Source organism: Musa acuminata, chromosome BXJ1-9 (assembly GCF_036884655.1).
Source record: "Musa acuminata AAA Group cultivar baxijiao chromosome BXJ1-9, Cavendish_Baxijiao_AAA, whole genome shotgun sequence".
In the NCBI taxonomy this organism is placed as follows: domain Eukaryota; kingdom Viridiplantae; phylum Streptophyta; class Magnoliopsida; order Zingiberales; family Musaceae; genus Musa; species Musa acuminata.
This window is the reverse complement of record NC_088335.1, coordinates 40,782,828-40,854,916: the sequence shown is the minus strand read 5'-3', so window position 1 is coordinate 40,854,916 and position 72,089 is coordinate 40,782,828. Positions and strand designations below refer to the sequence as shown.

General features: G+C 42.5%; 3 protein-coding genes across 6 annotated transcripts in view; 2 read left to right on the top strand and 1 right to left on the bottom strand.

The window, feature by feature from the left end:
- Positions 1–37,693: 37,693 nt before the first annotated feature.
- Positions 37,694–40,728, bottom strand: LOC135593540 (wall-associated receptor kinase 5-like). The gene is made up of 3 exons (XM_065083664.1): positions 39,275–40,728; positions 39,040–39,198; positions 37,694–38,855 (listed from the first exon to the last, which is right to left on the bottom strand). Exons 1-3 carry the CDS (start codon positions 40,179–40,181, stop codon positions 37,696–37,698), a joined length of 2,226 nt encoding a protein of 741 aa, XP_064939736.1. The 5' UTR covers positions 40,182–40,728; the 3' UTR covers positions 37,694–37,695.
- Positions 40,729–41,273: 545 nt separating this feature from the next.
- Positions 41,274–43,094, top strand: LOC135594114 (cytokinin dehydrogenase 5-like). Its single transcript, XM_065084532.1, has 2 exons — positions 41,274–41,849; positions 42,846–43,094. Exons 1-2 carry the CDS (start codon positions 41,274–41,276, stop codon positions 43,092–43,094), a joined length of 825 nt encoding a protein of 274 aa, XP_064940604.1.
- A 28,938-nt stretch (positions 43,095–72,032) lies between these two features.
- Positions 72,033–72,089, top strand: part of LOC135584483 (clathrin interactor EPSIN 2-like) — a 10,856-nt gene continuing 10,799 nt past the window's right edge. For all 4 annotated transcript variants that reach the window (XM_065083656.1, XM_065083661.1, XM_065083663.1 and 1 more), the window contains exon 1: positions 72,033–72,089. This exon is cut by the window's right edge. The gene's annotated coding sequence lies outside the window, so the exon portion shown is untranslated.

Sequence of the window (72,089 nt, the reverse complement as noted above, 5' to 3'; positions counted from 1 at the left end):
CCTTCATTTCCATAGTGTTTCCACCGATAGCATCACAACAGCAGCACCGAATAGGGTAGTGATTGATGCCCTTGACCAACACAAAAAATAGGAGTTGAGATTACAGATTTGTAGTCTTACGAAATAGCCACCGATAACTCAGTGAAAGCACAAATAGAAGCATTGGAAATTAGAATCTGAGAACCGGTTACAAGAAGTACTTAATGATTTCAAAAAGGACTTAGTGGGGAGCCTAAGTAAATTTTAACAAGGTGGGAGCTCAAGTTCTACATTGCACAGATCTGAAAATACAGGAAAAAGGCTCCAAGATTGTGACACAAACTATTTACACATGAAGGTGGAATTTCCGAGATGGAAAGATGGGGATCCGACCAGTTGGATCTCTAAGGCAGAATTTTTTTTTCATTTTCACAGAACCCCAGAAGAATCCAAGGTAGAAGTGGCCTCAATCCAGCTCGAGGGAGATGCACTCCAGTGGTATAATTGGTATGAAACTTTCCACGGAGTTCCTTCATGGGAGCAGTTCAAAAGAGGGCTTCTTGTTCACTTTGGCCCATCCGAATATGAGAATGTTGATTGCCAGCTCGCCAAAATTCGTCAGACTTCTACAGTGTTAGAATATCAGAGTATGTTTGAAAGATTATCAAATCAAGCTAGAGATTGGTTAGACCGATAACTTCTGGATATATTTATTGAAGGGCTTATTCCAGAGATCTGGTGTGAAATTAAGGCTCGTCAACCCCGCACTATGATAGCTGCGATCTCATTTACAAATCTACATGAGAAAAAAATTAGCAAAGAAAGATCAGCAAGGGGTTTGCACTATGATGAAAAGTGGAGTATGGAGCACCAATGTAAACAAGAGCAACATCTAATGATTCAGCCAATTAGAGAGGAACTGAAAGCAGAAGAGTTAGACTCCGATCATGAAGGTGTGGAAACTGATGAAGATATTGAAGCCATCATATATACAGTGCATGCATTGGCTAGCTATATTAACCCACAAACTATGAAAATCGGAGGAACTTTGAAGCAGCAGCCTGTGACTATTTTGATTGATACAGGTAGCACTAATAATTTTATGGACAAGAAAGTTACAACTCAATTAGTCCACCACATTGAAGGCTGTGACATATTTGAAGTAAAGATTACTAATAAACGGATTTTAACTTGTGATAGCAAAGGCCAGGAGTTTCTTGCAACGATTACTACACTGAAAGATAGACCTGTTGCTTATACTATCAAAAAGTGGAGATCATATTTACTTGATCAATGGGTTGTGATGCATTGCAGATAGCCTATGACTGAAGTTCTGAAAGAGAAGCTCCCCGAGATTGATGGTGCTCGGCCTTAAGGACAAGGCTGATTTGAAGAGGGAGGAACTGTTAGGACCCTTTTTCTGAGCTTTTGAATAATGTTTATTGAGTCTATTTGGTCCAGTTGTTTATTGAGTCGATTTGGTTCAGTTAGAGTCAAGTAGAGGTTTATTTAATATTTATTTATTATTAGAGTTCAAGTCCTGATGAACTCTGGGTGGAACTCTATAAATAGGGATGTAACTGCTTCTTTTCAGTAATCTATGAAAAATACTATTATGTCTTTTGACAAACCCTAGGAGGTTGATCCCCTCGAAGCGATCAAGGAGGGCTGATACCCTCGAAGTGATCAAGGAGGGCCGATCCCCTCGAAGCGATCAAGGTGGCCGATTCCCTCGAAGCGATCAAGGAGGGCCGATCCCCTCGAAGTGATCAAGGAGGCCGATCCCCTCAAAGTGATCATCCCCTTTCTCTTCTTCTTTTTTACGATAAGACTTTAGGGTCATATCATTTGGTATCAGAGCGACGATAAGATTTTAGGGTCTTATCAATAGACTCCGGGAAGTGGCAAGATGGCATGAATTCTGAGATGGATTCTATGTACTCCAACAAGGTTTGGAACCTAGTTGATGTGCCCGAAGGTATTGTACCCATCAGTTGCAAGTGGAGCTTTAAGAAAAAGATCAGAGTAGATGGAAAGGTAGAGACCTATAAAGCAAGGCTAGTGGCTAAGGGGTATCATCAAAGGCAAGGTGTTAACTACGATGAAACCTTCTTACCCATAGTAATGCTAAAATCCATCAGAATTCTATTAGCTATTGTAGCACACTATGATTATGAGATCTGGCAGATGGATGTGAAAATCGAATTCCTCAATGGGAACCTTGAGGAGGAGGTGTATATGATACAACCTGAGGGATTCTTGTCCAAGAACTACCTAGATAAGGTGTGTAGGTTACTTAGATCTATTTATGGACTAAAGCAAGCTTCCCAAAGTTGGAACATAAGATTTGATGAGGCAATCAAATCTTATGACTTCATTAAGAACGAAGATCAGCCTTATGTGTACAGGAAGGTAAGTGGGAGCGCTATCACCTTTTTGGTGTTATATGTGGATGACATCCTGATAATCGGGAATGACGTAGGAATGCTATCCACAGTAAAGGCTTGGTTATCTAGACACTTCTCCATAAAGGACTTAGGGGAAGCATCCTATATCTTGGAGATTAGAATCTATAGAGATAGATCCAAGAGGATGCTTGGCTTATCCCAGTCCAAGTACATAGAAACCATTGTCAAAAGGTTTGGCATGAAAAATTCTAAGAGAGTTCTCATACCGATGAGACATGGAATATCGCTTTCTACGAGTATGTCCCCAAAGACTCCAGAAGAAAGGGCGAACATGGATATGATACTTTATGCCTTAGCAATAGGGTCTATCATGTATACCATGCTATGTACTAGGCCTGATATAACGCATGCTCTCAGTGTCACGAGCAGGTATCAGGCGAATCTAGGCTTGGAGCACTGGAAAGCAGTAAAGTGTATCCTTAAGTACTTGAGAAGGACTAAGGATCTTTTACTAGTATATGGAGGTAGTAGCCTTAAGGTTGAAGGCTACACAGACTCAAGTTTTCAGTCTGATGTCGATGATAGTAAGTCAAATTCGAGGTACGTGTACACCTTGAATGGAGGAGCAGTGTGATAGAAGAGTTCCAAGTAAGATACTACTGCTGACTCGACCATAGAGGCGGAGTACATTGCTACATCAGATGCAACAAAGGAGGGAGTCTAGGTGAAGAAGTTCATCACAGATTTGGGAGTCATGCCGGGTAGCGAGGAGCCAATCTCCTTATATTGCGATAACAACGGGGCGATTGCTCAAGCGAAGGAACATAGGTCTCATCAGAAATCTAAGCATGTTCTGAGGAGGTTTCACCTTATCAGAGAGATCGTATCCTGAGGAGATGTAAGTGTGGAAATAGTTCCATCCGAAGATAACATTGCAGATCCACTAACAAAGCTATTATCTCAGATTATTTTTTAGCGTCACAGGGGTTTGATGGGGATCAGACACATAGGTGATTGGCTTTAGGTCAAGTGGGAGATTGCTAGTCATAGGTGCCCAGCAAGCTAATCACGTGAGTGATGGCACGTGTGACTTGATACAGAATCTTTTTTGGTTATTATATTTTGGCATATATCACTTTATAACTATTGCATATATGCATATATATATTGTGATGTCTTTAGATTTGTGCAATGGGAATCGGATCATGATGAAATCATGAAAATGAGATCGATTCACCTTTAAACACATATTCTAAATAAACCCGGTCATAGGTTACTCGAGAGGGACATTGTGATAATCGGACAGACTGGTGTGTTGTATACCCGTCCATATGATGGATGCAGCTGGCCTCATAGCTGCTCGTGTAGGGACACTACGGATATAGTACAAGTGCTCATTGGAGAATGAGTTCACTGATTGATTCGCTTACGGAATGTTGGATGGTTGATGATGCCTTATTGTCAGACAACGATTTCGTAGTCCTAGTGGTATATCTGGTCCTTAGACTTGAGACACCAAGGATGTCCTGTATGAGTGCTCCACTCTTTGATACCAGACTTATAGGTTTGGTTGTCCAAGATCTAGTACAATTGGTCATTGAGAGTGGTAGTCGACCTTACGAGGGCTATTGAGTGTCGATAGAGGATCATCCATTCTCGGCATCATGAGAGGAATATATCATGTGTTCTTGCTCAGACAAATCCCTAGCCAGGGTCATTCGGGTTAAGAGAGAAAGAGTTCTCCGGGAGAATCCGATTAGAGCGGGACTCGAGTAAAAACCGTTTGGGTCTGACAACACCATACTCGATATACGGTCTCTAGGATATTAGATGGATAAAGGACTATAGGTATATGATAACTGAGGACAGAGAGGTCCAATATATTGGATTCCCCTGTATCGTTTGGGGACTACGGCGTAGTGGCCTAGTACGTCCGTAGTCGATGAGTCGAGTGAATTATTACAGAGATAATAATTCACTGAGTTAGAAGGAGTTCTGACTTGTATGACTCACGGCCAGCTCGATATTGGGCCTAGAGGGTCACACACATACGGTAGGCATTGCGATGAGTAGAGGTTCGGATATGAGATATCCGACGAAGCCCTTGTCTTATTGGATATCCAATAAACCCCTGAATTATTGGATCCCATGGACAATATCCAATAAGAGCCCATGAGAGATTATTGGATAGAGATCCACTAATCTAAAAGGCTTGGGTTATTGGATGCAGATCCAATACCCACTAGGGGAGGATCCATTAGGGTTTGATAGGAGACCTCTATAAATAGGAGGGATTCAGAGCCTCATAGGCTATAGGCTAGAGCCTTTGCTTGTCTCTCCTATTCTCCTTCCCTTCTCCAACTCAGAGTAGGCCTGGAGTTTTGAGGAGCATCGTCGCAGCCCTACTATGTGGATCACCGCTAGAGAGGAGGACACTTGACCTCCTTCACTCTCTCCTAAAGATATGCAAGGAAACAGGGATATACGATATCCCTAGGTAACACAATCTACTCTATATGTAGTTTTAAGTTTCACGGATTTTTCGTACCAATCTTCGCATGACGACGAACATCTCTTTGGGAATCGAGGATTTTGTTTTCTTGTTCTTCCGCTGCGCATGTGATGTCGCCTCTAAGATTTCCCAACACTCTAGACCCAACCAAGTGCCATTATTGATCGACGGATCGTGACTCGACGACGATGACCCACTACTCAAGTGCTAATACAATGGGCGAACCTACCAACAGAAGATGGCACTTGGGAGAACTATGATGACTTAAAGATCAAATTCCTATAATTCATGAATCGTTAGCCTCAAGGACAAGGCTGATTTGAAGAGGGTGCGTCTGTTAGGACTCTAGCTAAGAGAGTCCTAATTGAGAGGGACATTCATGTAAAACCTACCTAAGCCGACCCCTATTAAAGAGGTGAAGAGGCCGGCTAGGGTTAGGAGGTTGTTTCTTAGAGAAGAATTAGGAGTTGTAAAGGAATATGAGTGTTTAGTAGGAGTCCTATTAGGAGTTGGTTAGAAGTAGGAGTCCTCTTAGGAGTTAGAGTTTAGAAGCCCTATAAGTAGCCATGTATTCCTCCTCTTTTCATAAGCAATAGATGAATCATTTCTATAGCCTTTGAGTAGCAACTTAGAGGGAGGAACCCCTATAGAGTTCCAAGGAGGCTGATCCCTTAAAGAGATCAACCCCAAGTTTAGAATATGCAAGGGTTCTAATACTATAATCCCTCATCTATCTAATATCTCACAAACCGTATATAGGGTATGGTGTTGTCAGACTCATATAGTTTCTACTCGAGTCTTACTCTAATCGGATTCTCACGGAGAACACTTTCTCTCTCAATCTGAATGACTCTGGCTAGGGATTTATCTAAGCAAGAACACATAGGATATTCCTCTCATGACACTAAGTGCGGATGATCCTCTATCGATACTCAATAGTCCTCATAAGGTTGGCTACCACTTTCGATGATCGGTTGTACTAGATTTGGAATCTCCATATCTATAAGTCTGGTATCAAAGAGTAGAGTACTCATACAAGACAACCTTGGTGTCTCAAGTCTAAGGACCAAATACACCACTAGGACTACAGAATCGATGTTTGACAATAAAGCATTATCAACCATCCAACATTCCATAAGCGGATCAATCAATGAGCTCATTCTCCAATGAGCTCATTCTCTAATGAGCATCTGTATTGTATCCTTAGTGTCCCCACACGAGCAGCTATGAGGCCAGCTATATCCATCATATGAATGTGTATACAGCACACCAGTCTGTCCGGTTATCTCAATGTCCCTCTCGAGTAACCTATAATCGAGATTATTTAGGATATATGTTTAAAGGCGAATTAGTCTCATTATCGTGATCTCATAACTATTCGATTCCCATTACATAGATCCATGGACATCACAATATATTCAAGCAACAAACAATATAAAGTGATAAAATGCTAAATAATAATAATAAGCTAAAAGATTGTGTGTCAAGTCACACTTGTCATCACTCACATAATTGGCTTGCAGGGCACATATGACTGGAATTTCTTGTGGTGCCTCTTGCGCAAAGGGTTAGCTATTCGTTTGAATATAAATCTCAAATATTTGCTCCTCTAAGCGACTTCTTTTTCTTATATCTTCATGATCATTTTTTCCTAAATAGTAGCGTATATTGGCTGCCCTCAACGCGGTCCTGCTAGGTCCCCCACGTTTGCATGTTAAGTGTTTCTATGAGTGCTTGTCCCGCTTTGATACCATATGTTACGCACTTAGTTGGTTTTGCCTAAGTCGTGCGACACTCTTATGTGTCCGTCCGCGAGGATCAGCCTCCCTGAAACCTCCTGTGGTCTCTTAGAACCTACAAAAGAGAAAATAGGTTAGAGAAAGAATCTCACTCGGGATCCACAAGTAATCATTTCAGCAAACACTTCATAGCTAATGCAAATTACAAATAGATTTCACAAGCTTTGAACGGTCGTACAACAAAGGGTCCAAAATGGTCCACTATAGATCAAAATTTTCACAAGTGCCTACATGACACAACTTTTGTTTGTAAGCTTAGGACAGCCACCAAAACCAAAGAAAATAGGGCTACTAAACCTACTACCAGCCCTTTACATGTTGTGCAAAGCATGAACAAAACTGAAAGACATTGACATACATAAGCATTACATCAAACACCTCGTTTACAGTTTTGTTCATGATAGAGCGGTAGTGAAACCCACATGAGTAGATGTTGTGCACCTCTGAGGATAAGGCTATTGAATCTTGGATTTTGATGATGAAATCAATTGATAAGTATTTATGATTTGATCTATGTTTTTAGTGATGCAGGATGCTTCGATTAGGATGAGACAATAAAAGCAAGAAGAATCATGTTGGGCCGAAGGAAAACATGTCAGAAGATTGGATGTCGGGCCGAAGGATCGATCGACGTATCGACAAAAGGCTTCGGGCCATGGATTCGGGCATCGGGCCAAGAAGAGCGGATATTGAGTCAAGGATATCAGAGTTGTAGAGTCATCTGGCCGGTTGGGCAATAGGCCGCAAGAGAGGACGATGCGCCGAAGAATCAGACAAAGCATCGATGGACCAATGACATGCCGGACAACATGATTCATGCTTAGTATTAATTGTTTAGATTGAAGTATGTTTTTATATGTGCAGGATTATCTACGATAGCAAGGCTTAAAGCAAAATGAAGTCCCGAAGTTAAGGACGCAATTTCGTTAGGAGTTCAAGAGTTCATTGGAAGTCCAGGCATTCATTAGAAGTTCTACCGGAATTGATCGAGAAGTCCCAGAGCTTGCCAAAGAAGCTCATCAAAACTCACCAAGAAGATCATCATGAAGTCTAGGAGCTTGTTGGGAGTCCGCTGGAACATTGCCGAGAGATCGTCGGAAGTTCACTGGAAGATCACTGGAAGCTCGCCGGAAGAAACCTAGACTTTCAAACTTTGTTTAGCTTAGTAAATATCTTAAAATTTATAATTAGCATATAATAGGGATTAGATTGGGTCAACCCAATTAGGGGATAGTTGGGCCAAGTTTGGGCTACGTTGGGCTAAGAGAAACGCTCAAACAGTGACCAAACATATGAAACAATCATGGCACAGTCTCTGAGACTGTGTTAGGCGGTGATACCACCCAAACTCAGTCTCCAAGATTGTTTGGGTGGTGGTACCGCCAGTTTGAGTGATGGTACCGCCCAGCGTCAGGCTATAGGCAATGGTACCGCCCGTACCGTAAAATTTTAGGGGTTTAAATTTTGGGCTCCAAATTTGAATCCATTTGGGGCCTATAAATACCCCAGCTATTCTTGTATGGATTAGCAAGAAATATTAAGAAAAACCTTATGATTTTAAAGTTATAAACCTTAGAAAGTTGAGTTATCTCCTCTCAAAGCTTAGAGAGAGTTCTAAGGGAGGTGTGAGAGGGATACCTTGTAAAAGAGGGTTGTAAAAGGTTGTCTCCTAAACCTATGAAAAGGAGAAGAGAGGTGTAAAAAGGTAGTTGGTTTTTGCCTATTGAAAGAAAACCGATAGTGGATGCCGGTGGCCTCGACGGAAGAGGAATCGGTGAAGTGGATGTAGGTCACGACAACAGAACCAATATAAAAATCTGGTTTGTGTTTCTCTTGTGCAATTTACTTTACTGCAAACCACTTTATTTGCTTTACATCCACTATGCTCTTCCATATACTTTCAAAGTTAACACCTTTACGAAACAGTTTTTCATTGGAAACAAATTTAATCGCAACAAAGTTTTGAACCGACGTAATTTTTACCGTTGCACTAATTCACCCTCCCCTCTTATTGTCGACTCTTTTCCTAACAATTGGTATCAGAGCCTCATTTTTCTCATTTGGTTTAACACCTAAAGAGAAATGGCTCTTTTCGACTTTCAAGAGGGTTACTTTGTTATTCGTCCTCCCCTTTTCAATGGGACAAACAACACTCTTTCATTGAATCTAGTTTTATGGTACATAGTTGAATTTGGTTTTCAAAGGTCTTCTCTTCCAATGAACCATTGGAATGATTTGGAGAAGAAGACTTTTTCTGTAAATGCAAAGGCTATGAATACCTTGTTTTGCGCCTTAAATAAAACAGAGTTTAATCGGGTTTCTATGTGCGAAATGGTTTCGATATTTGGCACACTCTCGAAATCACACACGAAGGCACTATTAGAATAAAAGATTTAAAGATTAATTTTTTAATGTATAATTTTGAGCTGTTTCAAATGAAACTGAGTGAGACTATTTTTGACATGTACACCCGCTTTACGGATGTCGTTAATAGTTTAAAAGCTATTGACAAATTTTTTTCGAATCTTGAACTTATGAATAAAGTTTTACGCTCACTTTCTAAAACTTGGGAATCAAAAGTAATGGCTATTCAAGAATCAAAAAACTTGAACCATTTACCAATTGAAGAACTTGTAGGGTCTTTGATGACCTATGAAATGATGTGCAATCAATGTGAAGAACTTAAGAACCACCTTCCAAAGAATAGGAAGGATTTCAGACATTGAACAAAAGAAAACCACTCGAGCGAAAACTCAAGTGATGATGAACTTGAACTTTTCACAATAAACTTAAAAAGTGCTTAAAGCAAAAATCAAAAAATAAAAACAAATTGAAGAAGAAGAAAGCACATAATAGGGATTAGCGATGTCCTAGTTCTAAAGGTGCTATGCAACCAGGCGAGTGGGCCAATGCTCAACGAGGGTGGGCCAGCTCGTGCTTTCTGCTTGTGTGAAGAGTGGTCATGCTATAGGCACCACAGTAGCTTCGGTGGAGAGGAAGATACGATAGCAAGCACACGAGTGACCAGGTGGATGTGGAGGATCTCGTCGATCCACTCCTCATTGGTCTCACAAGCATGATGTCACTAGATCAAGGGTAGAGGTTGTCATCGAAGGAGGCGAATCTGATGGAGAGTGGTACCGGTGCATGTTAGGAATGAGTCGGCACTAAAAGAGGGGGTGAATTAGTACAGCAGTAAAAATTACATTTCTAAAAATTTTTCGTACTTTGAAAATCGATTGCGGAAATATGCTTAGATTGAAAGCGCATGGAAGAGCATAGTAAGTACTGAGAAGGTAATTTGCAGTTTAAAGTAAATTGCTCAAAGTAAAGGCAAACCAGATTTTTATAGTGGTTCAGTCGTCGTGACCTACATCCACTCCACCGATTCCTCTTCCGTCGAGGCCACCGGCATCCACTATCGGTCTTCCTTCAGTAGGCGAAGACTAACCACCTTTTATAACTTGATTCTCCTTTTACCGGGTTTAGGAGATAACCCTTACACCCCCACTTACTCCTCTCTCATCCTATTCTCACACTTAGAACTTTGAGAGGAGTTCACAAAAGATTGTAGCAGCATTTCTTTCTATTTTTACTCTCAAGTCTTGTGTATATTAATCAAGAATGGGAGGGGTATTTATAGGCCTCAAGTTGATTTAAACTTGCAGCCTATAAACATCTTATCCCGGGTTTCTTGGGTTCGGGCGGTACCACCGCTTGTGTTGGGCGGTACCACCGCCTGTGTCAGTCTGACACTGACACTACACTGGGTGAGTTCTGATGATCTTCTTTGGCAAGCTCCTAGACTTCTCGATCAATTCCGGTAGAATTTCCGATGAACGTCCAGACTTCTAACGAACTCTCAAACTCCCAACGAAATTACGTTCTTGACTTTGGGACTTCATTTTGCTTTATGCCTTGCTATCGTAGTTAATCCTACACATGTAAAAATATACTTCAATCTAGACAATTATTACTAAGCTTGAATCATGTTGTTTGGCATGTCATTGGTCCATCGACGCTTCGTCGGATTCTTCGGCGCATTGTCCTCTCTTGCGGCCTATTGCCCAATCGGTTAGTTGACTCTGCAACTCTGATATCCTTGGCTCAATATCCGCTCTTCTTATCCTAATGCCCGAATCCATGGCCCGAAGCCTTCTATCGATACATCGACCAATCCTTCGGCCCGATGTCCAATTATCTGATATGTTTTCCTCCGGCCCAACATGATTCTTCTTGCTTTAATTATCTCTCCATGATCGAAGCATCCTATGTCACTCAAAATGTAGATCAAATCATAAACACTTATCAATTGGTTTCATCATCAAAATTCAAGATTTAACAATCTCCCCTTTTTTTATGATGACAACCAATTGATGACGGAGATTAAACAAACTCCCCCTATCAATATGCTATATTGATAGAGACTCTTGGATTCAAAAATCCAAACAATGTTATCATAAACTTATGCATAACATCATACTTCTCCCCCTTTGTCATCAACAAAAAGGAAAAGTGCCAACTATCAAGTGTTTGGACATACAAGTTTAAATTATTACATAATAAACATAATCTTCAGTTTTATCATCATACAAGCTAGCAATAATTTTACAATATTTCAAAATATGCAAGCTAGCAATTTTGAAGATGTTCAAGAAAGCAACTCTTGCTTCTTGAAATATACAATTTTGTAAATTTTGTTAAATGTGCAAGTTAATATTTTTTGCTTCTTAAGATAGGCAAGATAGCACTTCTTTATGATGTTCAAGATAGCAAGTTCCACATCATGCAAGCTAGTGAATCTTACAATATTTTAAAACATGAATAATCACTGAATTATCATAAATTTTAAAGATGTGCGAAATTACAAATTTTGTAAGTTTGCATTTGTGTGTCTTGAGATTTGCAAGATAGCACTTCTTGCTTCTCTTTTAAGATGAGCAAGATACCAAGTTTGCTTCTTTTGCAATGTGTAAGTTTCCAAATTTTGCATCTTGAGCTAGCAATTTTTCTTCCCCTTTGTCATTGTCAAAAAGAATGGAAGAATATAATGTTGTAATTCTTTTCCCTTTACAACAATTTTCAAATCATGACAAAGGTAAAGAATTCATTCTTATTTTAAAATGCCATAATTGAAATAAACCTTGAATTTAAATCAAAGCAATTTCAATCATCATATCCAATACATCACATACATCATCATAATAAAAAGCATAAGTATTGCATGCATCATTCCAAATCATAAATATTTCAATGGTATCAATTTGTCAAATTACATCCTACCATGCATGATCATAACTTTTCTCTCTTTTATCATTATAAACAAGAAAAAATAAGGGAAGAACATAATAGTGTAAAATACTTCAATAATTTCAAAGCATTCATGCCATAAATACAAAGAAATCATATCATCAAAGATAAGACCACTTAAATACCAAAAGACATGATTCATATAGTTAATCTCTTCTTTAAATAAAATACCAAGAAGAATCATAGGAGAACAATTAATGAAAAATCTTGATTCATAATAAATCTTAGTTTGTAAATATCAAGGAATCAATATCATGATTTGAATAAAAATTCATTCAAATTTAAATCATCAAAATCATTTTCAAAGTCCAAGAGATTCGTAAAAATGATACAAATGAATTCACCAAAATCAATAAGATAGAGAAAAATATTTTTCTCTTTTTAGTTGTTTCAATTCATATGATTTTATTTTATTTATGCCAAATAAAAACATGTATCATGTTTAAAACCGAAAGTGCAATATTTATTACGACAAAGATCAATAAGGCATATATCATAAAAATCTGTTAGGATCAAAGAGTGCTAAGAGGGGGGGGGGGGGGGCGCGTGAATTAGTGTAGCAGAAAACTTTCGATGATTTAAAATGACGTTCGTACGATAAAAACGATTTCGGTAAGAAAGCCAATTCGGAAATCACTTTAACTTGTGATCAAGCGAGATACAGTTAAAGTAAAGATATAGAGACAGTTTGTAGTTAAGATAGAGAACAAAATATAATTGCAAATCGAAATACGACGTTCATACGATAAAAGCGATTTCGGTATGAAAGCCGATTCGGAAGTTGCTTAAACTTAGATTAGGCGAAGTGCAGTTAAAGTAAAGCTATAGAGGCCGTTTGTAGTTAAGATAAAGAATAGAAAGTAAATGCAAACTGAGATTTAGAGTGGTTCGGTCAATCTTGACCTACATCCACTTTTGGCTTCCTCCTCCGATGAGGTCACTAACGTCCACTATAGGCCTTCCTTCAATAGGCGAAGGCCAACCACCCTTTTACAGTTTCACTCCTTTTGACAGGCTTAAGAGACAACCCTTATAGAATTTTCTCTCCTCTCTTGAAAGATCAAAACTTGAAAGAAAAGAGGAAGGAGAACTTCTAGCCTTTACAACACTTTTGAGCTCTAAAAATCAAAGAGTAAGATTAGATTTTCGGTGTCCTTTCATGTAGGAAAGGGTGGGGTATATATAGGCCCCAAACTGGTTTGAATTTGGAGCTAAAAAATGTCTTTTCTCGTATTTTCGGAGTCCTGGCAGTACTACCTCCTGACTGGGGCGGTACAACCGCCTGGCAGCTCGGAGACTGAGCCTTTGGGCGATGCCACCGCTTGTCAAGGGCGGTTGCACCACCCAGTCTCCCTCGGGGATTGAGCCCAGGCGGTGCCACCGCCTGACCTGGGCGGTTGCACCGCCCATCTTTCCTGGGAGACCATCTCCTGGGCGGTGCCACGTCCTAGCAGGAATTCTGGTCCGAATGGGTTGATCCATTCGGCCCAATTTGGGTCTATCAATGGCCCAATTGCCCCCAGATTAATTTAATGGGATCACCTCCCATTCCTAACTTAATCTACATGCTAACTATGATATTTCTTAAGATATTTACTACAATTTGCTCCGGCGCGTCAATCGCTTCTTCCGGCGAGCTTCTGGCGAACTTCCGACGAACATCTGACGAAACTTCGGCGATGCTCCGGCGGACTTCCAGCAAACTCCTGGACTTACGACGATCCACATGGCGAGTTCCGACAAGCTTCTTTGGCAAGCTCCTGGACTTCTCAGATTTGTTCCCACAGAACCTCCAACGACCGTCCGAACTTTCGTCGAACTCTCAAACCCCCAACGTGATCATGGTCTTGACTCCGGCGTAACTCCTGTTGCATGTCTTACTTCCATCATAGTTAATCCTGCACACTTATCTCAACATATGGATTAGATAACAAATGACAATTGACTTCATCATCAAAATCTGAGATTCAACAATCTCCCCCTTTTTGATGATGACAATAAATTGATAACGGAGTTAACCTTAACTCCCCCTATCTATATGCCATACTTGAGACAAGTCATTCTTGAATTCGAAGCCTTTGAATTCAAGAGATATATTGATAAGTTAAGATCATTTATCCTTATCAATACTCCCATCATGATTCCTATCATGATATATTTCTCTGAAAATGATATCAAGGCTTGACATCCATTTTCAGGTTTCACATTTCAAATGTGAAAGATAGCAATCGTAGCAATTCATCATATGGTAAGATATCAACATGTAAAACTATGATGTAAGTTCATAATATCTTAACATAATGCAAATATGGCAATAACATAGTGCAAATATGGCAATCATGGTAATTCTATCACCAATTTATCATATATTTCAATGTAAGCTTTTGATACCTTAACATAATTCAAATTCAAATATGGCACTCATAGCATCAATTTATATAGCATTAAATTCAAATATGGCACTCATAGTATCAATTCATATATTTCTCCCCCTTTGTCATCAATAAAAAGGAGAACAATATTAGCAAATTTTAACTAGGTTTATGTCATTTTTCAATAATGAGTGATAGGATACCAATTATACAAACATCTCAAAGAAAATATGATATGGAGATGACTTTCATTACTTCTTCCTCTTTATTTGTTATTATCTTTTTGCATAAAGGAGAAAAGTCATTTGTGAGCTTACTCGAATGAAGTTAAAATTGAAAAGATATTAAAGCACGCTTTATTTTTATAAGAATCAAGATATGTGTGTGAATCAAATCCTTGCACATAAAACTATTTCTTAAAAGATATAAGAAGGAATCGTCAAATCTATTTCTCAAAAGATATTTTTCACATGATAAGTCTATGAGAGATGCATTTGCTAGTTGATTCCATATGTCAAAAATCAATGATGTGAATCCAAAACTTGATATGACATATGTTTATTAAGTCCGGAAGAGAATAATGTATTGAGAAAATCCGATTGTTAGGATCAAAAAGATCTGAAAATGAAATTTAATACTTTCATACATTCGAACGAGGTTTTGCTATAGATTTTCAAATTCAATCATGAAGATAAAACATGCTTATTATCATGAAAATTTTTATATCCAAAACACATAATTTCCAACATGTAATTAAGGCATGTAATTATGTAAAATCATCATGGAAATTAAGTGATTTGATCATTAAATAAAAAAATCAGAAAAATAATCTTAACAAGTTTATGCATTCGGACATATTAACATTCCTAATTCTCTTCTAATGAAATCAAATTGTTCTTCACTTAGAGGTTTTATAAAAATATCAGCTAGTTGATGCTTAGTATCAATGAACTCTATGATTACATCATGATTAGTGACATGATCTCGTATAAAGTGATGTCTAATATCAATATGTTTTGTTCTTGAGTGTTGAATGGGATTCTTTGTTAAACATATTGTACTTGTGTTATCACATTTAATGGGAATATTTTTAAGATGGACTTTATAATCTTCTAAGGTGTTTTTCATCCACACAACTTGTGCACAGCATGCACTAGCTGCAATATACTTAGCTTCGATTGTTGATAGTGCAACCGAGTTTTGTTTCTTAGATGACCAGGAAACAAGGGAATATCCTAAAAATTGACATGTTCCTGATGTGCTTTTTCTATCTAGTCTACACCCAGCAAAATCCGTATCAGCATAAGTAATTAACTCAAAATTCTCAGATTTTGGATACTATAATCCTATATTTGTGGTATCTTTAAGATATCTAAGTATTCTTTTAACCGCTTTGAGATGAGATATCTTAGGGTTTGATTGAAACCTAGCACAAAGTCCTACACTGAACATGATATCTGGTCTAGTTGCAGTGAGGTAAAGTAAACTTTCTATCATACCCTTATAATTTTTTTGATCGAAGCTTTCTCCACTTTTATCAACTTCTAACTTAGTGGAGGTGCTCATAGAAGTGTTAATAGCTTTTGAGCTATCCATATTAAATCTTTTTAGCAGATCTAAAGCATATTTAGTTTGACTAACAAGGATGTCATTGCTTAGTTGCTTAATTTGTAAGCCTAAGAAAAATGTTAATTCTCCCATCAAACTCAATTCGAGACTCATGGTTTTAGCAAAAGATTCACAAAGAGATTCATTCGTAGAACCGAAGATAATATTATCAACATAAATCTGAACAATGATAAAACTATTTTTAAAATTCTTGATAAACAATGTAGTATCGACCTTACCTTTTGTGAAATTATTTTCAATAAGAAAAGTACTAAGTCTATCATACCAAGCCCTTGGGGCTTATTTTAAACTATAGAGAGCTTTAGTTAATTTAAATACATGATTAGGGAGGCTATTATTTTCAAATCCGGGAGGTTGTTCAACATAAACTTCTTCATAAATAAAGCCATTAAGAAAAGTCATTTTAACATCCATTTGAAACAACTTAAAATTATTATTACTAGCATAGGCAAAGAGCATCCTTATGGCTTCTAATTTAGCCACAAGAGCGAAGGTTTCTTCTAATCGATACCTTCTTCTTGGTTGAAACCTTTGGCCACTAATCTAGCCTTGTTTCTAACCACGATACCAGATTCATCGTGCTTATTTCTAAAGACCCATTTAATACTAATAACTAAATGGTCATTTGACCTAGGAACAAGCTTCCACACCTCATTTCTCTCAAATTAATTTAACTTATCTTGCATTGTGATAAACCATGAATCATCTTTTATGGCTTCATCAATACATTTAGGTTCAATTTGGGAGAGAAAAGCGGCGTTGGCACAAAAATTTTTAAGGGAAGAATGTGTTTGAACCCCCTTAGATATGTCTCCTAAGATTAGCTCCTTAGGATAAGCATCTACATACTTCCAATCCTTGGGTAAGGATGTTTCGGAAGTGGATGCATCCAAGTTACTAGTTGGAGAAGGGGTTTCATTTAAATTCAAAGAATCGAAAGTAACATCATCATCAAAATTATTTTTCTTGATTTCGGAAATCTTATTGAAAACAACATGAATGGATTCTTCTATAATTAAAGTTCTTTTATTGGTAAAATATCTAAAGCATTCATTTTTGTGTTTCAAGAAATAAGTCCATGTGTATCTACTATAGTCATCTACAATAACAAAGGCGTATTTGCTACCTCCTAGGCTTGATGTAGAGATTGGTCCAAACAAGTCAATATGGATCAATTGTAAGGGCCTAGAGATGCTTATTTGATTCTTAGATTTGAAACTACCCTTAATTTGTTTTCTTAATTGACAAGCATCACACACATTATCTTTGATGAACTTGATATGAGGAATTCCTTATACAAGTTCTTTGGATGATATGTGAGTGATTAGTTTTATGCTAGCATGACCTAATCTCCTATGCCAAAGCTAAGCATCCTCATTCAAAACCGAGAAACACATTTCATTGTAAAGATCATTGATGTCAATGGTGTATACATTATTCTATTTTAATGCAATCATAGATGTGTTTTTGTATGGTTTTTCAATGATGCAAGCATCAGATTCAAATTTGACGATATATCCTTTATCACATAATTGACTAATGCTCAAGAAGTTATATTTTAAACTATCAACTAACAAAACATCTTCAATAAAGAAGTTGGATTTGTTACCTATGGTTCCTTTGACAATGATTTTACCCTTGTTGTTGTCTTCGAAGGTGACATAGCTTTCGTCTATGCTAGTGAGCTAAGAGAATTAAAATGGATCTCCGGTCATATGCCTTGAGCATCCACTATCAAGGTACCATCTCTTGCTCCTAGCTTGTGATGATGTATGTTTCTACAAGAAAGGATAATTTTTAGGTACCCATTTACTTTTGGGTGCCTCAAAAACTGATCTACATTATTTATTATATTGCATAGAGTTTATCATGGTTCCTCTAGGAACCCAAATCAGTTTGTTCGGGCTAATTTTCTTAAATAGACAATGTACATTTTATGTCCATGTTTATAATAAAAGTTACATTTGCTTTGGCGCCGAACATGTAAGATAGGGCCTTTTATGAAGATGGTTGGATTTTGGTGAGGACTTCTCACAAATCTGATTCCACTTCTTTTGGGAACGTGACCCTTATTTGTAAGAATCATGTTCAAAGACTTGCTACCAACCTCGAATTTCTTCAAGGCATCCTTAAGTAGCAAGTTCTCCTTTTGGAGAGTTTCTAGATCATGACATTTTTCACATTAAGCTAAACTATCATGATATTCAGTTTTTAATTTATCAAAATTGCTAACAAGACTATCATGCTTGTTTTTCAGTAATTTATATTTTCTACTAATTGTTTTGCATTCATCAAATAAGTCATGGAAGGCATTTAATAATTCATCAAATGATAAATCTGCATCAATTAAATTTCTTACCTCCTCTCCGATGGCCATTAAAGCGTAATGAGCAACTTGCTCGGTGTTGGACTCCTCTTCTTCGAACGCGCTTGAGTCATCCCATGTTGCTTTGAGCACCTTCTTCTTTGATGTACTCTTCTTGGCTTGGGGACAATCACTTTTGTAGTGTTCCGGCTTTTTGCATTTGTAGCAAATAACTTGATCCTTTTTGGGTTCAAATTTATTTTTTGTGTCATTTTTAAACTTGTTTCTCTTAATGAATTTTTTGAATTTCCTTGTTAGAAGTGCCAAGTCATCGTCATAGTCCTCATTACTTGAGTTTTCTCTCAAGTGGTCATCTAAAGTTTTACGTGTCATATCCTTCCTATTCTTTGGAAGGATGTCTTCTTGCTCTTCATGAGCTTTGCAAGTCATTTCATAGGTCATTAATGACCCGATTAGTTCTTTAAGAGGGAAGTTGTTTAAATCTTTAGCCTCTTGAATAGCAGTGACTTTAGGGTCCCAACTCTTAGGAAGGGATCTTAGAATCTTATTTACGAGCTCAAAATCTGAAAAACTTTTGCCGAGTCCTTTTAGACCATTGACGACATCCGTGAAATGGGTGTACATGTCGCCAATAGTCTCGCTCGGTTTTATTCGAAAAAGTTCAAAAGAATGTATCAAAATATTGATTTTTGACTCTTTCACTCTACTCGTGCCTTCGTGAGTCACTTCGAGTGTATGCCAAATATTAAACGCAGTTTTACAAATCGAAACACGATTGAACTCATTTTTATCAAGCGGACAAAATAAGACATTCATAGCCTTTGCATTAAGAGCGAAAGTCTTCTCCAATTCATTCCAATCGATCATTGGAAGAGAAGATTTTGAAAATCCATTTTTGACAAGATTTCAAAGTTCAAAATCCATTGAAATAAGGAAGATCCTCATTTGGGTCTTCCAATAGGTGTAGTCCGTCCCATTGAACATGGGTGGACATGTAATAGAGTGGCCCTCTTGGTTTCTGGCATATGCCATCTCTCTTGGGTTTTAATCCATTTGAGAGTTAACCCGCTCTGATACTAATTGTTAGGATCAAGAGCACTAAGAGGGGGGGTGAATTAGTGCAGCGGAAAACTTTCGATGATTTAAAACGACATTCGTACGATAAAAATGATTTCGGTAAGAAAGCCGATTTGGAAATCACTTTAACTTGTGATCAAGTGAGATGCAGTTAAAGTAAAGATATAGAGGCAGTTTGCAGTTAAGATAGAGAGCAGAATGTAATTGCAAACTAAAATACGGCGTTCGTACGATAAAAGTGATTTCGGTATGAAAGCCGATTCAGAAGTTGCTTAAACTTAGATTAGGCGAAGTGCAGTTAAAGTAAAGCTATGGAGGCAGTTTGCAGTTAAGATAGAGAATAGAAAGTAAATGCAAACCGAGATTTAGAATGGTTCGATCAATCTTGACCTACATCCACTTTTCGCTTCCTCCATCAATGAGGTCACCAATGTCCACTAGAGGCCTTCCTTCAATAGGCAAAGGCCAACCACCCTTTTACAGTTTCACTCCTTTTGATGGGCTTAGGAGACAACCCTTACAGAATTTTCTCTCCTCTCTTAAAAGATCAAAACTTGAAAGAAAAGAGGGAGGAGAACTTCTAGCCTTTACAACACTTTTGAGCTCTAAAAATCACAGAGTAAGATTGGATTTTCGGTGCCCTTTCATGCAGAAAAGGATGGGGTATATATATGCCCCAAATTGGTTTGAATTTGGAGCTCAAAAATATCTTTTTCCAGATTTCTGGGGTCCTAGCGGTACTACCTCCTGACTGGGGCGGTACAACCACTTGGCGGTTCAGAGACTGAGCCTTTGGGTGGTGCCACCGCTTGTTAGGGGCGGTTGCACTGCCCAATCTCGCTCAGAGATTGAGCCCAGGCAGTGCCACCGCTCGATTGGGGCGGTTGCACCGCCTAGTCTCTCTCGGAGACTGAGCCCAAACGGTGCCACCGCCTGACCTAGGCGGCTGCACCGCCCAGCTTTCCTGGGAGACCATCTCCTAGGTGGTGGCACCGCCGACCTTGGCGGTGCCACCGCCTGGCAGGAATTCTGGTCCGAATGGGTTGATCCATCGGTCCAATTTGGATCTCTCAAGGGACCAATTGCCCCCAGATTAAGTTAATGGGATCACCTCTCATTCCTAACTTAATCTACGTGCTAACTACGATATTTCTTAAGACATTTATTGCAACTTGCTCTGGTGCGTCAATCGCTTCTTCCGGTGAACTTCCGGCGAACATCCAATGAAACTTCGACGATGCTCCGACAGACTTCCGACAAACTCCTGGACTTGCGACGATCCACTTGGCGAGTTCCGACGAGCTTCTTTGGCAAGCTCCTGGACTTCTCGGATTTGTTCCTACAGAACCTCCGACGACCGTCCGGACTTCCGTCGAACTCTCGAACCCCCAATGTGATCATGGTCTTGACTCCGACGCAACTCCTATTGTATGTCTTACTTCCATCATAGTTAATCCTACACACTTATCTCAACATATGGATTAGATAACAAATGACCATTGACTTCATCATCAAAATCCAAGATTCAACAAAATCACCATACATCATTTTTAAATCTCATGCATAGTATAAAATCACCAAGCATGGTACCAAAATTTTAATATTTTCATTACATAATTACATCATTATACATCATTGAAAATGATTTCATCAAATATAAAGCATTTTCAATCAAGTTCATTTTGTTTGTTGTAGTCATGCATTTTTCTTTTTAGGTGAATCTAACTTTTCATGCCTAGTTTCCATACAAAAGCCATGCATCATTTTTAAAACCAAAAAAGCAACTTTCATTACGGTAAAAATCGATAATCTATAAATCACAAGAATCATCATGCATAATTTCGAAAGATAAACTCATTAAGCATTATTATCAAATCATTACTTCAAATCAAATATGATTTCATTAATCATAGAGCATCTTTAATCAAAATCATTTTGTTTGTTTATCATAAAACATGTAATTTTTATGATTATTTTTAAAATCACTAGCAAGGTAAGCATGATCCAATTTTATATTTGCATTTTCATTAAACATGCAATTCTCAAGAAAAATAATTATTCTAAACTAAATTAAAAATAACTCATGAAAAGCATCATGTAATTTCGAAATAAATTAAAGGCATTTTGATTACCCCATCATCGAATACCATTATGGCGTAGTTTGCCATCTCGCCTTTGTTAGTTTGCTCCTCGTCTTTAGAGGTACTCGTTTCGTCCCGAAGTGCTTTCTTCTTCTTCAATTTGTTTTTATTTTTTGATTCTTGCTTTAAGTACTTTTAGAATTTATTGTGAGAAGTACAAGTTCATCATCACTTAAGCTTTCGCTCGAGTGGTCTTCTTTTATTCGATGTCTGAAATCCTTTCTGTTCTTTGGAAGGTGGTTCTCAAGTTCTTCACGTACATTGCACGTCATTTCATAGGTCATCAAAGACCTTACAAGTTCTTCAATTGGTAAATGGTTTAAGTTTTTTAATTCTTGAATAGTCATTACTTTTGATTCCCAAGTTTTAGAAAGTGAGCGTAAAACTTTATTTACAAGTTCAAGATTCGAAAAACATTTGCCAAGAGCTTTTAAACTATTGACGATATCCGTAAAGCGGGTGTACATGTCAACAATAGTTTCGCTCGGCTTCATTTGAAACAGCTCGAAATCATACATTAAAAAGTTGATTTTTGAATCTTTAACTTTGCTAGTGCCTTCATGTGTGATTTCGAGAGTATGCCAAATTTTGAAAGCCGTTTCGCACATAGAAATTCGATTAAACTCGTTTTTGTCTAAGGCGTAAAATAAGGCATTCATAGCCTTTGCATTTAAAGAAAATATCTTATTCTCCAAATCATTCCAATGGTTCATTAGAAGAGAAGACCTTCGAAAATCATTTTCCATAATACTCTATAAATTTAAATCCAAAGAAAGTAAGAAAACTCTCATTCGAGTTTTCCAATATATATAATCCATCCCATTGAACAAGAGAGGATGAATGAGAGAGAGTCCCTCTTGAAAGTCGAAAAGAGTCATTTCTCTTGGGTGTTAAACCAAATGAGAAATAACGAGGCTCTGATACCAATTGCTAGGAACGAGTCGGCATTAAGAGGGGGGTGAATTAGTGCAGCGCTAAAAATTATGTTTTTGAAAATTCTTCGTACATTGAAAACCGATTCCGGAAATATGCTTAGATTGAAAGCGTACGGAAAAGCGTAGCAAGTAATGAGAAGGCAGTTTACAGTTTAAAGTAAATTTCTCAAAATAAAGGCAAACCAATTTTTTATAGTGGTTCGGTAATTATGACCTACATCCACTCCACCGATTCCTCTTCCGTCGAGGCCACCAGCATCCACTATCGGTCTTCCTTCAATAGGTGAAGACCAACCACCTTTTATAACTCGATTCTCCTTTTACCGGGTTTAGGAGATAACCCTTACACCCCCACTTACTCCTCTCTTAACCTATTCTCACACTTAAAACTTTGAGAAGAGTTCACACAAGATTGCAAAAGTGTTTCTTTCTATTTTTACTCTCAAGTCTTGTGTATATTAACCAAGGATGAGAGGGGTATTTATGGGCCTCAAGTTAATTCAAACTTGGAACCTAAAAACATCTCATCCAGACTGACGGTACCATCGCTTGGCACCTTGCTAAGGGCGGTACAATTGCCCAGACTAGCGATACCACCACCTGACACAGTCTTGAAGACTATGCCACGACAGTGCCACTTCTTGGGTCACTATTTGGGCCTTTCATTGGGCCCAACACAATCCTTACATGGGCCCAACTGGCTCCTAATTAGGTTGGCCCAATTCCAATCCCAATTATGTACTAACTATAAAATCTAAGACATTTACTAAGCTAAACAAGTTCGTAAGTCTAGTTTCTTCCAGCGAACTTCCAACGATCTCTAACAATGTTCCAGCGGACTCCTGGTAAGCTCTTGGACTTCACGACGATCTTCTTGGTGAGTTCCGACGAGCTTCTTTGGCAAGCTCCTGGACTTCTCGGTTGGTTCCAGCAGAAATTCCGACGAATTGTCACGACCTTAGCTAGAATTGCCTAAGGCATGAGGCACCCTTGCGATCAAGACGCAAACTTAGCTTGCTTTACCTAAGTCACGAGGCACCCTTGCGGCAAAGATGCGAACTTAGCTTGCGTTGCCTAAGCTGCACTTCGCCCTTCGATTTGCATCCACAAAGATCAGCCCACTTGCAACCTCTCGCAGGTCCCGAAGGACCTGTAAAAAGAGAAAGTTGATTAGTTCAAAGAACGAGCGACGAACAAGTCCCGACGTCTCACGAAAAGGGGAAGCTTTACAAGCAATTCAATGAGCACCTTGCATGCACAAGAGAGAAGAGGGAGAGGGGGAAAACAAGGACTTTAGAGGGTTGAACGAACAGTTGCAAGTCCACAAACAGCTGCTCACCAGGTGTCGGGCGTGGCAACAAGTTTCCGTCAAGGTAACGTGCGAACTTGTGAAAGGTTGTTCAATGCCCGACACTATACCGAAGCCCCATCCAGCCCTATGCCACCCAAGGGGTTCAAAGGGGCTAAGATGGCTAACGTTTTGGTGAGCAGAGGCGAACTGTAGAAAACAGCCAGTGGCACACGAAAACGGAGTTGTTTTGGGGCTATTTTGCTCGGTTCGGTAAGCGGTCGCTTGGTAACACTGTAACTTGTTCGAACTTATATTTTTACAAGCAAAATGACTAAAAACCAAGGCAAAACATGCTGCAAAGAAGCTGTACATGTGGTTGCTAGCATGAAGAACATTATGAATTTTAAACCAAGCCGGCAGTTGCAATTTGTAGGAGACGTTGCCTACCCTGCTGATAATTGGGAAGGGCCCTTCATACTTGTGCACCAATCCTTTGTGGACTTTATTCCTAAAGAATTGGAGTGATGCTGGTTGGAGCTTGACCAACACCAAATCGCCAACCTTGAACTCTTGTGGTCGCCTTCCCAAGTCTGCCCACTTCTTCATTCTTCTTGCCACCTTCTCCAAGTAAGCCCGCGCAATATCTGCATTTCGGTGCCACTCCTTTGCGAAGTGGTAGGCTGACGGACAACTTCTAGTATACCCGATTATCATGGTGTGAGGAGTTGACGGTTGTTGTCCTGTAATAATCTCGAAGGGGCTCTTATTGGACGCAGAGTTCCGCTGCAAGTTATAGGAGAATTGGGCAATGTCCAACAACTTCACCCAATCTCGTTGGTTGGCACTCACATAGTGCCGAAGATATTGTTCCAGGAGCGAGTTTATCCTTTTAGTGTGGCCATCCGTCTAGGGGTGGAGGCTTGTGGAGAAGTATAACTTTGACCCCAACAATTTAAATAGCTCGGTCCAGAATTGTCCCAAGAACCGAGCGTCTCGATCACTAATGATATTGTGCGGGACTCCCCAATACTTCACCACATCCTTCATCATCAGTTTGGCCGCCTCCTCTGCTGAACAATGTAGGGGAGTAGCAATAAAAGTTGTACACTTTGAAAATCTATCGACCACCACGAGTATCGATCCGAGTCTCCCTACAAGTGGCAAGCTTGATACGAAGTCCAAGGAAATGCTCTCCCATGGCCTTTCTGGTACGGGCAACGGCTCCAAAAGTCCCACCGGCTTCTGCTGCTCTGCCTTGTCTTATTGGCAAGTGAGGCATGTTCGAACATATTCCTCCACATCAGTCCCCATCTTCGGCCAGTAGAAGGCCCTCTCCACGAGAGCCAACGTTTTGTGAATGCTTGGGTGTCCAGCCCAATGGAAATCGTGACACTCTCTTAAGAGTTCATGCCTCAAATTGTCCACTCGGGGAACATAAACCCTATTCCCTTTTGTATAAATGAGTCCCTCCTGGACCCAAAATCATTGTGCCTTGCTTTCTTTGATGAGCTACATCAGGATAATTGCTTGGGGGTCACTATATAGTCCATCCCTGATCCTGGAAAGGAAGTAAGAGTGCAACTTGTTGAATCTCGTATTTTGATGATGAAACCAATTGATAATTATGTTTATGTTTAACTGCATTTTGAGTGATGCAGGTCTACTCGATCAGGATTAGACAATTAAGGCAAGAGGAATTGACGTTGCGCCGGAGGAGATCACGTTAGGATATTGGATGGCAGAAGGCTTCGGACGTCGGGCATCGGGCCAAGAGCGGAATTGCGCCAAGGATATCGGCATTGCGGAGGTCAACCGCCGATTGGGTAACAAGCCGCAAGAGAGGACGATGCGCCGAATAATCGGACGAAGCGCCAACCAATGACGTGCCGGGCAATAGAATGTCAATTCGCTTTATAATAATTGTCTAGATCGGAGTAGAGTTTTTGCTTGTATGTGCAGGATTAACTACGATAACGATGAAGACATAAAGCAAAACAAAGTGTCAGAGTCAAGCACGAAGGATTCATTGCGAGTTCGAGAGTTCCACGGAAGTCCGAAGGTTCATCGGGAATGCTACCGGAACTAGCCAAGAATGAGTAGGGAGCTTGCCGAAGGGTTTTTCGGAAGCTCGCCGGAAGGTTCGTTGGAAGTTCGCGGAGCTCGCCAAGAAAGATCGGAGCTTGCCGAAGAAGCTCATCGGAACTCGCCAAGATCAAATCGTGAAGTCTAGGAGCTTGCCGGGAGTCCGTAGAATGGTTTCCGAGAGTTTATCGGAAGACCGCCGGAAGTTCGCCGGAAGCTTGCCGGAAGAAGTCTTGACTTACAGACTTTGTAATAGCTTAGAAAATGTCTTTAAATTCATAGTTAGTACGTTAATTAGGATTAGGATTAAGAGATAATCCTATATCCTGGTTAGGGGCCAACTGGGCCCAAAGTCAGATTTGGTTTAGGCTAAAATTAAGCCAAACCAATGAATCGGAGAGCCAAGCGGTGGCATCGCCTGGCTGGGCGGTAGCACCGCCTGGCACCCGAGAGCTAGGCGGTGGCACCGCCTGGGCTGGGCGGTGGCACCGCCCAGCACCCGAGAGCTGGGCGGTGACACCTCCTGGGCTGGGCGGTGGCATCGCTTGGCTGGGCGGTGGCACCGCCAGCATCGGGAACATAAGAGAATTCAAATTTTTTGGAGCCCAAATTTGAATCCTCTTGAGGCCTATAAATACCCCTCAAGTCTCAGCTGAGAATACAACTTTTTGAGCAGCAAGTGATTGAGAGAAAAGTCTTAGAAGAGTCTTTGCCTTTCTTGTTTTCAATTTGCTAGTGTTCACCTCCTTCTTTCTTGCTGAAAATCTGTAAGAGAGTGAACCGCTTGTAAAAGTTGTAAGAGGGGTATTTACCCTTTCCTTTCAAGAGATTTGCTAGTGGAAGGTGGGAGCCTCATCGAAGAGAGGCCTCGCAAGTGGATGTAGGTCATTTGACCGAACCACTGTAAAATCGGCGTAATCTCTGGTTTGCATTTACTTATTGTCATTTATATTACTGCAAACCATTTGCACTTTAATGCTATACTGCTTTGTCTCCGTCTTACTTATCTCTTCAAGTTAAAACGCAATCGAAACGATTTTAAACGAAAATGTTGCTTTTATCGTACGAAGTTTCCGAAAAGTGTTTAAATCGTGAAAAGTTTATCGCACTTCACCGCTGCACTAATTCACCCCCCCCTCTTAGTGCCGCTCCGATCCTAACACAACTAACTTGCTTGGCCTCCGTCCTTCAATTGTATGGCATTCATGCACTCCACTTTCTGACTCAATGCATCGGCCATGACATTTGCCTTTCCAAGCTTATACTCCATTGCTATATCAAATTCAACCAAGAAGTCCTGCCATCGTGCTCGCTTTGGGGAAAGTTTCTTCTGTGTTTGGAAATAGCTCAGGACGATGTTGTCTATCCTTAGCATGAATCACGATCCGAGAAGGTAGTGTCGCCAAACTCGTAGATAGTGGATCACCGCTGTCATCTCCTTCTCATGAACCGGATACCGTCGCTCGGTCTTATTAAGCTTGCGGCTCTCGTAGGCCACCGAATGACCCTCCTGCATGAGTACTCCCCCAATAGCAAATCTGAAGCATCTGTATGGACTTCAAAAGGCTCCCCATAGTCTGGCAATTTAAGCACTAGTTCTTCCATAACAGTAGCCTTCAGATCTTGGAATGCTATTTCACGCTTGTCCGACCACTTCCAATGTCCTTCTTCAGCAACTCCGTCAGTAGAGTTGCATGCTTTGAGTATCCTACTATGAAGCATCAATAGTAGTTGACGAAACCAAGGAAGGATCTCAACTCTGGTACCTTCTTTGGAGTTCACCATTCCGCAACCGCTTGCACTTTTGATTTGTATATGCGAATGGTGCCATCACCAATTCAATGCCCCAAGAATAAGATCTCCATTTGGGCAAAGTAGCATTTCTCCCTTTTCACAAACAAAATGTCCTCCCAGAGAACCTTGAAAATTGTCCGAAGGTGTAGGACATGCTCCTCGAGCATTTGATTGTAGACGATGATATCATCTAAGTAGATGACCATGAACTTGTCTAAATACTCCTTGAATAGTTGGTTCATGAGAGTGCAAAACATGGTCGGAGCATTGGTTAAGCCGAAAGGCATCACCAAGAACTCAAATGCTCCATACCTAGTCACACAGGTAGTCTTCGCTTCATCGCCTTTAGCAATGTACACCTGCCAATACCTCGACCGAAGGTCAAGTTTTGAGAAATATTTAGCTTTGCCCAACTGGTCGAACAAGTCCGCGATGAGTGGGATGGGATACTTGTTCTTCACTGTCACTTTGTTGAGGGCTTGGTAATCGATGCATAGTTAGAGGCTCCCATCTTGTTTCTTCTGGAAGAGAACTAGAGCTTCGAATGGTGCTTTAGAGCTGTGGATGAGACCACCGCTTAGCAGTTCACCTAACTACTTTCTGAGTTCAGCCAACTCTGATGGGGGCATGAGGTAGGGTGGTCTCGCTGGAGGCTTCACTCCTGGCTCCAGCTCGATGTTGTGATCCACGCCTCTGCGTGGTGAAAGAGTCTTTAGCAACTCGGGTGGCATAACATCAGTGAATTCTTTTAGGATGTTTGCCACCACAATAGGTTCTTGAATGACCTTTTTGTCGAGTGGCTCTAGCTTCAAAGCAGCCACGAAGGTTAATTCACCTTTTCTCACCCCTTTCTTCAGTTGCAATGCCGATATATATTGGGGTTACTTGGTTCCTTTTCGAGAGACGGGAATCACGCAGGGGTCGTCACCTCCCATCATACACAAGGAGTTTAGGAACAGCATAGGCACCAACTTCGCCGCGTGCATGAACTCCATTCCAAGAATCGCTTGGAAGTCATCTAATGGCACTGCCATCATGTTGGTGTTCCTACTCCATGTTCTGATCTTGATGGGAACTCCGTTTGCCAACTCGAAGATTTGCCTGGCCTCCGAGTTCATCGCCTTCATTCGACTTGGGCTCTTCTCCAAGATCAACCCAAGTCTCTTTGCTTCTCGATCGGCTATGAAGTTGTGGGTAGCACCCATGTCCACCATTACACGGGTCGTTTGGCCATTTAGCTTGATGTCTACGTACATCAGCTCATCGCTTCCTGCTTTTTGTAACTTTGTCTTCGTGTTCTACCCCACTTGACCCCGCATGGCGTTCAACAAACACATTGCTCCCATCCGGGGTCCTTGCGGCTCCTCATCATCGCTGCTGGATTTAGAACTGCTCGAACTAAGAGCAACAGCTTTGCCCTTGTCTGACCGAGGGAGATGGATGGAAGTTGTTAAAGCATTGAGTGCCTGTTTTTGTGAGCACTCCCTCACCATGTGCAGCCCTCCACACAAGAAGCATCCGCTAGGTTTCACGGCCTTACCCTTTGGGCTTGGCCCTTTATGGGAACTCTTTTTCTTTTATTAGCCACCAAGCTCCTTCCCTCAAGAATACTTTAGAGGGCAATTACCTGAAGATTGTTTCCTTCTTCTTGGGTCTTTAGAGGAAACAAAGTCGGTGAGCCTTTCTGCAGCAGCAATTGCCCCGACCACATCGGTGACATTCCTTCGATTTAGTTCTTGTTGAGCCCATGGCTTCAAACCATTGAGAAAGCTGAACAGCTTGTCCTTCTCGGACATGTCCTATTTGTCCAGTATTAGCGCAGAAAATTGTTTCACGTAGTCTCAGATGGAAGTACTCTGGCGGAGTTGTCTCAACTTCCTTCTTATGACGAACTCTGTGTTCTCCGGTAGGAACCGAGTTCTCAACTCCTGCTTCAAGTCCCCCCAAGTGTCAATCCGACACCGACCTTGTTGGATCTCCTCCCAACGGGTTCGCCACCAAAGTTTCACATCTCCATTCAGATACATCGTTGCTATAGAAACTTTGGGATCTTCAAAATCGGGCCTCGTAGCTCGAAAGTATTATTCCATGTAAAACAGAAAATTCTCGAGCTCTTTGGCATCTCTGGCCCCTCCATAACCATGAGGCTCGGGTGCCCTCAAGTTTTGTGGTGGTGCAACGTGGGTGTTGCTTTCTCCCGCATTTAGTGCACTTGTGAGCATGGCCACCTTTGAAGTGAGTTCCGCCATAACATCTTGTAAGTGTTGCACGGAGTCTTTGGTGTCATCAGACAGTCGGTCGACTAGGGCCTCGACCTTATCGATCCTAGACTCTGCTTCCTCTTGCAAGCTCTCTATCCCAACAAGCCTTTGTTGGCCATGGTAGAGTTCCTCCATGCTCGCTTCAAGTGATGGGGATATAAATAGGAATAACCTTTGTATATGAACAAATACTAGCAGGCCATGATATGCAGCGGAATTAAATGGAACCACAATCAAACAAAACACTAAGATATACGTGAAAAACCCCTTCAATGTGAAGGCTAAAAACCACGGGGCAAACTAGAGATAATCCACTATGAGAATAATGAATATACAAATCTCAATCTCTTGCTCTAAACCCTAGCAACAATCTCAAGAGAATAACTGGGATACAAGGATCACGTCACTGCCCACAATATCTAAAACCTTCTCAAGTAATCATAGTAAGAGTCTACTGTAGATTTAATCTAACTTGAGATAGAACACTGCTAGATGATTGAGAACAGCCTCTTTGCGTTGTCCTTTTCTTCTTCCCTTTCTTTCTCTTCCTTTTCTGCCTTATTTTCCTCCGTTTTTTTGGAATCCCGTGGCTTTTTTCTTCTCCCACATTGCTGCCCTATTTATGTCTTTTTTTGCCTCCAAAACGCAGTCACCACGCCCCCCTAATGTTAATTAGGGTTAGGTTAAGAGGGGGTGTAGGCTGTGGGCTGCCCAAGCCCACTATGGGCTGAATCTGTAGGCTGCCCAAGCCCACTATGGGCTGAATCTGTGGGCTACCAGCCCAACAACCTCCCCCTTCAGCCCATAAGGGAGGCTATCCCATGACTCCTCAATGTGAAGCCATGCCGACCAGCTATCGGTGTATTTCCTGTCTTTTTTTTAGTAAAGTTTTTGTCAATATGTCTGCTCCGTTGTCATCTGTGTGAATTTTCTGAAGCTGCAACTGCTTTTCTTCAAATACATTTTGAATCCAGTGGTATCTGACATCTATATGTTTTGACTTGGAATGAAACATTGGGTTCTTACACAAATAGATGGCACTCTGGCTGTCACAATGCACCATATAATTTTTCTGTTTCAGCCCCAATTCTTGTAAGAATTCTTTTATCCATAACATTTCTTTGCATACCTCTGTAGCAGCAATATATTCTGCTTCTGTGGTAGAGAGAGCAATACACCTTTGCAACCTGGATTGCCATGACATAGCTCCCCCTGCAAAAGTAGGTATATAACCTAAAGTAGACTTTCTCGTATCTATATCTCTTGCTATATCTGCATCTGTGTAACCTATCAACACATGTGGTTCACCTCCAAAGCTTAAACAAACCTTAGAGCTCCCTCTGAGATATCTAAAAATCAACTTCACTGTTGCCCAGTGCTCTTTGCCTGGATTTGCAAGAAATCTGCTAGTAACACCAACTACATATGCGATGTCTGGCCTCATACATACCATTGCATACATTAAACTTCCAACTGCTGAAGCATAGGGAACCTTTTGCATTTTCTCCTTCTCCTCATCACTTGACAGACTCTGTTCTGAGCACAACTTGAAGTGACCAGCAAGAGGAGAACCAACTGGTTTTGCATTGCTCATACTGAATCTTTCCAATATCTTTTCGATGTATTTCTCCTGTGACAACCAAATCTTCTTATTTTTCCTATCACGAGAAATCTGCATATCTAGTATTTGCTTTGCTGGCCCCATGCCCTTCATTGTAAAAGACTCACTTAGTTCCTTCTTCAACCTGTCAATTTTAGATATATCTTTCCCAAGAATAAGCATGTCATCAATATAAAGTAAGAGAATAATAAAATCCTCACCAAACCATACACACAATGATCTGAAGCCGTTCTTTTGTATCCATTTTCTGTCATAAATGAATCAAACTTTCTGTACCACTGTCTTGGAGCTTGATTTAGCCCATACAAGCTCTTCTTCAATTTTCAGACAAAGTTCTCTTTACCTTTGACTTTGAAGCCTTCTGGTTGCTCCATATAAATTTTCTCCTCTAAATCACCATGAAGGAAAGTTGTCTTCACATATAACTGCTCAACCTCCAAGTCCTGGCTAGCAGCAATACCAAAAGCAACACGAATAGAAGACATTTTAACAATAGGAGAAAATATCTCTTCAAAGTCAATACCTTTCTTTTGACCAAAGCCTTTCACAACCAATCTAGCTTTGTACTTTGGTTGAGAACAATATTCTTGAGTCTTCATTCCATTTGGTAGCAGTACCAAATCATAAGTGTGGTTCTTCTGAAGAGCATCCATCTCTTCCTGCATAACAACTAACCACTTCTCTTTCTGCTCACTTTCAACTGCTTCCTGGTAACTCTCTAGTTCACCTACATCAGTAAGCATCACATACTCATATGTAGAGTATCTTCTGGAAGGTTGACGTTGTCTAGAAGATCTTCTCAACTGAGGTTCTGCTGGAACTTGCTCTCCTACTTCTTCTTGCTCAACATGTCCTACAGGTAGATCAACGTTAGGCTCTACACCATCTTCCTGCATATCTCCCCCATCACCCTGATATACTGGAGGAATAATTGGGTCACAATCTGCTAATCCTTCTGTAGAAGTATTGGCTGGTGCCTTCTTCTTCAAATCTTCAAAAGTTTGATCCTCAAAGAAGACTACATCTCTGCTTCTAAACATCTTCTGCTTTTCTGGATCCCAAAGCTTGTAACCAAAATGATCACGTGAGTAGCCAAGAAAAATACATTCTTTAGTCTTACCATCCAGCTTGGACCTCTCATTATCTGGAACATGTGCAAATGCACGATAACCAAACACTCTCAAATGCTTGTAGGAAACATCTTTCCCTGACCATACATGCTCTGCAACATTACCATCTAGGGTTGTACATGGTGATAAGTTGATCACATCAACTGCAGTCCTCAAAGCCTCATCCCAAAACTTTTTGGGTAGCTTGGCCTGTGAAAGCATACATCTGATCTTTTCCATGATGGTGCGGTTCATCCTCTCTACAATTGCATTACGCTAAGGTGTACCAGGAACTGTCACCTCATGTTGGATCCCATGTGACCTGCAATAGTCATTAAATAATCCTGTATACTCACCACCATTATCTGATCTTATGCATTTCAATTGCCTTTCTGTCTCCCTTTCAACCCTGGTATGAAACTTTTTGAAGACATTAATCACCTGATCTTTAGTCTTCAAAGCATAGGCCCAAACTTTCCTGAAAAAATCATCTATAAAAGTGACAAAATAAAGTGCACCACTTATACCAAGAACATCAATAGATCCACCAGGAGTTTTTGTCCTCAAAGGACCACATACATCTGTATAAACACGGTCTAAGACATGCATTTTTCTAGACAAAGCAGAACTAGTAAATGAAACTCTATGTTGTTTACCTGCCAAACAATCAATACAAGGGTTCAGATATATACCTCTGAGGTCTGGTAATACCTCTCTCTTGGAAAGAGCTTGCAGCCCCTTCTCGCTCATGTGTCCCAGTCGCCTATGCCACAACTCCATGCTGAAGTCTTTTTCTGTAGCATTTAACTACTCACCATAAGCTTTAGCCTGCAACCTGTATAAAGTATGACATTTCTTTCCATTAGCTATAACAAGAGAACCCTTACTAAGCTTCCATTGCCCTTTGTGAAATCTTCTTTCATAATCTTCATCATCTAGCCTTCCAACTGAAATTAGATTTAGCCTCAAGTCAACCACATGCCTCACATCCTTAAGCACCAACTTGCAGCCAAGGTTGATCTTTAAATGGATATCACCCATGCCTATGATGTCTGCTGTGCCATAGTTGCTCATCATGACAACACCAAAATTTCCAGACCTGTATGTAGTAAAAAACTTCCTCCGTGGTGTAGCATGATAAGAAGCACCTGTGTCAATCACCTACTCAAGATCCTGACACACACAAGAAAAAATATCATCAGAAGGAGACAAAATCAAATAATCACCACCCTGTATTGTAGCTATGATATTATCTTTTGACTCTATAGACTCCACTTCTTTTCCCTTTTTCTTGCTCTTCTTAGGTTGCTTACATTGGTTCTTGTAATGCCCTTTCTCACCATAATTATAGCAAACAATATTTTTTTTTTTTATCTTGACTTGCTTCTACCTATGCGTGAACTGCTTCTAGACTTTGACCTTCCTCTGTTATTTGAGATAAGTGCCTGTGAATCATTCTGAGATGTTGCCGAACTCTTTCTTCTCAACTCCTCATTCAACAAATTGCTTGTTACTTGACTCATGGTGACAACACCATCTAGCGTAGAATTACTGAGAGAAACCACCAGTGTCTCCCAACTTTCTAGTAATGAACTAAGAAGTAATAATGCCTACAACTCATCATCAAGAGACATTTTCATAGAGGATAACTGGTTAGTATACTTTGTATTTTATTCAAATGTTCAGCAATAGAAGCACCCTCTCTATATTTTAGGTTCACAAGTTTTCTGATCAAAAAAGCTTTTTGCCAGCTGTTTTTCTTTCATAGAGACTTTCCAACTTTTTCCAAATAAAATATACAGAAATTTCAATAGAAACATGGTGAAAGATACTATCATCAAGCCACTATCGAATAAATCCAATTGTTTTTCGATCTAACCTCTTCCACTCATCATCTGTCATAGTTATGGGTTTTGCACTATCCCCTTGCAAAGGTCCATACAAATCTTTGCAATACAAGAGATCTTTCATTCTTGGTTTCCATATCATCCAATTTTTTTCAATTAAATTAATCATATGAGAAACATTACTGGCCTCCATATTTAAATACAAAAATTAAATCACTAAAACCCTTTGCTCTGATACCAGTTGATGGGGATATAAACAAGAATAACCTTTGTATATGAACAAATACTAGCAGGCCATGATATGTAGCGGAATTAAATGGAACCACAATCAAACAGAACACCAGGATATACGTGGAAAACCCCTTCAATGTGAAGGGTAAAAACCACGGGGAAAACTAGAGATAATCCACTATGAGAATAATGAATATATAAATCTCAATCTCTTGCCCAAAACCCTAGCAACAATCTCAAGAGAATAACTGGGATACAAGGATCACGTCATTGCCCACAATATCTAAAACCTCCTCAAGTAATCACAGTAAGAGTCTACTGTAGATTTGATCTAACTTGAGATAGAACACTGCTAGATGATTGAGAACAGCCTCTCTACGTTGTCCTTTTCTTCTTCCCTTTCTTTCTCTTCCTTTTCTACCTTGTTTTCCTCCTTTTTTTTGGAATCCCGTGGCTTTCTTCTTCTCCCACGTTGCTGCCCTATTTATGCCTTTTTCTGCCTCCAAAACGCAGCCACCACACCCCCCTAATATTAATTAGGGTTAGGTTAAGAGGGGGTGTAGGCTGTGGGCTGCCCAAGCCCACTATGGGCTGAATCTGTGGGCTGCCAGCCCAACATCAAGAACATCTAAGCGGGTTTCCACCGTTGTGAGTCTCTCCTTATGACTCTTTTTCCCAGTTGGCACTCCAAATTGTGCCTCCTCTGCTCGCGGAGAGTAGCCAACTTCTCGCTCATCATGTTCGCTGTCGTGCTCCTTTTGAGCGGCTCCAACAGCATGAGAGCGAGTATGCATATGCAGCCCACCTACGGCTGCTTGGGGCAAGGGTCCGACTCGCCCCGTCTTGCTTAATTTGCCACGATGCTTTGCCACGGCGAAGTTGCGAAGTTCCTTCGTTGCTCGCTCGAAGTGCTTGCCCGCTCTGATACCATAATGTCACGGCCTTAGTTGGAATTGCCTAAGGCGTGAGGCACCCTTGCGGTCAAGACGCGAACTTAGCTTGCGTTGCCTAAGTCGCGAGGCACCCTTGCGGCAAAGACACGAACTTAGCTTGCGTTGCCTAAGTTGCACTTTACCCTTCGATTTACGTCTGCAAAGATCAGCCCACTTGTAACCTCTCGCAGGTCCCGAAGGACCTGTAAAAATAGAAAGTTGATTAGTTCGAAAAACGAGCGACGAACAAGTCCCAACGTCTCGCGAAAAGGGAAAGTTTTACAAGCAATTCAGCGAGCACCTTGCATGCACAAGAGAAAAGAGGGAGAGGGGGAAAACAAGGACTTTAGAGGATTGAATGAACAGCTGCAAGTCTACAAACAGTTGCTCACCGGGTGCCGGGCACGACAACAAGTTCCCATCAAGGTAACGTGTGAACTTATGAAAGGTTGTTCAACGCCCGATACTATACCGAAGCCTCATCCAGCCCTGTGCCACCCGGGGGATTCAAAGGGGCTGAGATGGCTGACGTTTTGGTGAGTGGAGGTGGACCGCAGAAAACAGCCCATGGCACACGAAAACGGAGCTGTTTTGCTTAGTTCGGTGAGTGGTCGCTTGGTAACGCTGCAACTTGTTCGAACTTACATTTTTACAAACAAAATGACTCAAAACCAAGGGAAAACATGCTGCCAAGAGGCTGTACATGTGGATGTGAGCGACGAACGGTTCGTTGAACGGAGTTATTGCAGGAGCGCGACAACCGTCCGTAATAGAACGTCCGGACTTCCAATGAACTCTCGAACTCCCAACGAAATCGCGTTCTTGACTCTAGGACTTCATAATGCTTTATGCCTTGCTATTGTAGTTAATCCTACACATGTAAAAATATACTTCGATCTAGATAATTATTACTAAGCTTGAATCATGTTGTCTGACATGTCATTGGTCCATCGACTTTACGTCTGATTCTTCGGTGCATCATCTCTCTTGCGGCCTATTGCCCAATCGGCTAGTTGACTCCGTAACTCCAATATCCTTGGCTCAATATCCGCTCTTCTTGGCCCAATGCTCAAATCTATGGCCTGAAGTCTTCTATCGATACATCGACCGATCCTTCGGCCCGACATCCAATCATTTGACATGTTTTCCTCCAGCTAACATTATTCTTCTTACTTTAATTATCTCTCCCTAATTGAAGCATCATACGTCACTCAAAATACAGATCAAATCATAAACACTTATCAATTAATTTCATCATCAAAATCTGATATTCAACAATGAGCACAACGTTAGAGGCCACGCAACAGGGAGACAAATCACACCGGTGAGCCTTTACAGTTGTGGCGAGTGTAGTAGTGCTGCTCTTTGGAGTCATCGAAGTGGTAGGGGTGGTGCTACTGCTCATTGGAGCTAGAGCTACAATAGAAATTTGTGCGACAATGTTGGAGCTCAAGGACTTTGGAGGTGTCGTCCAATGGGACTATAGCATTTGGGATGTCATCTAATGGCTTCGCCGTTGGTGGCAAAGCTACGATTTGAGAGACTAGAGAATGAGGATGCGGCAATGGTGAGGCGGCCAATGTTGCGCTCTTGTGAAGAAGACAGATCAGTTGCTTGGTGGATTCTATAGTGTGTATCTGCAGTTGAACCCAATTGAGGAGTTGTCGACGATGCTGCACTTAGAATTGAATTATGAGATATGTTTGTTTAGATTCTATTTAGGATAGTCGTGACACTAAGAACCTGATATTCGGTTTTTGTTAGAATTTTATGATTTCTTGTTGATCACTAAGTATATAAAGAAGAAAATGAGCATACTAATTGATTAGCTAGTCACGCTAGATTAACTAAAACTTCATCTTAATGACTTGACGCTCTCAGTTAGTACGTCTTATACATTCTGATCTATCGAGCACTTTTTGTACTTTGACGGTATAGGTAATATATTCTATTTTTGAAATTATATATATATATATTATACTGTCCTTTATTTTGAGACACATAGGAAACCAACACGAAGACGGAAGTGCAAAAGAATGCTAAACAGGACTAGGTCTTCGAGATCCCATCCCTTGCATCAGTGTTCTATCGAAACTGTGGTAGATAGAAGAATCCGGTATAAGATACCCTGTGTCTATTTCATCCGTGTAAAGTTCTCCCCTCTGATGCTGCCGGATTCGTATAAACTTCCGTAGCTTCTCCGCCACCCGCTTCATGTCTGGTCTCTCATCCCTTCGACGACGAAGACACTGAAGTGCAAGCTCGACGACCTTCTCCAGCAAAACCATTCCTCCCTCACGCACAAACTGCTCATCCAAAATATGAAGAAGCTCCTCCCTGCTCATCAATGCCAACTCGCGCACACCTGAAGCATCATCCAAGACTGCCTTCTTCCTGGTGACTAGTTCCAGGAGGACGACTCCAAAGCTGTATACATCAGTTTTTGCAGTCAGGCGCCTTGTTTCCATGAAATCAGGGTCTACATAGCCAATAGTTCCTTGCACCAAGCTCACAGTCTGAGTTCTATCAGTTAGCAGCAGTGTCGACGCTCCAAAATCCGACACCTTCGCCATCAATTTGTCATCCAGGAGTATGTTGCTGGGCTTCACGTCCCCGTGACTGATTGCACGAGATGTTGATGAATGCAAATAAGCAAGCGCTTCTGCGGATTCCACTGCGATCTTGAGAACAACTTCCAAGGGGACCGATGGATTAGGATCTCTTTTATGAATGAAGTGGGAGAGGGTGCCGTTGGGAACGAATTCATAGACCAGCAATGGAATCTTCTCCTCCAAACAACATCCAAAGAGTCTCACCACGTTCCTGTGGTTGATCTGTGTCAGAATCTTTAACTCGTTCAAGAACTCCTTCTGTCGTACCTCCATGGCTTCTCCATTCTGTGCCTCGATGGTCAGCAGAGTCTTCTTGATAGCCACCTCTCGTCGGTCCTCCAGAACTCCTCTGTAAACCACACCGTGGCCTCCGCGTCCAAGTACTCTGCTGTAGTGGAAGTTGTCCGTTGCCCGCTGTAGATCTTGCAGTGTAAACACAGTCAATGTATCCATTTGCATTGACAGTATCCTCCCGTTCGATATCTCTTTCAAAAGCTTCTCCTTTTCCCTTGCGTGCCTCCTCTTTGAACGTGTTATAAGCATTGCAGAAATGAGAGCCAGCGTCGCAAACAAGGCAGAAGAGACACCTATATTGTGCAAAGCGAATTGTTAGTCAATGGTGAAGAGACATAAGATGAGAACACAGAGAAATATTTTCTTAGACGACAGGTTGTGAGTGAGCCAGACCGTTGAATGAACAGAAAAAGAATTACCAAATCTTTATCATCATCTCAAAGTCGTGTGGAAATAATATAGAGATCAAAGAATTACCTATGACAATCTTCGTAACAAATAGGCTGCTGAGGACACATGGTCCATTAAATGGGTCACCACGCTTGCCAGGTGGGCATGTGCAATGGTAGCTTCCTGGGAGATTACTGCAGACTCCATAGCAAGGATACTTCTCCGGTAGCATACACTCATCGATATCTACCAAAGGAAGAATTAGTTCTCAAACTTAAGCGAGTTTCACAAAACCTATTAGGATTCATCAACAAGATCTAACCTTGGCATCCATCGACAAGATAGGGGTTGCCTTGGTATCCTTGTGAGCAATTACAAAGGTAACCTGCACCACTCCTGGCCTTGTTGCACACACTGTTTTGACTTCGGCATGCATAATTATCAGAGCCCTTCGCCTCCTCGCATGTTGCAGCATCTCTGACTGCCCAATCCAGCCACAGCGGCATGGATTTGTTTGTGTCCATGGTTAAATCGGTGGCGCTAAATGAGTAGTAGTCTTGATCAACAATGAAAACGTAGCTACATGGACTAAAGCTCAAAAAATATCGATGGGAATATGCAGTGAAAGAGAAGGAAGTGTCACTGAGGCCTGACGGGATGCTGGTTTGGCAGCATCCTATGCCATTGCAAACCCCATTGATGACTTTGCTTGTATCTTCGCAGTACGATAAGCAACCAGTATAGTATACATACGGATAGGGGCCGTCGGCCGTCTGCTGGCTTTGTAGATATGCCATTGAGTTGCAACCGATGAGAGTGAACTTGTTGCGGTCGTCGGAGATCTTGTACACTCCATTGACATCGAAGCTTTTGGATGGTAAGTTGGAGTTGGTGCTCTCCACGGCGGTCTCGTTGTAGCACTCCCAACTTACTTGAGCCTTCACGCGAGACTGGCCGTGCAGCAGCGAGATCTCGGTCACCTCGATGTCGCTCGTGCCGAGGAAAGCTTTGGGGGAGTTGCCATCCGAGCGGTCGCATGTGATGGCGAATCCAACTCTGTAGCAACCTGGCTCGATGCCGAAGGGATACTGGACAAGCACTTGGCCGCACTTGTCCGAGCAGTTTGAGGTTTCTGCATTCGTCGCTGTTGCTGATATGACAAAAAACGGCAGGCCCCACCTCATGCGCAGCCAACACGCTGCCTTGCAGCCTCGGCCACTCGGCCTCATGCGCAGCCAACACGCTGCCTTACTGCCTTGCTGCCTCGCTGCCTCGGCTCCTCGGCCTCACGCGCAGCCAGCTAGCAGCCTCGCTGCCTCGGCCACTCGGCCTCACGCGCAACGTTCCCCGCTCCCGGCAACGTCCCCCGCACGTGGACAGGCGCGGCGCCCCAGGGGGAGCAATGAGGGTGACGGTCTGCGTCCGGGCGTCAGCCTCACTGAGCCCACAGCCCCCTCAGTTGACCCAGCACAGCCGGACGCGATAGAAGCAGGTAACGGTTGAAGCTCGCCCATACCCTGCGATCCCCCGGTCTCCCACGCAGCCCCAGTGGCAATGTCAGACGCCAACATCAAACCTCCTCTATAAATACCCCTGAGTCCTAAGCAGAGGGGGGGAACTCACTCAGACACAAAACACTCAGAGGCTCTTCTTCTGCCTCATCCACAATCCCCTCCACATCTTTCTCTAACTTGATCGTCGGAGGGGTCGGGCCGAGCTCCCGGCCCGACCTGTGTGCAGGTGCGAGACGGTGTCGCCTCTTCCCGAAGCTGCAGCGGAGCTGCCTCCCGACCCGAGCCGCCGATCCGAACCGCCGATCCGAACTGCCGAACCGACCTCCCGACCCGAACCACCGAGCTCGGCCGCCGGGAGACCTCGAGGAGCGCCCCAACGGAGATCACCGCCTTCCGGACCCGAACCAAGCCGCGACGGCCCCGAGGCCACGGCTAAAAAAGTTACTTACCGTAACATAATAGCGCTAGAAGGAGGGCCCCGGAAACGACGGTACATTAGCTTTCTCCTTAGTCGCTCCACTGCAGCCGACCTGCACCAGCAGCAGCGACTTCTGGGGCCGGTCTCGGCTCCTCGGCCAAGCGCGCGGCTCGGCCCCGCGCGCCTCGCCTGCCTCGGCCCCACGCGCGCGGCCAGCCCGCGCGTCCCGGCTCCTCGGCCCCCACGCGCGCGGCTCGGCCCCCGCGCACCTCCGCCCGCGTCGGCCCCTCGGTCCCACGCGCGCGGCCCGCTGGTTGCCGGTCTCCGCTAGGGGACACGGCCACTCGATCAAGGGCCAGACGCTCTCGCCGGACGGCGTCGTGGTCCAGATGAGTCGCGGCCGGATCGCGCCCCGCCCGGAGCCGACGTGCTCGCCGTCCACGGGCGAGCACTATGTCGACGCCTCGGGGGGTGATCTCCAGGTCGATGTGTTGAACTGGACGCTAGCCAACGACGGCCTCGCGCCCAAGTCGTGGACCGACTACCTCTACTTGTCGGTCGGCAGCACCCTCTCCAACGCCGGCGTAAGCGGGCAAGCCTTTCACCACGGACCTCAGATCAGCAATGTCCACGAGCTCGATATGGTCACAGGCAAGGGCGAGCTGATAACATGCTCAGAAGAGCAGAACTCAGAGCTGTTCCATGGAGTTCTCGGTGGTCAGGGACAGTTTGGGATCATCATCAGAGCCCGGATTGCACTGGAGACAACTCCTCACGGGGTGAGATGGATCCGAGTACTGTACTCCGACTTCGCGGCCTTCACTAGAGACCAGGAGCTCCTCGTCTCGCTCCACAGCGCCCACCGGAACGAAAGGTTCGACTACATCCAAGGCTTCGTCATCATTGATGAAGGCCTCATCAACAACTGGAGGTCGTCCTTCTTCTCCCCCAAGAACCCTGTTAAGGTAAGCTCTGTTCACTCCAACACGCTGCTGCCTCGCTACCTCGGCTCCTCGGCCTCACGCGCAGCCAGCAAGCAGCCAACACGCTGCCTCGGCCACTCGGCCTCATGCGCAGCCAGCAAGCAGCCTCGCTGCCTCGGCCACTCGGCCTCATGCGCAGCAAGTAGCACGCTGCCTAGCAGCCTCGCTGCCTCGGCCACTCGGCCTCATGCGCAGCAAGTAGCATGCTGCCTAGCAGCCTCGCTGCCTCGGCTCCTCGGCCTCATGCGCAGCAAGTAGCACGCTGCCTAGCAGCCTCGCTGCCTCGGCTCCTCGGCCTCATGCGCAGCAAACAGCGCGCTGCCTCGGCCCCTCGGCCCCGTGTGCAGCCAGCACGCTGCCTCGGCCACTCGGCCTCATGCGCAGCAAGCAGCCCACTACCTCGGTCGCAGCCTGCCTGCACCGAGCACCTCAGCAACTCTCTACCGAAATCCCACCTCAGCGCGGCCTGCCCGCCTGAGCGGTGTCCCTCGGTCGCAGCCTGCCTGCACCGAGCACCTCGGCCAATCACTGCCGAGATCTACCTCGGCGCGGCCTGCCCCCCTGAGCGGTGTACCTCGGTCGCAGCCTGCCTGCACTGAGCACCTCGGCAACTCTCTGCCGAAATCTCACCTCAGCGCGGCCTGCCTGCCTGAGCGGTGTCCCTCGGTCGCAGCCTGCCTGCACCGAGCACCTCGGCCAATCACTGCCGAGATCTACCTCGGCGCGGCCTGTCCGCCTGAGCGGTGTCCCTCGGTCGCAGCCTGCCTGCACCGAGCACCTCGGCCAATCTCTGCCGAGACCCACCTCGGCACGGCCCGACCGCCTGTCGTGTTCCTCGGCCGCGTGGTGCCCGAGGCCGCGTCCTAGCGTCCTGCCCGCCTGATTGTGCTACTCGGTCGCATGACCCTCGCGACCACGCCTGCGCGGTCACCCCGCCTGCGTCGTGCTCTTTGGCTCTATGTTCCCGAGACAGACCAGTGCCGCCAGTACGCCCGCGTCGTGCCCCTCGGCTCCATAAACCCCGGGACACGTCTGCGCGGCCAGCCTGCCCGTGCCGAACTCCACGGCCCTATCCACCTGGTCCACGCCCCTCGACCGCGGCTTGCCTGCGCCGAACGCCTCGGCTCCATTCTTGCCGAGCCCACCACCTCGGTCGCAGCCTGCCTACACCGAGCACCTCGGCAACTCTCTGCCGAAATCCCACCTCAGCGTGGCTTGCCCCCCTGAGCGGTGTACCTCAGTCGCAGCCTGCCTGCACCGAGCACCTCGGCAACTCTCTGCCGAAATCCCACCTCAGCGCGGCCTGCCCGCCTGAGCGGTGTCCCTCGATCGCAGCCTGCCTGCACCGAGCACCTCGGCCAATCACTACCGAGATCTACCTCGGCGCGGCCTGTCCGCCTGAGCGGTGTCCCTCGGTCGCAGCCTGCCTGCACCGAGCACCTCGGCCAATCTCTGTCGAGACCCACCTCAGCACGGCCCGACCGCCTGTCGTGTTCCTCGGCCGCGTGGTGCCCGAGGCCGCGTCCTAGCGTCCTGCCCGCCTGATCGTGCTACTCGGTCGCATGACCCTCGCGACCACGCCTGCGCGGTCACCCCGCCTGCGTCGTGCTCCTTGGCTCCATGTTCCCGAGACAGACCAGTGCCGCCAGTACGCCCGCGTCGTGCCCCTCGGCTCCATAAACCCCGGGACACGTCTGCGCGGCCAGCCTGCCCGTGCCGAACTCCACGGCCCTATCCACCTGGTCCACGCCCCTCGACCGCGGCTTGCCTGCGCCAAACGCCTCGGCTCCATGCTTGCCGAGCCCACCACCTCGGTCGCAGCCTGCCTGCACCGAGCACCTCGGCAACTCTCTGCCGAAATCCCACCTCAGCGCGGCCTGCCCCCTTGAGCGGTGTACCTCGGTCGCAGCCTGCCTGCACCGAGCACCTCGGCAACTCTCTGCCGAAATCCCACCTCAGCGCGGCCTGCCCCCCTGAGCGGTGTACCTCGGTCGCAGCCTGCCTGCACCGAGCAACTCGGCAACTCTCTGCTGAAACCCCACCTCAACGCGGCCTGCCCGCCTGAGCGGTGTCCCTCGGTCGCAGCCTGCCTGCACCGAGCACCTCGGCCAATCACTGTCGAGAACTACCTCGGCGCGGCCTGTCCGCCTCTATCGTGTACCTCGGCCGCATGGTGCCCGAGTCCACGTCCTCGCGTCCTGCCCGCTTGCGTCGTGCTACTCGGTCGCATGGCCCTTGCGACCACGCCTGCGCGGTCTGCCCGCCTGCGTCGTGCTCCTCGGTCGCGTAATGCCCGAGACCACACCTGCGCCGCCAGCCGCCTGCGTCGTGCTCCTTGGTTCCTTGTTCCCGAGACAGACCAGTGCCGCCAGTACGCCCGCGTCGTGCCCCTCGGCTCCATAAACCCCGAGACACGTCTGCACGACTAGCCTGCCCGCGCCGAACTCCTCGGCCATATCCACTACCTTGCCCACCTGGGTTACATCCCTCGGCCGCAGCCTGCCTGCGCCGAGTGCCTCGGCTCCATGCTTGCCGAGGCCACCACCTCGGTCGCGTAATGCCCGAGGTCGCCACCTCGGTCGCATAATGCCCGAGGCCTCCTCGGTCGCTTAATGCTCGAGGACACCCCCTTTGGCTCCGTACCACCCGAGACCACGCTTGCGCGGTCACCCCGCCTGCGTCGTGCTCCTCGGCTCTTCGGCTCTACGCCATCCCGAGATCACACCAGCGCGGCCAACCTGCCTGCGTCGTGCTCCTCGGCTCTTCGGCTTTACGCCAACCTGAGAACACACCAGCGCGGTCACCCCGCCTGCGTCGTGTTCCTCGGCTCTTCGGCTCTACGCCATCCCGAGACCACACCTGCGCGGTCACCCCGCCTGCGTTGTGCTCCTCGACCCTCGGCTCTACGCCATCCCGAGACCACACCTGCGCGGTCACCCCGCCTGCGTTGTGCTCCTCGGCCCTCGGCTCTACGCCATACCGAGACCACACCTGCGCGGCCAACCCGCCTACGTTGTGCTCCTCGGCCCTCGGCTCTACGCCATCCCCTCGGCTCTACGCCATCCCGAGACCACACCTGCGCGGCCAACCCGCCTACGTTGTGCTCCTCGGCCCTCGGCTCTACGCCATCCCGAGACCACACCTGCGCGGTCACCCCGCCTGCGTTGTGCTCCTCGGCCCTCGGCTCTACGCCATCCCGAGACCACACCTGCGCGGCCAACCCGCCTACGATGTGCTCCTCGGCCCTCGGCTCTACGCCATCCCGAGACCACACCTGCGCGGTCACCCCGCCTGCGTTGTGCTCCTCGGCCCTCGGCTCTACGCCATCCCGAGACCACACCTGCGCGGTCACCCCGCCTGCGTTGTGCTCCTCGGCCCTCGGCTCTACGCCATCCCGGGACCACACCTGCGCGGTCACCCCGCCTGCGTTGTGCTCCTCGGCCCTCGGCTCTACGCCTCCCGAGATCACACCTACGCGGTCACCCCGCCTGCGTTGTGCACCTCGGCCCTCGGCTCTACGCCTCTCGAGATCACACCTGCGCGGTCACCCCGCCGGCGTTGTGCTCCTCGGCCCTCGGCTCTACGCCTCCCGAGATCACACCTACGCGGTCACCCCGCCTGCGTTGTGCACCTCGGCCCTCGGCTCTACGCCTCTCGAGATCACACCTGCGCGGTCACCCCGCCGGCGTTGTGCTCCTCGACCCTCGGCTCTACGCCTCTCGAGATCACACCTACACGGTCAAACCGCCTGCGTTGTGCTCCTCGGCCCTTAGCTCTACGCCATCCCGAGACCACACCTGCGCGGTCACCCCGCCTGCGTTGTGCTCCTCGGCCCTCGGCTCTACGCCATCCCGAGACCACACCTGCGCGGTCACCCCGCCTGCGTTGTGCTCCTCGGCCCTCGGCTCTACGCCATCCCGGGACCACACCTGCGCGGTCACCCCGCCTGCGTTGTGCTCCTCGGCCCTCGGCTCTACGCCTCCCGAGATCACACCTACGCGGTCACCCCGCCTGCGTTGTGCACCTCGGCCCTCGGCTCTACGCCTCTCGAGATCACACCTGCGCGGTCACCCCGCCGGCGTTGTGCTCCTCGACCCTCGGCTCTACGCCTCTCGAGATCACACCTACACGGTCACCCCGCCGGCGTTGTGCTCCTCGACCCTCGGCTTTACGCCTCCCGAGACCATACCTGCGCGGTCAAACCGCCTGCGTTGTGCTCCTCGGCCCTCGGCTCTACGCCATCCCGGGACCACACCTGCGCGGTCACCCCGCCTACGCTGTGCTCCTCAGCCCTCATCGGCTCCATCGGCCCCGAGTCCAACCCTGCTCGGCTTCCTGACTGAGTTGCGCACCTCGGCCCCATGTTGCACGAGACACGTCCGCGCGGCTAGCCCGCTTACATCATACGCCTCGGATATGCATGACCAGCCCACCTGAAGTAAAAAGCCATGCATCGGACCCCCTGCATGCAAGAACCGACGCATAGCTCCTTTCGGGGGGGGGGGGGCATATGATATGACAAAAAACGGCAGGCCCCACCTCATGCGCAGCCAACACGCTGCCTTGCAGCCTCGGCCACTCGGCCTCATGCGCAGCCAACACGCTGCCTTGCAGCCTCGGCCACTCGGCCTCATGCGCAGCCAACACGCTGCCTTACTGCCTTGCTGCCTTGCTGCCTCGCTGCCTCGGCTCCTCGGCCTCACGCGCAGCCAGCTAGCAGCCTCGCTGCCTCGGCCACTCGGCCTCACGCGCAACGTTCCCCGCTCCCGGCAACGTCCCCCGCACGTGGACAGGCGCGGCGCCCCAGGGGGAGCAATGAGGGTGACGGTCTGCGTCCGGGCGTCAGCCTCACTGAGCCCACAGCCCCCTCAGTTGACCCAGCACAGCCGGACGCGATAGAAGCAGGTAACGGTTGAAGCTCGCCCATACCCTGCGATCCCCCGGTCTCCCACGCAGCCCTAGTGACAATGTCAGACGCCAACATAAAACCTCCTCTATAAATACCCCTGAGTCCTAAGCAGAGGGGGGGAACTCACTCAGACACAAAACACTCAGAGGCTCTTCTTCTGCCTCATCCACAATCCCCTCCACATCTTTCTCTAACTTGATCGTCGGAGGGGTCGGGCCGAGCTCCCGGCCCGACCTGTGTGCAGGTGCGAGACGGTGTCGCCTCTTCCCGAAGCTGCAGCGGAGCTGCCTCCCGACCCGAGCCGCCGATCCGAACCGCCGACCCGAACTGCCGAACCGACCTCCCGACCCGAACCACCGAGCTCGGCCACCGGGAGACCTCGAGGAGCGCCCCAACGGAGATCACCGCCTTCCGGACCCGAACCAAGCCGCGACGGCCCCGAGGCCACGGCTAAAAAAGTTACTTACCGTAACAGTTGCTGCAGCTGCTGCAAGTGTCAGAAGCATCCGAAGAACTGCTTCTCTTGCTCTTCTCATCAGATGGACGGAATCAAACAGAGATTTAGCCTGGTGAAGAATGAATGGAGATCCTTTCTGTGTTAATAAAGAGGCACGCCGGAGTTGTGGAGCTTCGGAGAATGCTATTTCTTCTCCGTGATCTCACTGATCGTCCTCGTTGACTGCAGAAGTCAATTCATCCACGTGGATAAGAAGGCGTTAGAAATCGGTCTTGATTTCACATTATCTGATGCCTTCGCGAAGCTCGTAACTGTTGCAGTTTTGGTATTGGCGTCATTGTAATCATTATTTGTAAATATACCTAAAATTACTTAGATACCCTTTAACTTAAATATTTTTTATTATTTATTTAATAGTGTATTTATGTCGATTTTGATATTAAAAGATTTAACTTGAGAAAGAAAATGATCGTTTACTTTTAAATATAATTAACATTACTTAAATATTTTTAATTTAAATCTTACTTTTTATTATTTGATATTAGCTTCTATCATGCAATCACTTCTTTCTTTTGGCTACACTCTTTTCCTCCGTTACCCTTCTCATCTCCATCCAACCATCATTCTTTCTCCATCCCATCTCTTATAAATTATTTATAGTAGCGATATGGAGATAATTGTTCTATTAAGTCCAATCTATTGGGACAAATGTAATTAAATTAATACTTTGCATGTCTTACTCAATCATGTGATGTCCTTAATAAGTCTACATCCCACTTCAAGCTTGAATCATTTAGGTCCACAAGCGTCGTAGAGTACTGCTTCCTGATTTTTGTGTCATAATAACATATGGTTGCCCATCAATTAGAGACTCAGTCAACTCTCATTGTTTCCACGCATGCGAATCACAAAATTTTGATTTTTTCTTTTACTTTTTTATTACATCAGATAGTTGATATACATGATGCTTGGATTCAAACCAAACATCCATCACTTATTTAATAATGTATAAATCAATTCGAATATCCGATACAATTTAAATCTTCTTTGAATTAGACAAGCATAGAAAATGTTTCTTTTGATCCTAATTTGGACTTATGGATGACAACAAAATGGGTGGGGATGTTTTAGTAAAAATATAATATTTCTCTAATATGTTTCTCAATTCTAATTGTTCTTGGCTCCGCATGTTCTTTTTTCAAGAGAAAAACACTAAAACATTATATTAAAACACTATAACTTTCATCGTTCTGTCTCAGAGAACAAAAACATCCAAATCTATAGGCCAAGCCTACAATAAAAAATACAATTATCTGGACGTTCTAATATGCTTTGTTGTTTTCTCTCAACAAAATTTATTAAGATATGCATAATGTTTCTAACAATAATCAAAATTAGCCTAGGAGATGAAATGTCCTATGCTAACATGTCAATCAAGCTCATCGACTCACATTCAATGTGCGATCGAGGTATATATTGATCCCAATTTATTTCGAAACCTTTCAAAATAATAATGAATCAGGGTAATGGTTTTGAATTAGAATCGAGTTCTAGAAATTAGATTACAATTAATTAGTTTTATCTATTTTGATTAGAGAAGTATTTAAAAAAATATAAAAATTAAAATAGGAGATTCCGGTTCAAAGCCGAAACCATCGAGTTCTAAACTGAAAACAAAAGCGCGTGGAAGATATCAAATTCTACATAACCAAAACTACTAATTCTAAAGAAGGGATCGTCGATTATGAAACCGTAGGACTATCGTTAAGTACTTGCATAAAGCAAAGAGAATCAAGCTCACTATCTCTAGGTGAAATCCAAAATTTATTATAATATAATTTAAACTAATCGACCATTGAGTCTGTGTCCACAACGTCACATCCCTTCTACGTCATACATAAATAAAGGAGGAAATAGAGCTGAGGTCACTTTCTTGGGTTTGGTTCTCTGTCGAAATCACTCAATGTTAAGTGCAGCGTAATTGCCCGGTGATGGGTGGCGACGGTGGACCATTCAAACATGGCAACCTTTCAACCACCGGATATTAATCGTAACTGTAATTCCTTTCCTATTTGATTAAAAGGTATATTTTATATTGGTTTCTGTTAATGCTAGAATAAGAATCTAACCTCTATGTTCAAATATTATAATTTTAAATATAGAATTGATAAAATAATATATATAAGCGTGTGAATATTGTCTTACAAGTATTTCTTGATTTCATATGAATGGTCATCGATGAAATCAATCGTTCAAGATATAATCATGTTTCTATTGTCTTGTTGAATCTCGGATTTTGATGATGAAATTAATTATAAATTATTTAATCTAATATATATGTTGAGAAAAGTGTACAGGATTAACTACGATAGTAGTAAAACATAAAGCAGGTGTTATGCTAGAGTCAAGATCGAGATCTCATTGGAAGTTCGAAAGTTCGTTGGAACCCCAAACGTTTGTCGGAAGTTCGGACGTTCGTCGGAAGTTCTGCCGGAACCAACCGAGAAGTCCGGGAGCTTGCCAAATAAGCTCGTCGGAACTTGCCAAGAAGATCGTCATAAAGTCCAAGAGCTTACCGAGAGTCTACCGGAGCATTATTGAGAGTTCGTCGGATGTTCACCAGAAGTACGCCAGAAGTTTGTCGGAAGAGTAATTGAAGCACCGGAACAAGAAGTGCTGTGATCATATCTTAATTATCATAGTTAAAGCGTAAATTAAGTTATGATTGGGAGGTAATCCTACTAATTTAATTAGGGGCCAACTGGGCTCTTAATAGGGCTAAATTGGGCCGAATTAAGCAGCCAATTCAGCCCTTAAAAATATGGCCGATGGTGACATCACTTGGAAAGTAGTGCCCCAGGATTTTTGGGCGGTGGTACCGCCCAGGCTGGGTAGTGGTATTGTTGGTAGTTAATGCTGCCAACGGTGGTACCGCCCTTGTCAGGCGGTGGTACCACCCAGTGTTAGGTGCAAGGCGGTAGTACCGCCCAATAATGGCGGTGGTATCGCCAGGACCACGAAAATCTGGGATTAGATTTTTTTAGCTCTAATTTTGAAGCCTTTGAGGCCTATAAAAACCCCACCCTTTTCTACATGAAATGGCACGAAAGCTATTGACATAATCTTGAGTTCTTGAGTCTTAAAATGTTTGTAAAAGTCAAGAGTTCTCCTCATTCATCTCTTAGCCTTGTAACCATCCAAGAAAGAAGAGTGAGACTTATAAGGGTTGTCTCATAAGCCCGACAAAAGGAGAAAAAGCTGTAAAAAGTGATTGGCCTTCGCCTATTGAAGGAAAGCCTTTAGTAGATGCCGGAGACCTCGTCGAAGGAGGAATCCGAAAGTGGATATAGGTCACATTGACCGAACCACTCTAAATTCTGGTTTGCTTTTCATTTATGCAATTTATATTACTATAAATCTCCTTAATCCTCTTTTGCACTCTTATGAAAGCTTTCAAGTTCATATTCTCTCCAAAACAGATTGAATCGAAACTATTTTCGTCAGAATCAGTTTTAATCAAAATAAACATTTTTCTGAAATTGAAAAAGTTTTTCATTGCTCTAGTTCACCCCCCCCCCCCCCCCCCCATAAGTGCCGCTCTTGATCCTAACAATTAGTATTAGAGCAAGGTTTACTCTCGTTTGGCTTAAAACCCAAGAGAGATGGCATTTGTTGGCAACCTAGAGGGTCATTCAATTACACGTCCTCCCATGTTCAATGGGACGAATTACACATATTGGAAGACTAGAATGAGGATCTTCCTAATTTCAATGGATTTCGAATTATGAAATATTATAGAAAATGACTTTCAAAAGTCTTCTCTTTTAATGAATAATTGGAATGAGTTAGAGAAAAAGACTTTCGCTTTAAACGCAAAGGCTATGAATGTCTTGTTTTGTGCCTTAGATAAAAATGAGTTCAATCGTATGTCTATTTGTGAATCAGCTTTTGATTTTTGGCACACATTCGAAGTGACTCATGAAGGCACTAGTAGAGTGAATGAGTCAAAAATTAATCTTTTAGTGCACACTTATGAGTTATTTTGAATGAAACCGAGTGAGACCATTGGAGATATGTACACCCGATTTACGGATATCGTCAATGGTCTAAAAGGACTTGATAAAGGTTTCTCGAATTTTGAACTTGTTAATAAAATTTTAAGATCACTTCCAAAGAGTTGGGACCCTAAAGTCATGGTCATTCAAGATGCCAAAGACCTAACTAATTTTCCTCTTCAAGAACTAATTGGGTCACTAATGACCTATGAGATAACTTATAAAGCTCATGAAGAGCTTGAGGACACCCTTCCAAAGAACAAGAAGGATATGACACTAAGAACCCAAGAAGACCATTTGAAAGAAAACTCAAGTGATGAGAACTTTGATGATAATTTGGCACTCTTAACAAGGAAATTTAAAAAATTTATAAAAAAGAATAAATTTAAAAATGATACTAAAAATAAATTTGAACCCAAGAAAGATCAAGTAATATGCTACGAATCCAAGAAGCCGGGACATTACAAGAGCGAATGTCCCCTAGTTAAGAAGAGGCAACCAAAGAAAAAAGCTCTTAAAGCAACATGAGATGACTCAAATACATCCAAAGAAGAGGAGCCAACTAACACCAAGCAAGTTGCTCACTATGCACTAATGGCCATTGGAGATGAGGTAAGTAATTCAATTGATACAAATTTATCTTTTGATAAATTATTAAGTGCTTTTTATGATCTATTTGATGAATACAAATTAATTAGTAAAATATATAAATTATTGAAAAAGGAGTATGTTTCTCTTATTAGTGATTTCGATAGATTAAAAGTTGAGCACAATGATAGTTTAACTCTATGTACAAAATGTGATGAACTAGAAATACTTTAAAAGGAAAACTTGCTACTAAAAGAAATCTTAAAAAAATTTGAGGTTGGTAGTAAGTCCTTGAACATGATCCTTGCCAATAAGGGTCACGTTCATAGGAGAGGCAGAATCATATTTGTGAGTAGCTCTCATCAAAATCTGACCATCTTTGTGAAAGGCCCTACTTTGCATGTTTCATCCCGAAACAAATGCAATTTTTGTTGCAAATTTAGGCATGTATCTTATCATTGTCCATTCAAGAAATGTTGTCCATGTAAATTGATTTGGGTTCCTAAAAAACCTCAAATGACTCAATGTAACATGATAAGCTATGTAGATCAATTTTTGAGACAACCAAGGTCAAATAGGTACCTAAAAATCATTCTTTTTTATAGAAAAATGTATCATCGTAAGCTAGGATCAAGAGATGGTACTTTGATAGTGGATGCTCAAGGCATATGATCAGAGATCCATCTCATTTCTCTAAGCTCACTAGCCTAGATGAAGGATATATCACCTTCGGAGATAACAACAAGAGTAAAATCATTAGCAAAGGAACCATAGGCAACAAATCCAACCTTCTTATTAAAGATGTATTGTTAGTTGATGGTTTAAAGCATAACTTTTTGAGATATATCGTTAGATTTAAATCATTATTGAAAAACCATACAAAAACACATCTATGATTGCCCTAAAACAAAATAATGTATACACTATCGAAATCGGTGATCTTTGTAATGAAATATGCTTTTCGATTTTGAATGATGATGCTTGGCTTTGGCATAGGAGATTAGGTCATGCTAGCATGAAACTAATCTTTCAAATTTACTCTAAAGAACTTGTAATAGGAATTCCTCATATCAAGTTCGTTAAAGATAATGTGTGTGATGCATGTCAACTAGGAAAACAAATAAAAGGTAGCTTTAAACCTAAGAACCAAATAAGCATATCTAAACCTTTGCAATTAATCCATATGGACTTGTTCAGACCAATTGCTACATCAAGCCTACGAGGTAACAAATACGCATTTGTCATTGTGGATGATTTTAGTAGATACATATGAACTTACTTTTTGACACACAAAAGTGATTGCTTTAGGTATTTCTCTATATTTTGTAAACTAGTTCAAAATGAAAAGGGTTTTGTAATTTCATCAATTTGAAGTGATCACGGTGGTAAATTTTAAAACCGTGATTTCCAAAAATTTTATGAATCTAATGGATACAACCACAACTTCTCTACTCCAAGAAATCCTCAACAAAATGGAGTAGTAGAAAGAAAGAATAGAAACTTATAAGAAATGGCTAGAATCATGTTAAACAAACATAGCCTACCCAAATACTTTTGGGCCGAAGCCTAAATACGACATGCTATGTTATAAATAGGGTTCTAGTAGGACCACTACTTTTCAAAACTCCTTATGAGTTGTGGAACAACAAAAAACTCAATGTTTCATACTTTAAAGTTTTTGGATGTAAATATTTTATTTTGAATGAAAAAGATACCTTAGGAAAGTTTGATGCAAAATCTGATGAAGGAATTTTTCTTGGTTATTCTTCTATTTCAAAGACTTTTCGCATCTTCAATAAAAGAACTTTAGTTATAGAAAAATCTATTCATATTGTTTTTAATGAAATTTTTAAAGTTAAGAAAAATGATTTTGATAATGATCTTAATTTTGATACTTTGAATTTAAATGAATCCCCTTCTCCATCTAGCAACTTGGATGCATCTTCTTCCGTACCTTCTTTATCGAAGGAATGGAAGTATGTAGATGCTTATCCTAAGGAGTTAATTATAGGAGACACATCGAAAGGGGTTCAAACTCGTTCTTCTCTTAAGAATTTTTGTGCAAACGTCACTTTTCTCTCCCAAATTGAACCTACATGCATTGATGAGGCATTGAAAGACGATTCATGGGTAATCACAATGTAAGATGAATTAAATCAATTTGAGAGAAATGAGATGTGGAAGCTTGTTCCTAGGCCAAATGACCATTTAGTTATTGGTACTAAATGTGTCTTTAGAAATAAGCAAGATAAACTTGGTATCGTGGTTAGAAATAAGGCTAGATTAGTGGCCAAAGGTTTCAACCAAGAAGAAGGTATCGATTATGAAGAAGCCTTCGCTCTTGTGGCTTGATTAGAGGCCATAAGGATGCTCTTTGCCTATGCTAGTAGTAACAATTTTAAGTTATTTCAAATGGATATTAAAAGTGCTTTTCTTAATGGCTTTATTTCTGAAGAAGCTTATATTGAATAACCTCCCGGATATGAGAATGATAATCTCCCTAATCATGTGTTTAAATTGACTAAAGCTCTCTATGGTTTAAAACAAGTCCCAAGGGCTTGGTATGAGAGACTTAGCTCATTTCTTATTGAAAATAATTTTTCTAAAGGCAAGGTCGATACTACATTGTTTATCAAAAATTTTAAAAATAATTTTCTTATTGTTCAAATTTATGTTGATAATATTATTTTTGGTTCCACGAATGAATCTCTTTGTGAATCATTTGCTAAAAGTATGAGTCTTGAATTTGAAATGAGTTTAATGGGGGAATTAACTTTTTTTTAGGCTTACAAATCAAACAACTAAGAAATGACATTTTTCTTAGTCAAATAAAATATGCTTTAGATTTATTAAAAAATTTTAATATGGGTAGCTCAAAGGCTCTCAATACTCCCATGAGTACCTCCACTAAGTTAGACATTGATGAAAGTTGAGAAAGCTTTGATCAAAAAGCTTATAGGGGTATGATAGGAAGTTTACTATAGGAGTACCTCACTGCAACTAGACCGGATATCATGTTTAGTGTAAGACTTTGTGCTAGGTTTCAATCTAATCCTAAGATATCTCACCTTAAAATAGTAAAAGAGAATTCTTAAATATCTTAAAGGTATCACTAATCTAGGATTATTTTATCTAAAATCTGAGAACTTTGAACTAATTGCTTATGTTGATGCATATTTTGCTGGATGAAAATTAGATAGAAAAAGCACATCCGGAACATGTCAATTTTTAGGACATGAACTTATTTCTTAGTCTTCCAAAAAACAAAACTCAATTGTACTATCTATAACCAAAGCTGAGTATATTGTAGCTAGTGCATGTTGTGTACAACTTGTGCGGATGAAAAACACTTTAGAGGATTATAAGATTCATCTTAAAAATATTCCCAAAAAATGTGACAATACAAGTGCAATATGTTTGACAAACAATCTCATTCAATACTCTAGAATTAAACATATTGATATTAGGCATCATTTTATACGAGTTCATATTAATAATCATGATGTAATCTTAGAGTTTATTGATACAAAATATCAATTAGCCGATATTTTTATAAAACCTTTAAGTGAAGAACAATTTGATTTTATTAGAAGAGAATTAGGAATGTTAATTTGTCCGAATGCATGAATTTGTTAAATTTTATTTTCGGACTTTCTTGATTCTTTGGATCACTCACTTAAATCTTCTCCTCTTATGATACGAATTTTACATGATGATGTAAATAAGGTTGTGTTTCACGATAATAAAATGTTTACTTTGATGTTGGAATTATGTGCTTTGATGCTGAAAATTTCTATGATATTGTGATCTCTTTAAATGATGAGCATGTTATCACACAATGATGCAATATCGTGTTTATTTTGATGCTAAAAATTTCTATGATAATTATGATCTCTATTGAATATTGAGAAGTTTTAATCATACATGATGTAATATCAGATTCTTAACTTTTGAGTGCTACAAGCACTAATGATATTACCTCATGCAAGTAGTGATGAAAGGCTATGATGAAACATTTTATAAATGCATAAAGGGTTTATACATGTCTTAGATGTTTGATACATGAAAATCATTGACAAATGCATCTCTCACGGATTTTATTCTTATGAATCTTTAATGAGAAATGGATTTAATATAATACTCTTCTCACTATGAAGTTTTATTCGTGAATTTCTCCTTCATGTGATACTCCTCTCCCATGAATTCTTCCTTATTCTTCTCATGAAAAATGAAGGAATTCTAATGGATATCTTAATCCTTGAAAGATGAATTTTCGTGTATGATAATTATTTATAAGATTGGAGATTTGATTTCATATGGATATCTCAATCCGTTTCATGAATCCCTTCTCTTTGTCAAAATAAAAGCATGTTTTAATGAAAACTTGTTTATCGTTTTTGACTTAATTCAAATCATTTCACAAATTTAGTTCTTAATAGATTCCCTCCTGCAAAATGTGATGACAAAGGGGGAGAAGTTGATGGAATCTATCGCTTTAATGTTGATAACATTCAATGATGAGAACTTTGAGTGTGAAACTTGTTTGAATTTTGTTACCACACTTGCATTGTTGAATTATTCTCCTTTTTGTTGATGATAAAGGGGGAGAAATAATACTAAAATATGATAAATTGATGATAAATATATATAATGTATTTCATCATATATACTTGAAATGTTTGCTTGATAAATTTCTTTCATTATAATAAGATATCTAGAGCTTAACATGCTATTTTACAATTGATATCTTGCCATAAAACGATGAATTGCTATCTTTGTCATCTTTCATATTTAAAATATCATACTTGAAAACGGATGTCATGCCTTGACATCATTTTGAGAATGTTAGATCATGATAGGAATTATGATATGCATATTGATAAGTTTAATGAACTTATCTTACCAGTTTGCTTCTTGAATTCAAAGGCCTTGAATTCAAGAATATCTTTTCTCAAGTATGGCATATAGATAGGGGGAGTTAAGGTTAACTCCGTCATCAATTGATTGTTATCATCAAAAAGGGGGAGATTGTTGAATTTTAGATTTTGATGATGAAGTCAATTGAAAATTATTTAATCTAATCTATATGTTGAGAAAAGTGTGTAGAATTAACTACGATAGTAGTAAGACATAATGCAGGTGTTGTGCTAGAGTCAAGATCGAGACCTCATTGGGAGTTCGAGAGTTCGTCGGAAGTTCTACCGGAACCAACCGAGAAGTCCACGAGCTTGCCAAAGAAGCTCGTCAGAACTTGCTAAGAAGATCATCGTAAAATCCAGGAGCTTGCCGAGAGTCCGCTGGAGCATTATCGAGAGTTCATCGGATGTTCGTCGGAAGTATGCCGGAAGCTCGCCAGAAGAGCAATTGACGCACCGGAACAAGAAGTGTTGTGATCATGTCTTAATTATCGTAGTTAGAGCATAAATTAAGTTAGGATTGGGAGATAATCCTACTAACTTAATTAGGGGCCAACTAGGCCCTTAATAGGGCTGAATTGGGCCGAATTAAGCAGCCAATTCAGCCCTTGAAAATATGACTGACGGTGGCACTACCAGGTCCGACGGTGGCACCGCTTGGAAAGTAGTGCCCCAGGATTTCTGGGCGGTGGTATTGCTGGTAGTTAATACTGCCAGCAGTGGTACCGCCTAGTGTCAAGTGTCAAGCGGTAGGACCACCCAGTAATGGTGGTGGTATCGCCAGGACCCCAGAAATCCGGGATTAGACATTTTTTAGCTCCAATTTTAAAGCCTTTGGGGTCTATAAAAATCCTACCCTTTTCTATATAAAATGGCAAGAAAGCTATTGACATAATCTTGAGTTCTTGAGTAAAGTGTTGTAAAAGTGAATAGTTCTCCTCCTTCATCTCTTAGCCTTATAACCATCCAAGAAAGAGGAGTGAGACTTGTAAGGGTTATCTCCTAAGCCTGACAAAAGGAGAAAGAGCTATAAAAGGTGGTTGGCCTTCGCCTATTGAAAGAAGACCTTTAGTGGATACCGGAGATCTCGTCGGAGGAGGAATCCGAAAGTGGATATATGTCACATTAACCGAACTACTCTAAATTCTGGTTTGCTTTTTATTTATGCAATTTACATTATTGTAAATCACCTTAATCCTCTCTTGCACTTTTTCTGAAAGCTTTCAAGTTCATATTCTCTCCGAAACAAATTGAATCGAAACTATTTTCGTCGGAATTAGTTTTAATCGAAACGAATATTTTTCTGAAATCGAAAAAATTTTTCGCTGCATTAATTCACTCCACTTCTTAGTGCCACTCTTGATCCTAACATTGCATGCACATATATTCTGAGTCAATACTTTGACGTTAATAGATCGAGAAAAAAATCATGAAAATTGAAAACTCAATGTAGCATTGCATGCACATATATTCTGAGTCAATACTCTGACGTTAATAGATCGAGAGAGAAATCATGAAAATTGAAAACTCAATGTAGAAGTTTAGAAAGATTTCGAGTAACAGATCGAGAAAAAAATCATGAAAATTCAAAACTCAAAGTAGAAGTTTGGAGAGTAAAAAATATCAATAAATGAAATAGTTAAGAAGTCATCCCATCGAAAGCTTTACATGGCCTCCTAGAGTGCAGCACCAAGATTATTTAAGTAATTTTAGTTTTTTTTTTCGAAAAAATACTTTTTTAAAAATTAAATGGCCTACGGAATTATCTATCTCCATCTCTCCTCTCCTCTCACGTATCTTCTTTTCACCTCCTCTCCTTTTAGTCACCAAATCTCTCTTTTAGCCCTTTGATCGCACTCTTTTCCTCCTACCACCATCCTTTTCTATCTCCTTGTCTCCATGCGATTGCTTCCCCCTCTACTCACAAATCTTCTCTTCACCTCTTTTCCCTCTCCTCACTAAAATAAACATAGTTGAATCTTAGATTTTGATGATAAAATCAATTGATGAAGTCAAGATCTAATATGCATTTGAGCGACGTAAGACTAACCTCGATAAAAAAAAATAATTTGATTAAAAAAGGATGAATCAGACATTGGGCCGAATTAGAACATGTCCGAAGATTGGACGTCGGTGATGGGTGCAACGTAATTTCCCAGTGATGGGTGGTGATAGTAGACTATTCAAACATGGCAACCTTTGATCCGTCATATATTAATCGTAATCGTAACTATAATTCCTTGATTCCTTTCCTATTTGATTAAAAGGTTTATTTTGTATTGGTTTCTGTTAATGCTAGAATAAGAATATAACATCAATGAAAATATGTTCAAATATTATAATTTTAAATATATAATTAATAAAATAACATATAAAAGCGTGTGAATGCTATGTTACAAGTATTTCTTATTGAATCTCAAATTTTAATGATGCAATCAATTAATGAGTTTATGATCTAATTTACGTTTTGATTGTCATAGAACTAGTTTCGATCAAGGAGAGTTAAATTGATTAAAGCAAGAGGAATCGGACATTGGGCCGAAGTAAACATGTCAAAAGATTGAACGTCGGGTTGGAGGATCGGTCGACATGTCGGCAGAAGGCTTCGTGTCATGAATTTGGGCATCGGGCCGAAGGATAGGACATTGCGCCAAGAAGATAGGAAGTTACAGAAGTCAACATGCCGATTGGGTAATATGCCAAATGAGAGGATGATGCGCCAAAGGATCGGACGAGCGCCGAATGAACCAATAACATTTATAAAGGATTCATGCCTTGTAATCATTTATCTAGGATCGAAGTAGTTTAGGGGGCTAATTAAGTTAGCTTTTGGTGTAGCCATGCTAACTCAATTAGAGGCCAATTGGGCCTTAATTGGGACTAAATTAGGCTCATTAGGAGGCTCATTCAATGACCTAAAAGTTGAGTCAAGTATTGGCACCGCTAGAACAGGTGATGGAACCGCCTATGAGTTGGAAAACTCGAAAAACTCGTTCTCCAAGGCTATCAGGCGATGGTACCACTCAGGGATAGTGTGTTAGGCGGTGGTACCACCAGACTGGGCGATGGTACCGCCTAATATTAGGCTGTAGGCAGTGGTACCGCCCAATATAGGCATTGGTACCGCCCATACCCGAAAGACCCAAAAGTTTAAATTTTTGGCTCCATTTTTGAAACTATTTGGGGCCTATAAATATCTCACTTCGGTAATAAGAAAGGAGCAAGAATTCTTGAGAAAAAAACTAAGTAAACTTTACAAAAACTTTGAGTTCACTCCTCCTAGTGCTCAGAGTTAGTCCTACAAAAGGTATGTGATGGACTACTTATAAAAGAGTGGCTTGTAAGGGTTGTCTCCTAAACCCATAAAAAGGAGAAAGGGTTGTAAGAGGGTAGTTGGTCAGTAGATGTCGGTAGCCTTGACAGAAGAGGAACCGGGATCGGATATAGGTCACGACCACGAACCACTATACAACTTGGTTTGTATTTCTATTTGTGTAATTTACCTTTACTGCAAACTACCTTACTTACTTTACTTTCTTATTATACTCTTACTAGCACTTTCAAGTTAAATATATTTCTGATATCGGTTTTATCGAAAGACCATTTTATCCGTTACACTAATTCACCTCCCCCCCCCCCGCGCACCCCCCCCCCTCCCCTCTTAGTGCCGACTCGATCCTAACAGTTGGTATCAGAGTCACATTTTTTTCTTATTTGGTTTAACAACCAAGAGAAATGCTCTTTTTGGTTTTTAAGATGGTCACTCTATCATTCATCCTCCTATGTTCAATGTTCAATGGGACGGACTACACATATTGGAAAACTCGAATGAGAGTTTTCTTGCTTTCTTTAGATTTCAATTTATGGAATATCATTAAAAACGGATTTCAAAAGTCTTCTCTTCCAATGAATAATTGGAATGATTTGGAGAAGAAGACTTTCTTTTTGAATGCCAAAGCTATGAATGCTTTGTTTTGTGCTTTGGATAAAAATAAATTCAATTGAGTTTCTATTTGTGAAATGGCTTATAAGATTTGACACACTCTTGAAATCACATATGAAAGCACTAGTAAAGTTAAAGATTCAAAAATCAAAATTTTGATGCATGATTTTGGATTGTTTCGCATGAAATCGAGACCATTAGAGACATGTACACCAGATTTATGGATGTCGTTAATGGTCTAAAAACACTTGGTAAATGTTTTTCTAACCTTGAACTTGTGAACAAAATTTTATGATCTCTTCCTAAAAATTGGGATCCTAAAGTAACGGCAATATAAGAGGCAAAGAACTTAAATAATTTTCCTCTGAAAGAACTTATTGGTTTATTGATGACATATGAAATGACGTGTAGGGCACATGATGAATATGACAAACTTGAGAACAACTTTCCAAAGAACAGCAAGGATTTGACACTTAGAACTCAAGAAGACTACTCGAGCGAAAGCTCAAGTGACGATAACTTTGAACTCTTCACAATAAAGTTTAAAAAGATCTTAAAATAAGAATCAAAGAATATAAATGAATATAAAAATAAGAAGCTACCAAAGAAGAAGAACCAATGACATACCGGATAAAGGATTCATACTTTGCAATCATTTATCTAAGATCAAAGTAGTTTAGGGGGCTAATTAAGTTAGCTTTTAGTGTAATTGTACTAACTCAATTAGAGGCCAATTGAGCCTTAATTGAGATTGATTTGGGCTCATTGGGAGGCCCATTCAGTGACCCAAAAGTTGGGTCAGGCGGTGGCACCATCAAAACAGGCGATGGAACTACCTATGAGTTGGAAAACTCGAAATACCCAATCTCCGAGGTTGTCAGGATATGGTACTACCTAGTAATAGTGTGTCAGGTGGTGGCCACTAGACTAAGTTGTGATACCGCCTAGTGTCAGGCTGCAGGCGGTGGTACCGCCCAGTGTAAGCGGTGGTACTGCTTGTACCCGAAAGACCCAAAAATTTAAATTTTTGGCTTCATTTTTAAAACCATTTAGGACCTATAAATACCCCACTTCGGCAGCAAGAAAGGAGCAAGAATATTTTAGGAAAAAACTAAGTAAACTCTGTCAAAACTTTGAGTTCCCTCCTCCTAGTGCTTAGAGTTAGTCCTAAGAGAGGTGTATGAGGGACTACTTGTAAAAGAGTTGCTTGTAAGGGTTGTCTCCTAAACCTGTGAAAAGTAGAAAGGGTTGTAAGAGGGTAGTTGGTGTTTGCCCATTGAAAGAAGAATATTAGTGGATGCCAATAGCCTCGACAGAAGAGGAATCAGGAGTGGATGTAGGTCACAATGACCGAACCACTATAAAACTTGGTTTGCATTTCTATTTGTGCAATTTACCTTTACTACTAACTGTCTTACTTGCTTTACTTTCTTATTACACTCTTATGGGCACTTTCAAAGTAAATACATTTCCGATATCGATTTTATCGAAAGAAGATTTTTCAAAACCGATATTTTTATCCACTGCACTAATGCACACCTTCCACTCTTAGTGCCGACTCGATCCTAACATTTCTTTATTTCATACAAGTGTTCAAATCTATCGTCCAAGATATAATCAGGATAATGCTTCAATGTTAACAGATCAAGAAAAAATCATGAAAATCGAAAACTCCAAAGTAGAAGTTTAGAGAGTGAAAAATATCGATAATTGAAATAGTTAAGAAGTGAACTATAAAGAATCATTTTCATCCCATCGAAAGCTATACATGGCTGCTTAGAGTGCAGCACCAAGAGTATTTAAGCAATTTTAGTTTATTTTTTCAGAAAAAGACTTTTGTAAAAATTAAATGGCCTACAAAATTATCTATCTCCATCTCTCCTCTCACGAATCTTCTTTTTGCCTCGTCTCCTTTTAGTCACCAAATGTCTCTTTTAGCCCTTTGGTCGCACTCTTTTCCTCCTACCACCTTCCTCTTCTATCTCCTTGTCTCCATGCGATTACTTCCCCCTCCACTCATAAATCTTTTCTTCACCTCTTTTCCCTTTTCTCACCAAAATAAACATGGTTGAATCTTGAATTTTGATGATGAAATCAATTGATGAAGTTAATATCTAATATATGTTTGAGTGATGCAAGACTATCCTCAATCAAGAAAAGATAATTTGATTAAAGCAGAAAAATTCAGACGTTGGGCCGGAGTGGAACATGTTAGAAGATTGGACATTGAGCCGGAGGAATGGTCGATGTGCCTGAAGGACTTCGTGCTATGAGTTTAGGCATCAAGTCGATCGATCGAACATTGTGCCAAGGAGATCGAAAGTTGCAGGAGTCAACAAGAAGATTAGACAATATGCAGAAAGAGAGAATGATGCACTGAAAGATCGGACGAAGTGCTAGATAAACCAATTGTTGGGAAATCTAGGGAGTGACATCATATACGCAGTGGAAGAACATAAAACAAAATCCCCAATTTTCCAAAGTTATGTTCGTCGTCGTATGAAAAGTGGTACATAAAATCAATAAAACAGAAAACTATGTATATTAAAGATTGTATTACCTAGGAAGATCATATATCCTTGAATCACTATAGATCTCTAGGACAGGTCAAGCTCTCTAGCGGTGATCCACATAGTAGGGCTGCAACGATGCTCCTCAAAACTCCAAACCTGCTATTATCTAAGGAGGAAAAGGGGAGAAGATTATGAGAAGCAACCCAAAAAGGCTCTATCCTATGAACCATTGATTTTCTCCTAATTATAGAGGTCCCCTATCAATATAACCCTAATGGATCCTACCCTATTAGGTATTAGATCTCCAACCAACTACCCAAGCCTCTTAGATTAATGGATCTCTATCCAATAATCTCTCATTGGCTCTTATTGGATCTCATCTATAGGATCCAATAATTTAGGTGCTTATTGGATATCCAATAAGATAGGGGCTCCGACAGATATCTCATATCCGAACCTCTACTTATCGCAACGCCTACCATATGTGTGTGACCCTCTAGGCCCAATATCAAACTGATCATGAGTCATACCTATCAGAACACTTTCTGGCTTAGTGAATTATTATCTCCATAATAATTCATTCGACTCATCGACTATGGACGTACCAGGCCACTGCGCCGTAGTCCCCAAACGAAATAGGGGAATCCAATACATTGGACCTGTCTATTCTCAATTACCATGTACCTATAGTCCCTCATCCATCTAATATCCCAGAAACTATATACCAGGCATGGTATTATCAGGCCTATACGGTTTCTACTCGAGTCTTTCTCTAATAGAATTCTTCTGGAGAACTCTTTCTCTCTCAATCCGAATGACCATAGCTAGGGATTTATCTAAGCAAAAAAAATGGGACATTCCTCTCATGACACTGAGAGTGGATGATCCTCTATCGACACTCAATAATCCTCGTAAGGTTGGCTACCACTCCCGATGATCGGTTGTGCTAGATTTGGAACCTCCAAACCTATAAGTTTGGTATCTAAAAGTGGAGTACTCATACAGGACATCCTTCGTGTCTCAAGTCTAAGGACCAGATATACCACTGGACTACAAAATCACTATCTGACAATAAGGCATCATCAACCATCTAGTATTTCGTAAGCAGATCAATTAGTAAACTCATTTTCCAATGAGCACTAGCACTGTATCCCTAATGTCCTCGCATGACCAGCTATGAGACCAACTACCTCCATCATACGGACAAGTATACAGCACACTAGTTTTTTTAGTTATCTCGATGTCCCTCTCGAGTAACCTATGACCGAGATTATTTAGGATCTATGTTTAAAGGCGAATCGGTCTAATTATTATGATCTCATCACGATCCGATTCCCATTGCATAGATCCATAGATATCACAATATATTCAAGAGACAAACAATATAAAATGATAAAATATCAAATAATAATAAGTAAAAAAGACTATGTGTCAAGTCACATGTATCATCACTCACGTGATTAGTTTATTAGACACCTATAACTAGCACCATTGATATGTCGGGCAATATAGGATTCATGCTTGTAATCATGTGTCTAGATCGAGTTAGTTTAGGTCTAATTAAGTTAGTTTTGGGGTGAAATAGTGCCAACTCAATTAGGGGTCAATTGAGCCTGAGTTGGAGTTGTTTTAAGCCAAGTGGAAGGCTCATTCGGTTACCCATAAAAGGGCTAAGCGGTGGCACCGCAGACTAGGCGATGGTACCACCCAAACTGGGTCTCCCAAACTTGTCAAGTAGTGGTACCACAAGACTGAGCGGTGGTACCACCTAAACATAATCTCTCATATTGTGTCAAGCGGTGGTATTATCAGACTGAACAATGGCTCCTTATAGTACTTAGCTCTCACTCATCCAAATATCTTATTTACAGTCAATAAACTATCTCAATACATGTACCAGCCTTTTGCTATGCATTAGTCTGCGGTTAAACGAATTTTACGGTATCTTAAAGGGACCCTTAATCATGGTCTCTTTCTTCGCAAACACACTCCACTTCATCTTCTTGCCTTTGCTGATGCTGATTGGGCGAGAAACTTTGATGATAGAACCTCCACATTAGGGTATGTCGTCTTTCTTGGGTCTAATCCAATCAGTTGGAGTTCTAAGAAGCAAAAGACAGTTGCCCGATCTATGACTAAAGCTGAATATCGTGCCACCGCTATTGCTGTTGCTGAACTCAATTGGGTTACAAATCTCCTCAAGGAACTCAAAGTCAGCTCTACCCTTACTCATACAATATATTGTGACAATGTTGGAGCTACCTACCTATGCATCAATCCAGTGTTCCACTCACGCATGAAACACATTACCATTGACTTTCATTTCGTGCGAGATCAAGTTGTCAGATGTCAACTTCGAGTCTCTCATGTTCATACAACTGATCAACTAGCAGACTCACTCACGAAGCCTCTAGCCCATAAATTATATTTGTTGTATTAGTCCAAGATCGATATCCTTGACAGGAGCTTGATCTTGCGGAGGCATGAGAACAGAGAGATTTCCTCTAATAACAGAGAGATTTCCTCAACTGCATAACAGATGAGATTTCCTCAATTGTACGAGGAAATCTTACTACTCAGTTGAGGAAATCCTCTCTTTCACCATATATAAATAGACACCATATGATACTAATTGGAATATGCTTTTTACCTCTATATCTTCCTCTTCATTTCATTCTATCAGTAGCGGCTAATCAATCACCGCCTTTATCGTGTGGGCTTGAAAGTATGGGCATAACTTTTGAGCCACTTGCACCAGGGCCGATGCCAATTTCTTGAACGGTTGGTATCATTCCTCAGGACCGTTCAAGACATGGCTGGCATAGTAAATTGGTCACTACGCCCTTACAGTATCTTGAACTAGGATGAAACTAACTGAATGTGGGGATGCCACGAGGTAGAGGTTGAGGGGTTCGCCCGAGATGGCTGAGGCAAGCTGGGGTAGCTGGGCAAGATGTTCCTTGAGCTTCCTGAAGGCTTCCTCGCATTTCAAAGTCCACTGGAAGTCTTTGGGATGTCTCAAAGCTCAAAAGAAAGGCAGGCATTTATCTCCTGATCGGGACAGAAATCGGGTGAGGGCGACTAACCTTCCTATAAGGCATTGCACCTCCTTGGCCAATCGGGGAGGTAGCATATCAATTATAGCTCGAACCTTTTGGGGTTCACATCTATCGCCTACTAGTGAATGATAAAACTAAGGAACTTGCCAGAATCGACTCCAAAGGCACACATGGCGGGGTTAAGACACATGTTAAACTTCTTAAGCGTTTAGAATGTCTCAACTAGGTCTACTAGATAGGTGCAGGCGAGCTTGCTTTTCACGATCATGTCATCGACGTACACCTCCATGTTCCTCCATATCTGATGCTTGAACATTTTGTTTATCATTCTCTGATACGTTGCTCCTATATTCTTTAGTCCAAAGGGCATGACCTTGTAATAGTAGACTCCTTAGTCTGTGATGAAGGCAGTATGCTCTCGATCTTCAGGAGCCATTTTGATTTGGTTGTATCCCAAGAAAGCATCCATGAATATGAGGAGCTCGTGCCCCGACGTTGCAACGACCAGTTGGTCTATCCTCGGGAGCGAGTAGCAATCCTTCGGGCATGCTCAGTTAAGATCGAAGTAGTCAACACATATCCTCCAGCTTCTATTAGATTTTTTGACAAGAACTACATTGGATAGCCATCGGGGGTAATGCCTCGGCTATGATCCCTACTTCCAATAGATGATCTACTTCATTGTTGACCGCTCTTTGTCAGTTGGGGGCAAATTTCCAAGGCATTTGCTTCACTGGTCGTGCTTCGGGGCAGATATTCAAGTGGTGCTGTGCGACCTCTGGATCAATACCCGGCATGTCTCTTGGTGACCAAGCGAAGACGTTAGTGTTTGTTGTCAAAGAGTCAATGAGCTGGACTCGTTCCTTCTCTAGGAGCTCGGACCCAACCTTCGTAACTTTGTTTAGCTGACTTTTGTCAAGGGGGACCTCTAGTATCTACTTGGTCAGCTCAGGACAAAGTTACAGTTTAACGGCATCTCGAGGGTCGGACACGAGTGGCTCTGGTTTTAGCTTCTTAGGCAACATGACAATTGCCAGATAGCATTGCCTTGACTCCCGAGGATTGCTCCTTCTCCAATCCCGGCATAAGTTGGAAATTTTACTGTCTAGTGATAGATGGAGATGACAGCTCTCAACTTGTTAAGGGTCGGGCAACCTAGGATGACGTTGTATGCTGAGGGGAGTCCGACTACCATGAAAGTAACCATCACAGTCTTGGACCTCGGCTCCTCGCTAATGGCAATAGGTAGAGTGGTAGTGTCGAGGGGCAAGATAGAATCTCCGATGAACCCGATGAGAGTCGAGGCCATAGGAGCTAGGTCTTTTTTGGTCAAGTTGAGCTTTTGGAAGGCATCAAAGTATAGGACGTTTGCCGAGCTTCCAGTGTCTACCATTATCCTTTTGACTCGAGTATTGGCAATCCTAGCCGAGATCACCAAAGCGTCATCATGGTTGGGGTGCTCGACTTCCCTTGCTAGCAAGGTGATCTAGGGCTTGTCCTGTTGCCGGGGACGCTTTTCCATGATTGCTCGGGCGTAGGCTTTTCGTCCTGATGTGCTATCTCCACCGAAAGTCGAATCGTTGATAATGACGTTGATTTATTTTTCAACAGGGCCTGAGGGGTGTGGGGAAAATTCCTATTGCTTCTTGACATAACGTCTAAGGTGCCCTCTGCAAATGAGCTCCTTGATCTGGTTCTTTAGGTTGTGGCACTCCTCGGTGTCATGGCTATAGTCATGGTGTAAGCGGCAATACTTGGAGCGATCTCTGAGCTTGTGCGGAGTCTTCATCATGTTGGGTGCCCTTAGGAGGCCCCTCTCTCTGATATAGAGGAAGATCTCCATTTTGAATGAACTCAAGGGTGGGAGAGGTGGCCTTGGAAGTGGTGGCTTGGGTCAATCGAGCCTTCTTCTTGACGGGCCTGAGGGCTGCACTCGGGATTACTTCGTGCAAGGCCTCTTGTGCTCCTCATGCTTTCCCACCATTAAGGCTTCTACGGCAATGTATTGGTTTGCACGTTAGAGCATCTCAAGGATGGTTGCCGCCGGTCGCTCAACCAATGACCAGAAGAATCTGGACGATTGCAGACCCATTAAGAATGCTTGCATGATCAGTGAGGGGTGGGCTCTAGGACTTCTCAAATCTTGGCAACAAAGCGGGCGACAAAATGAGCATGGTTGCATATAATTTCGACTATGCACTGGCCAGAAAATTAAGCTTTGAATTCTCTTGTGAGCTGGTTAAAAGTTGACACCGAGGCTTACTTGAGTTAGGTGTACCACATCTGAGTCGAACCCCGGAGAGTGGTTGGAAATGCTCAGCACATTAGGGTGTTGGACATACCATATAGTGCCATCTAAGCCCAAAAGGCAGTGACATGCTCTGTCGAGTCGGAGCCACCGTCGTAAGCTTCGAGCGTGGGGAGACAAAAGTTCAATGGTATCAATTTGTATTGGATTTTCTGCATGAAGGGGGACCCTGCCAAGGAGGCTTCCCCAAGCTCCTCTTTGGACTTGTGGAACTCCTTCTGGACCTCGTCCAAATGTTGGTTGACCAAGTGCAACTAAGCCTAGAGAGAGTCCATCGAGTCGAATTACAAGGTGTCGGGCTCGCGGGAGCTCGGGATGGTGCGTTAGGGACCCGGGGCACTATTCTCTGGTGTTGGCCTTGGGTTCCCCGATTGCTCCTCGGGAAATAGACTAACATCCACTGCTCTAGGTTGCTGAGGGGCTAGAGATGGCATTCGCAGTTCAGTGATAGGGGTCGGCGGGTCCCGTGGCGACAATGGCGGTTGGGATAGCGCCAACTGCTAGGCAAGCTGGGGGACGAGGGGGATGATAGCCTACATCATCCCTACTAAGGTTTGGACTTGGTGTGTGAGGCTAAGGAATGCCTCGGCTACAGCTTGGGGTCATTAAATAGCAGGTTGACCCATGGTGGTTCCAAGAGGCTACAGCTTGGGATCATTAAATAGCTACCAACAATAACTTGGGGTCGCGATCGAAGTATTTCCTTCTAGGCTTAGAGGAAGTGGGGGCTATCCTCCAAACCCAAAGGTCAGGTGAGTCGAGGGTGGTTCTTCTCCTGGGCACTCTCTCGGGTTGCTTGTTTAGGGGCGTTCTTGCGACATCAAATCTTCCTTCTAGCGTCAAAATGTTGGTAAACATTTATACCATGGCCAAAGAGTTAGCACAGCTCGATCCAATCCTGAATGTGTAAGGTTGCCCATGTGGAGACTCGAATGGTTAAAGTGAGCATCGAGTCATGTTGAGTCATGGGCCTCGTCGCTTATTTTTTTATTGTCAAGCACCTACACTCAGGTTGAGGTCAGGAGGGGGATTTCCCGACTCGACCCATCCGAAGCTTAAGTTAGAATTTAGTGAAATAATATAGAGTTAGCTTTTATACCTACGAAGGGGTGGTCGATCATTCACAGTCTTTTAATGATTGTCGACTCCTCAGGAAGATGACCTGTACCATGCAGATGAGCGCTGACTGACCCGTATGGGTCGACGCCATGCGGCACTGCTAGGGTTAGCATCATGTGGCACCATCTTGAGTTTTGCAAAATGGCTTCATGATGTCTAGCACTGAACAACGTGGAGGTCTTGTGGTTGTCTCGTTTGAGATTAAGGTGTTGCTTTGTATCAACTCGGAGGTTCTTTGTCTGCTGTCATACTAAAATGAGCCATATTAATTCCAAGAAAAAACTAAACGAATTTTGACGTACAAAGCAGTCCTTGAATGAGTTGAGTCATGGATGGCATGACCTCAATCGATCGAAAGCTCCATTTCACCCCTCTTTATCCCACCGACAACGTTTGTTGGAGTCCCAGGAGTGAGAAAAAATAAAGATGATAAGCAATGTTCCATGTTCTTTAGAGAGAGAAAAATAAAGATGATAAGCAAATGTCATCCCAAACAGATTTCCAAGAAAGAGAGCATCGACTCGTTATCCCACGGACAACGTTTGTTGGAGTCCCAAGAGTGAGAAAAAATAAAGATGATAAGCAATGTTCTATGTTCTTTAGAGAGAGAAAAATAAAGATGATAAGCAAATGTCATCCCAAACAGATTTCTCCCCCGACAAACACGAACACGTAAAAAAAGAAAAGCAGGAAACAAACCTGAGATCATACTTGGCGGGTTGTGCGAAGGGAGAGCAGTCAACGATGAGTCTATCCAACTCCATTTTCTTGTTTGGTTCTCTGTCCAATCGCTCGCTGTAATTTGATGGCGCCGCGCGAAGAACTACAGCGTAATTAATGGAGGTTGATGGACGGTGACGGCGGACCATGCAGCAGCAACAACTTTATCCTCCTACGTCGCTCTCTTGCTTGGTTTTGGTTCCATGTTGCTATTTGGATGAAGCAGGTTCAATCCGAGTGATGTATTTGTGAAGCGACGGTCACTGATCGAGCTCGAATTGAAAGTCGAATTTTCCGAGAGGAATACATTAAATTCCAAAAGATTGAAATTTCATAGAGATTATGTGTGTCACTTGAAGCATACATTTACCAAGGAGATACATTAAATACCAACTCCTCTTTTTAATAACAGTTGTTGTACCTTAGGCGTGGAGGCAAGAAGTTATATATATTTGCATGTTATGTAATAATTAAATGACATCAATATTAACAAAATAATTAGTGGTGGGTAAGTAATCATGTATAGGATGGCCTCGATAGTATTGGGGTATATTTCTCTAGAATTTTGTTTGGTGGACATGCCATAATGTCTTTATCTAAGGAAACTAATTTATCCAAGATGATATATTGCATTCCTCCTCTATTATCTTTGATTTGATGATGTGAATTGTCCATAGTTCAAAGAGTGCTTCTCTTCATAGGTAATATGTTTAAGATTATTATTGCTACAATATATTGTCCAATATGGTCACACAGAATTGTCAATCTTCTTGAAAACAAAAGCTTTGATGCTGATCTTCTACCATAAGTAATTGCATGACTTCAAGAATCGACAATAATCTATATAATCTATTTCTTTTTCATATAGATTCTACCAACTTTTCTATTCCAACCATTATGTTTCACCTTAAACATAACCAATATATATATATATATATATATATATATATATATATATATATATATATATATATATATATTCAAAATCTTACAGTCGAGCCTAAAATTCTATCTATGATAAATGTAATAATACACATTTCATATCATTTAACTACACAAAACGGATCGAAGAAAAAAAAAAGAAATAACTCAATAATTTTATATGATAAAAAGAAAACTTGTGATGCACAAAGAGTTCTTTGAGAGAGGGTGGGTGGCCGGTGATTCGTGATCCGCATCCCACACCGTCGTTGCCATCTCGGCCGAAAACACGATCAGCAGTGCGCTCCATTTCCTTGCTCCCTCCGTTCGGCCACTGGTATTACCGCCATCGCAAATCCATCTTTCTGTCACGGCCACGTATGCCTGTTCGGATCCACCTGTCGGTTCGTTTTCCTCTACAAATTTAATGGCCCCCACCCGTAAAGCTTGAAATCTGTAGTACATAAATCCTGTTTTCTGTTGAGAACGTGTAGGAAACTCTCCACCCCACCTAATACACACTGTTATTATCAGAATAAATCTCTCGTAAAACCTGTAAATATTAAGCCCCCCGAAACACGAGGAAACCGGCACGTGTCGGTCAATTTCTTCTTTCCGTTCTTCCCCCTCTCTCCCCCCCACCCCCCACCCCCGACGTCTTCTCCCTTCCATTCCCTTTTGTTTCCCTATTTCCTCCTTCGCTTCTTCACATTC

Bases quoted from the DNA above. Each gene is read 5' to 3' on its own strand.
- LOC135593540 (XM_065083664.1), bottom strand. From the start codon at position 40,181: ATGAGGCCGAGTGGCCGAGGCTGCAAGGCAGCGTGTTGGCTGCGCATG. The intron at 39,199-39,274 runs GTTAGATCTTGT...TTCCTTTGGTAG, and splicing joins TCTTGTCGATGGATGCCAAG to ATATCGATGAGTGTATGCTA. The intron at 38,856-39,039 runs GTAATTCTTTGA...TGCACAATATAG, and splicing joins TGTTACGAAGATTGTCATAG to GTGTCTCTTCTGCCTTGTTT.
- LOC135594114 (XM_065084532.1), top strand. From the start codon at position 41,274: ATGAGTCGCGGCCGGATCGCGCCCCGCCCGGAGCCGACGTGCTCGCCG. The intron at 41,850-42,845 runs GTAAGCTCTGTT...GAGACAGACCAG, and splicing joins CCCCCAAGAACCCTGTTAAG to TGCCGCCAGTACGCCCGCGT.